Raw genomic sequence first — 72,089 nt, 5'->3', positions numbered from 1 at the left:
TATCACTATTCAGTTTTTCAATTCGTGCCAAGTCCATTATTGATTTACTTGGTGCAGCCATGTCCTTTTAGATAAGAATAAAGCAATACACAAAAAAAAATGTTATTCAAGCATGTTATGATCTAATCATTAGCACATCTATATGCAGTCATAATCACACGATTAGATAACATATAATTTTCACAGGGCGAGGAATCGAAAGCTCACTACGTTTACAATCATCTCCCACTTTCCCTAAGATAATTATATTTACCTAAACTGTATTATGACTGTTTTAAAAAATAACACATAGAGTAAGTACTTCCAAAGTACTTAAAAAAAAATTTCATATAATCAATATGATTATATCATATTCATTCACATACATGAATAAAATATATAATAAAATGGATTCATGAATCCCAGGCTTATCCGTGGCATAAACAAAATATGGCTCCAACTACTAGTCAATATGCCTCAACCCACATGGACCCTGGTCCTGCCGGGGTTCAGCCAAAAAATTTTTTTTTTCAGCCCGCATTGTAGTTCCAAGAACTCGGCCTACGGCCTGTGCTGCAAGGCCGGTCAGGACGGGCTAGGCCGGCGGCCTATGCCGCAGGGCCAGGAGCAAACAAGCCTGCGGCTCGAGTCGCAAAACCGGGTCAGGCCGGATGAGAAAGCCTGTGGCCTGTGCCACAGGGCCGGGTAAGGCCGGACTGAGCCTGTGGCATATGCCGCAGGCTGGGAGCAAAAAATTGCGGCCATTGCCGCCACAGGTCCAGGGCAAGCCTGCGGCCTGTGCTTCAACATTTGGTCCAAAATCGGGCCTGAGTTTTAGCAGCCCTTATGGCTGCAGGTCAGACCCATCATGTCGGGCTGGCTCATGCCCAGCCCACGCCCTGGCCTAAAAACGTTAGCCCTAACCTGTCCCATGGCAAGCCGAGTAGGCTTGGTCCATCGGGTTGCCCTCGGCACTAGGGATGTAGACAATCCCCCATAGCATGCGTCCACCATGAACCTCTTTTGTTCCGGCTATGAATCAACAAAAAAAATATATATTCGCAAGCAAAAACGAGCATCTAAAACCTGGCTCTGATACCAATGAAGAGATACGAATACATACCTTTCAGGTTGTTGCGGAAGCGGAAAAACAGCGAATCGATGATGTTTGCTTTTGCTCAACGGATGTGTGCTCTCACTTGGAGAGAACAATGATTCCACGAGTCCAAATGCTAATCACGTTGATTCACTACAAAACGCACTTCCTTCTTCTTCTTATTGTTTCATTTCTTGTGCACAAATCTCTCTGTTGAGATTTCTCTCTCTCAAAAACACAATGCACTGTAACTCACTGTGTATATCAGCGTTTTTAGTGCTTCCTGGCCTTTCTTCTCTATATTCGCCCAAATGAGAGAGCCACCGTAAATGGGGAGTGGGTGGTTTCCAAAACCGTCCCCTCCTCAAATGGTGGGCCGGGTCCGGATCTCGCCCATCATGGGCGGACCCAGTACCCAACCCAACATGCCAAATGAAACATGCTAAATTGTTTTTTCTGTTATTTAAGTAATTTTTTTTCAGTTTTGACCCCATAAATGTGTTGGGCATGGCTAGGAATCCACACATGGATCATGTGTTTTTGATCAAAAAATTATACAAATATTTTGGACCATTGATTTTTCAAACGTTATAAAAAACCTTCCATGTATATCAAGTACATATATCACATCTGTATGGTCAGAATTTAAAACAAATATGAAAAAAACTCTAAAAAACTAATTTAGCATGTACTTATTACTCATATATATATATATATATATATATATATATATATATAGAGAGAGAGAGAGAGAGAGAGAGTAATGGGTAGGTGCTAAATAATATGTGCTAAATAATTTTTCATGGTTTTAACATTTTATTTTTAAATTTTGACTGCACATATGTGATCTAAATTCTGATAGTACAAATGTGATTTATTTACAACTCTTGAAGTGTTTGATTCCGATGCATGGGTAGTTTTTATAAGGTTCAAAAAATCAACGGTCCAAAATCTTTATAAAATCGTGAGGCTCCAAATATCATTTTTTTCATCAAAAACACATGATCTAGGTTTGGATTCCTCATAAATCGACCATGACCAATATATATATACACGCCAACACAACAAAGGCCAGATCAGGTGCAATGCACGGTTGCACCTTATCACCCTCTGTTTGCTGTTGGGCCCCACTCTGTCGGACAGGTTGTACAACAGCAAATGGAGGGTGATCGGGTGCAGCGGCACAGTGTGTTTGTGCAACGTGATTGCACCTGATCCCGATTCCTACACAACTAGGTCCGCACGTCATTTTCCTTAAAAAAGATTTTATGTGATTGCTCTGAACTTTTTAATTGAATAAAAAACATTCCAATTATTGGTGTTCACAAAAGCATGACGACGAGCGTTAGATTCTTGTGATGATCCCATTAGTTTATGAAAAATATCTCTTCATTGACTTGTCTTTTTCGATCCTCTTATTTTTTTTTTAAGCAAGTTGTGGGATAAGCTTTTGGGATTTGAACCCGTGACCTCTTCCTTATTGACCGAACATTTTTTTTTTAACCCAAAAAAAATCTCACATGATCACACTGGCTCAACCTGTAATACTTATGGTCGTCATACCAGCAGCATAAAACTCATACGCTACTATGGAAGCAGATCAGAGGTCATGCTGAATATGAGTGTTTTTGCTCATGCTAACATCGTGGTCGTCTGTTTGCATTTTGGGTCCGTGTAGGGAATCAACTGGTTGTTTTGGGATGAAGGCGTAGTTGTTGTTGTTGTAGTAGGGGAATCAACTGGTCAGATCTGGTACGGATTCAAGTGATTTTTAACTTGGATCTGACTTTGAGGTGTGGGTATTGGGTCAGGACCTCGGTCTGATTGGGTTTGCGAGAAGACAAACCATACTTGGGTTCTATAAGGATTATATGAACCAGACCTGGTTCATACTTGATAAAATAATTTTTTTTTCTATATTGAAAATTCATGGGTCTCACACTATTAAAAATAGAGTTAACCTGTGGAGTTTGAACCTAAGACCCCTTAGTTATGTTAATGTGACCTACCCATCCAACTATATCTTCCCACCACAATGCAACACATTTTTTATTATGTGCCTATCCTTTAGAGGGTGTTTGATTCACTGGACAAATGCCACCTCGAGACACCATGTGGGGTTTGTCCAGGATCAGTGACTCCCACCCATGTTAAATACAAGGGCGAATAACAACTGGTCCCTGCTTTTTCCATTCATATTGCTAAAAAATCCACAACTCGTTTTCTCATAAGATTGAAAAAATGATTTTATTATTATTTTGAAAAGGAACTGTTACTGATGTTGAGACTTCCTGAATATAAGCTGAGAGGTGTCATTGTTTGGCTGGCTGCGGTATAAAACTTTTAAAGGTAATCCTCTGTTTATCATTAGCAATTGCCCGAAGCAGGTTATATTTATATGATTGCCTTTAAAGATGCACTGTAGCAAACATTTTGAAAAAGCTTGCAGACCCTAACCTGATTCTAAGGTTCAGATAGCAAACTCCTCATCTTCAGAAGAGGATACACAACACTCTCGCGTAATTGCCCCAAGAAGAAGTTGGCATAGTGGGGTTGGAGCCTTCGCTGCTAAACGAGCCATCAAAGTTCAATTTGTTGAGTAATGAGGGTAACAAAAATTCGCGCAAAAGCAATATAAGATCTAACAAAAGTACAATCAAATCACAACACAAGGGTTTACGTGGTTCAGTTAACACGACCTATATTCATGGGGTACGAAGAGAATAATCTATTATAATAAGAATAGAGAGTACAATGTAGAGAGTACAACGTCCAATAACTTGCTCAAAGCTAAAGAGAATAACAACAAAAGAATCACAGGAAGAGAGATATACAAGATTACCTCTCGGGTGCACAACCCAAGTCAAAACCCACACCACAACCAACACCTCTCTCTGTGAATCAATGTGTGATAATGAACCTTCTTCCTTACTCTTCTTCTCTCCACTCTTTCTCTCTCTCTTACTTCATGAGTGTCGTTCTTCTGCACAAGTCAGTGTGTAGCATAGTTTTGGGGGCAAGGGTCCTAACTTTAAAGTTTTTTTATGTCGGCACGACGACAAGAGGTATGGCAGACTGAGCCAGTGCGATCATGTCTTTATATCGGGTACAATCTTTTAGAGTTATAAATCTAAAAAAAAGTCACTTCATCAATTTGGCTTTATAACTATGTCACAAAAACATGTAAAGGTTTCATTCTCATGGGCATCTGTCCTTTGCACAAACAGTCTTCCAGCATAGGCACCGATGGTGGAGGAAGCTTTGAAGTTTTACATTGTGGCACAATAATTGTAGGTATGGCAAAGCTAAGCCAGCATCACCAGATCTTAGAGTTGTTGGGACCGGCTGGGGGTTTTCCGGCGAGGCCTCAATCGGCGTTCCGCAGCGTGGCGATGGCCCTGCATAAAAAGAAAACAGCAGAGCGTACCTGATGCCGCCATTGATGTAGCTACTGTGGTCGCCGGAATTGGTCGTCGGAGTTTTCTGCTCAGCCGGATTGCAGCCCTTCACGAGCCCAGGCTACCAGATGCAATCGGTGAGTAGACCCTAATTTCCCTTCTATATTCACTTCACTTGGGTCGCTCATGATACCCAGTCTTTATAAAGCATACGGTGGGAACGGTTTGCATAACCGTTCCCCCTTATCGTATGCATATTTATCGGATGGATCATCCCTGATGTGGGGATGTATCCACATCGTGGATAACCACCACGTCCATCGTGGTGGTTAATCCAACATTCTCCCACTTGATCCGACGATAAATCTTTTAACCAGAAAACCTTATGGGAATAACTTGATGAATAGAATGGCCTTTATAATCTATTCTAAAGGTCCTTAGTTGAATCTCTAATCCTTAGGAGATTGACAACAACCATAATGAGAATCAAAACTGAAAGTGATCACTTTATTTATATGCATATGTCAAAAAGAGTTTAACAATCTCATCCTCATTATATGTTCGGAATATAATCCCGGTGCTAGCCCTTTAGTAAGAGGATCAGCGATCATCTCTTTGGTACCAATATTAACAATATGCACTAAATGATTCTCCGTCCTTTCTTTAACAACAAAATACTTCAATTCCATATGCTTGCATGACGTAGTACTTTTGTTATTGTTCGAAAAGGACACCGCAACTTCATTATCACAGTAGACCTTTAGTGGCTTTCCAATGGAATCGACCACCTTTAACTGTGATATAAAGTTCTTTAACCATATAGCCTGCGATGTAATCTCGTACAATGCTATGAATTCTGCCTCCATGGTGTGGGCAGCAGTGGTCGTCTGCTTTCCACTCCTCCAAGAGATCGCTCCCCCAGCAAGTAAGAAGACATACCCAGTAGTAGACTTTCTACTATCAAGGCATCCTCCTAAATCCGCATCTGAGTAGCCAATGACCTCGATGTGATCAACTTTATGATACGTTAGCATATAGTCTTTTGTCCCTTGCAAGTGCAAGACTTTCTTGGTAGCCTTCCAATGGGGTAAACCTGGGTTAGACTGAAATCTTTCAAGTACCCCTACTGCAAAAGAAATATATGGTAGAGAACATGTTTGTGCGTACTGCAAGCTGCCAACAACTGATGCATATGGACAAGCACTCATCTGTGCTTTGTCAATATCGTTCTGTGGACAATCCTTTAGGCTCAGCTTGTCACCTTTTGATATGGGTGTAGAACTAGGAGAACAATTCTCCATCCCATATCGCTTTAACACCTTTTCTATATAGGATCTTTGGGAGAGGCCTAGAAACCCTTTTGCTAGGTCTCGACGAATCTCAATGCCAAGAACGTAAGCAGCCTCACCCATATCTTTCATATCAAAATGTGATGCAAGAAACTGTTTTGTCTCTGAAAGCAACTTTATATCGTTGGTTGCAAGTAAGATGTCATCCACATACAACATCAATACAATGAACTTACTCACACTTTCCTTAAGGTATATACATTATGGATAACCACCAAGTTAAAACTCTTATACGAGACTAAAACTTTAGTGGAAAAAGCAAAATAATAAAAGCCCTTGATATGCTTCTTTCCAGGCGAGTGAAGGGGGTCATCAGAGTCCTACTTTGGTAAGAGCTCCAACACGCGAAACCACTTCGCCTACCGACCATATTCGGTAAAACTAAGGTTCTTGTGAAGTTAGACCATCAACACAAGGTACCTTTGGATACTCATGTGTGATGTATCTCGACACATTTACCTTATTCTACCCTACTTAAATTTCAAACACGATAAAACTACTTTTGGGTCGTTTATTGTTTCATGAATATAAGTACAACATTAATATTGACTAAAACCATATGATAGTACAACATTTTGACAACATACGTGTATTCAGTCACTTTGGTGACATGAATACACTAAGTTATCTGACTATCCTTAATGTCAATATTATATATAAAATAATATCTTAAAATAGTCCGTAAACCGAATGTACTAGACATATGACTCTCGAAATGGTTTTAAAACTAAATGAACCTGTCATATGTTTCACGAACCGGTCTTAAAGCACTCTGAACCGGTCTGAAACAGCCCCGAACCGGTCATCCAAGGGTCCGAACCGGTTCTGAACCTTATGAACCGGGTCAAATATGAACAAAAGTTCATTAAAACCCTATAACCGTATGCCAAAACCCATGTATTTTCTTATATTTAAGAAAACAAAGTCTTAGCATCTCGGAACCGGTGAGAAACTGGAAGGAACCGGCCAAAAACGGCTCTGAACCGGTCCCAGAAAGGGGCTGAGTCATTCCCTGATCCGGTTCAGGCCAAATAGTGCATGGACCCTCCTGGATCCGGGTCAGACCCGACTGCAAACTGGATCCGGGTCAGACCCGAGATTATCTGGATCCGGGTCAGACCCAGTAAAATCTGGATCCGGGTCAGACCCGGTTAATACCTGGATCCGGGTCAGACCTGGTTAATACCTGGATCCAGGTCAGATCCGGTAAAATCTGGATCCGGGTCAGACCCGGTAAGATCTCGATCCGGGTCAGACCCGGTACTGTCAGGATCTGGGTCGGACCCGGTAATGACTGGATCCGGGCCGGACCCGATACTGTCCGGATTCGGGCCGGACCCGGTAATGGCCAGATCCGGGTCGGACCCAGTATTACTGGATCCGGGTCGGACCCGGGGTTTACTTTATCCGGGTCGGACCCGAGCGGGTCCCCACCCGAATCTCAGATCCGATCCAAAACAACTTTATGGATCGGATTCGGGTGGGCGGGTCCGGTTCAGAAAATGAACCCGACCCGAAACAAAAAAAAAATTGAAAAAGGGCAGAAAACCTGATCTTTTAGAAAAGAGGGGTTTTCCCCATTTTCATTGCCGGTGACCTATGTCGCCGGTCGGCGACCAACGTCGCCTGCCGGCGATGCCCCCTGCCGACGACCAACACCGCCGCTCCAGATGGTGTTTCTCCTCTGACGAAAACAGCCATCCATCCGTCGGCCAAAACAGATGCCGCAGAAGCCTTTTCAGAAATCCGGCGACTCAATAGTCGCCGGCGACAGACCCAACAGCGCTTTAATGGCGAATGAAGGAGTGAAACGTCAGCGGTGTCCTCGCTGACAGAAAACCCCCAAAACAGAGGTAACAGATTTTTTTTTTTAATCAGTCTGTCGCCCAACGACGACAGTCGCCGGTGCCGGCGACAGGCGCTGGTGACCAGCAGCAGCGTCACCCCACGGTGACCTGATTTGTTGGTCGACCCAGAGCACACCCCGCAGCGGAAGCGGGGTGTGGGCCCATAACCCATTGTTGGGACCGGCTGGGGGTTTTCCGGCGAGGCCTCAATCGGCGTTCCGCAGCGTGGCGATGGCCCTGCATAAAAAGAAAACAACAGAACGTACCTGATGCCGCCATTGATGTAGCTACTGTGGTCGCTAGAGTTTTCTGCTCAGCCGGACTGCAGCCCTTCACGAGCCCAGGCTACCAGATGCAATATGTGAGTAGACCCTAATTTCCCTTCTGTATTCACTTCACTTGGGTCGCTCATGATACCCAGTCTTTATAAAGCATACGGTGGGAACGGTTTGTGTAACCGTTCCCCCTTATCGTATGCATATTTATCGGATGGATCATCCCTGATGTGGGGATGTATCCACATCGTGGATAACCACCACGTCCATCGTGGTGGTTAATCCAACATGAGTTTGATGGTTTCTTCGGGTTATATAAATAGAAACAAAAAGACTGTTACAAAAACCCATGCTGACAAGGATGTGTGACGTGGGTTCGACTCATAAGTTCGTCATTTTCTTGGGAAACAAGACAAGAGGATGCATTTTTTAAAATTTTAATCAATAAAACTATTTTTTAATTATTTTCATGTTGACAAACATACTTTTATCACAATAATACTTGAAAACATTAAAAATATTATGTGTACGTGTCGTGTCAGTGTCTACCAAAATTGCGTGTCCTTATGAGGTGAAATTATAACAAGGGCCGAAAACCGCGATACCTCGTTCACTGCAATACTGCAAGGGTAGATCAGGTGCAATCACATTGCAGACAAAATGTGTGCCGATTCACCTGATCGCTCTTCATCTTTGGGGATAAGACTGTCAGCTGTGAGCAACAACAGCAGATGGAGGGTGATCAGGTACAGCGCACACATTTTGTGTGAAATGGAATTGCACCTTATACTCGTTCACGGCAACCGGTCGACTGTGAATTGGACAGTTGGCATTGTCGACATTCAAAACTTATCCACAATTGGGTGGGCCCCACCTCCACCCCCTCCAATTACAAATCTCTTTTGTAAATCGGTTACCCCATCTTCCTGTTTTCCGCCACTTTTATCCACTTTTTCTGTGGGCTCCTCTCTCTCTCTCTCTCTGCCTCTCTTCCTCTCACTGCATATATCTCTTGGGAAAACCTAACCCTCGTCTTCTTCTTCTCTCTCTCTCTCTCTCTCTCTCTCTCTCTCTCTTCGAGAAGATCTTTAGGTTTCTTTCTCTCCAGAGTTCCTCTGAGCGATTGATGGACTGTTGCCTTCCCTATGTCTGCTTAGCGAGGACCCCGAACTTCGCTCGCGAGCGATCGGGCGTCGCCTTCATCGATCTCGAGCCCTGCAATCGATCGTTCGCCGGAGTCAGACCGTCGAAGCTCGGTTCGGTCGCTTTCGCCGGGTTTTCGTCGTGTTTTATGGTTCGCTTTTTCCTTTCGATTGTGTTTCTCGTTGGTTCGGATGAGTTGTTTGGGTTATATGAATTGATGGCGTCTGGATGGGTGTTTTTGAGAGAGATTGGAATTGTTGAGCTTCATGTGATCTGATCCGTTTTAGTTGAGCTTGCTTTTTCCGAAATTCGGTTCGGAAACATAATCAGTGTATGCTTTTATGATTTTGTTCTGTTTTTGAGCCGTAAAAATCTTGATTTTGGTTGTTTGTTTCGGTTTTAGGGTTTAGTTCTTAGGGACGGAATTGGGGGTTATGGTGGTAGAGCGCTGTACGGTGATTCAGCGAGTGTGATGGTTCCGTTTGCGAGCGCTGGAGTCAATGAGCGCGAATCTGACGCCGTAGCTACGCCGCTGGAGCTGCAGTCTCCTGCGGGGAAGTTCTTGAACGGTGTACTGCAGAACCAGCGCCACCTTTTTGCTGCTGCTGCTGCCGAGCAACTGGAACAGTTGGCGGAAGATAGAGACGGAGCTCTTGCTCGCAAAAGGAATAGTGAGGGCATGGACGAGTGGGGCCTTCACAGGTTAGTGTGCTATGTTTTGCTCTCATGATTGCGTTTGTGTTCTTTTGGCATCTGAAGACAGTTGAGCATGATTTGTGGTGAATTTGATGAACTTGGCTTGGTTTAGTTTCTGCATAGAGCTAGTGATTTTGATTTTTTTTTGGGTGCGTGGTTTAAATGTCCTGCCACAATCTGAAGATTCAGATTGAGTTAGATGCAATAATGGAAGTCTTAGTTTGTATTGTGAATTTTTTGTATCCCAATAATGGAAGAATTATGCTAGTAATCTTATTAATATCTCAGTGTGCAGTTTCTGTGGCATGGATATTTGCTAGTTTGGCTTGTTGACTGTGTTCTTTTGAATATTTATGATTCGGAATTTGTTACTTTTTGTTGAGCTTTACCTTCTGAAGGATCGACATGTTACCAAGGTGAAGTTTGGAGGACCAACTGGCAGTAAACAGGAACTAAGATAAAACCAGAGAGAAAGTATGACGAGAGGAGAAGGATGATTCGGTGCTTGTCTCCCTTCCTCATGAACTAATGTTTATGCAGGCTACGGGCATGGTCCTAGGGTTAGTACATTAAGTATGTGATCATGTAATCACACAACAAATTGATATGATTTATCCCTTTGATCGATGGTTTGCTTAGATTTCGAAAGTCTATATGGACTTTAAAAGCATGTGTAAATCTCCTAGTTATTTGCTGCATACTGTTAGGATGGATGAGGGCCAAGCATTAGTAGCCTTTACCCGTGATTGATTGAGTCTATTCATCAAAGTAAAAGTAAACCACTGGTTTATAGGGTGCTAGGAAGCTCGATGGTTCTGTATCTCTGGCACCGAAGATACTGCTCATTGGGCATCTGACCAATACTCTGCCTCTCTACCTTCTAATATCACTTATGGAGGAACTGTGGCTTGGGAAATGATTTTCTTCAATTTTCTAGTGAGGAGCAACAGAAAAAATAGGGTCTGTTCCAATAATAACATTTCCAAGTGACTCAGTGGGTTGGCATTGATAGTTAGCTCATTTTGCCAAGCACTACTGGCAGTGTCAGTGTAGGCTAGAGATGGTGATTTTTGGTGGTCAGAGTTCAACATAGTTTGGAGAACAGGAGCTTCAACAAATCCAGTTAAACCTTTGCCTGATTGGGTAGTCCCGAGTATGGCTGTAAAATGTCTAATCAAATTAAAATATGGGTTAGATTTGAATCTATCTGAATTTCCTCAAGATTGGATTTTGACCACACATATGATTGGGTACCTGAAAAATTGTCTGATCAGACCTGGTCTACATTGAAATGGCAGGGAGGTGATTCGAGCTGGAGTTTCTGGCCTAAAAGACTATATTCCATCAGAGTGCCACATCTGATGTGGAAAATAAATTCATATTTTCATTAATTGTTGAACCAAGTACTTGTTAAGATTTACATCATAATTGATCTGATATGTTCCAAATTTTTTTTTTTGAAAGAGGATATGTTCCAAATATGACTTTTGGCCAGTAATTCATCAGACTGGATTCATCTTGAAGTGTTGCAAATCTCTTCCAACTTATTCAAGCTCCAGAGCATGGATTTTCATCGAAAATTTTCAGGAATTGATGATGCATTTTGACAGTTGGATTATTGCTAGTCTTCTTTGGTTCATTACATTAGGTTGGGCGTGTAATAGTCAAGGTGTATGCCCGCATGGTATGTGACTCTACTCTTTTGAATCCCGGGATAGACAAAGGATCTGTGGTAAAGCATTTCACTCTCATAATCAAATTGGTCAGTAAATCTTGTATAATCGCTGTGTTCTTGTAATCTTAAGTTTTATTGAGCTAAGATTCTTCTGGAATCCTGCTGATAACGAATGTCTGGACTCTGGAGGTTACAAGATTTATGAATGTCTATGCGATTACCTACTCAGTCCTATCGTAAGGTCTTTCTTGTTATTTGAAGCAGTAAGGGGAGAGGATTTTTGTCTTTGGCTGGAGATCTATGTTTTCAAGTTTTCAATGTGCATAATTTAGGATTCCATTTCAAATATCTGCCACAAGAGATGGTAGTCCTAAATCCTAAATCAGTGGCTGGGTAATAGGTAACTGCTTGGTGGCAATTTCATTGTGGGTCATAGAAAACCGATGCTGTCTGGCATGATAGTGGTGCTACTTTCATGAAGGTGGTGAATTTGGTTATGAGCATAAATGTGGATCATTGAGCTGGTAAACTGGCTATTTAACAGCGTTACTCCTTAAAATCATGTATTTTGTGGTCTTCAGCCTTGGTCAAGTAGCATGTACTTAGTTTTTCATTTGTAGGTCTAAGCTGTGTAGGTTTAGGGCATACAAAAGTTGGTGAAAATAAGATCTGTAAACTTGTCGCATTCAGAAATTGTGTTTTCTTTTTCACTTCTTGTGAGAACGAAAAAACATTTTCATGGAATGCAGCACCTGTTTGGAGATGGTAAAGTTCTCTCATGCTAAGGTATGTATTTTCCACACCTCTTTTAGTACTTCTCTTCCAGGCTTACTATTATACTCATTTGTCAGCATCACATGGATGGGTCCATGCTTATAGAACTTTCTGTCTGCTCTAGTTAGCATATTATGAAGATTTTGAATTCCTGAAATTATCATCTACTGTTTGAATCTTGTGGTTTGGACCTAGTTTGTCTGATTATATTGAAGCTTGTGAATTTGATTTCTAAATAATCAGCCAATGCTCGTTGCTTTTTGTGCACTCAGTTTTCTCGTCAGAAATTAGAGTTGAAATGCTATATGAACTTTTAAATTGTCTTGATGTTTCATTGCTTAATTACATAATTATTATGCAGTCGGATAGCCCAACTCAAAGAAGAAGAATGCAAGATGGCTGTTGAGGAGGTCATGTACATGCTAATTGTTCAAAAATTTTCAGAAATCAATGTCCCCATGGTTCCAAGGATCACCAGATGCACCTGCAACGGAAGACTTCGCACATGGCCTTCGAAAGACAGAGAGCTAGAATCTGTTCATGGATGTGAGATTCTGGAGATGGTAGAAGAACACCTCTGTAGGGTCCTTGGTCAGCGAGCAAAAGCTGCTGTCACTGATAGCTGGAGTGTAACCAGGATCCACAGGCTTCAACTTGGACGAGTTTATGCGGCTTCAATTTTGTATGGTTATTTTCTTAAGTCTGCCTGGCAGAGACACTGCCTTGAGAGTGATCTGATGCGTATGAGCCGCGATTTTCCAGTCACCTGTACCATCCGGTTGCCACCGCCTGGTTTCTGGCCTGGAGCATCGGATGACGAGATTATCGCCACTGCTGCAACAGCAAGGCTTGAACCTCGTTCTACCTGTGCATCTCCTTCGGCGTATCAGCATCCAGGAAGCGTGCATAAGGACACCTTAAAAAAATACGTTCTTTCGTTCGATATGGAATCGTTGCAGAGATGTGCAAGTTTGAGATCAAAGGAAGCAGTGAACCTGGTGGAGAAACACAGCTGGGCACTGTTTGGGGGGTCTGAGAAAGGTGGTGGTGTATGTGGAATTCAAGCTGATGAGGTACTCGCTGTGACATTTTCCAGCTTGAATAGGTTGCTATTGGAGGCTGTTGCTTTCGGTTCTTTTCTGTGGGACGTGGAAAGCTACGTCGATTCTGTGTACAGATTAAAAGAGAACTGATAGGTGGCTTGTGCCTCTCTCTTTCTCTCAAAAACTTTAGGTCGTCTGTGAGATGAGAACTTGGAAGTTTCAGGTAAGTTCTTAGCTTATTTCTTGAAGCTGGGTTTTTTCTACCAATGTACAGTGTAAGTAAATCTATGTGAATAGCAATTTTCTCACAGCGACTGCTGTTTCTGTGTGTGATTCCATTTTCTTGCTTGTCAGGGAAAAGTTTTAGAACCAACTAATCGGATTCAATACAGTTATTTTGTGATTGTTAGTTGGAAATGCTTCACCCTTCTATTTCAGTCGGATTGAGAAACGGACTCAATCCTAACTGAACCTTGGTCAGTTGTATATTTTGAACTCTGGGTTTTGTGCGAGGGTGTCAACGGGTTGGATCTCCCCTGGACTCAGATCGAACTCAGACGTGCTGCTACCGGGTCCTATTCTGGGTAGGACCGGGCCTACCAATGGAAAACCATACCTGGTTCGTATAACAATTACTTGTTAGAATAACCTTTTTGTTATGCCTTTTATACTGAAAAATTGCAGATCTTAATTGATACTCTGTTCATATTTGGATCGGTCTGTTGGAAAATTCGTAAACCATACCCGGCTTCATACATTAATCGATGAATTCTTAATCGAACGACCTTTATTATGGAAGTCGGATCCTATGGGATCTGGTATGTTTTCACGCTGCAATCGATGCATGTCGGTAATGGTGCCCAAGCCCTTAAATGTCTCTTCATGTAGACCTCATAATCCTATGGGATTTATGTTTGCATTGTGTTAATAACACAATGAGATAGATCGTGAAAAGGTCTCGATATTTTCAAGATAAGCTAGATTTTGAAAAAAAATCGTGATTTTCTCACACTATTATATTAGGTTTTGAATATATCATGATACTTTTTGTAAATATCGCCGATATTGGTCACTATGCTTTGTCCACTAAACTAGCAAGCTATATCCAGTGCTTTTAAGCGCGTTCAAAGAAATAAAGAAACCCAAAGTAAAGGTGGGCAACGGGCCAGCCTGACCCACTAATGGACTGGCCCAGCCCGTCAATTGATGGGCCGTGCCAAAGGCTCGGTTCGATCCAAGCCAGGCCCAAATTTATATGCCCAGGTCAGGACTGGCACAGTGGCCCCCTCTAGCCTCAAGGCATGGGCCTCTTTGTTGGAAATGAGGCCCGGGCCTCTTTATCAAATAGGCTTAGGCCTCATGTGAGAGGCGTGGGCCGTGTTATTTATTTATTTATTTTTTACCATGGGTTGGTTGCCTTGCCTTCACTTTTTTTTTTTTCAGTTAGACGTTAAACATAAGAATGGGAAAGTTTCTATTTAGTGCAGTGTTAAAAAGTGAAGGATAGACACCAATGGGGGCTTCACTTGTCTGGTAGGAGCAGCTACTGCACATCACTTTGTGTTTCGGACGTTGCAAGCTCAAAACCCAATGGTATGGTTGTATAACTGGTAGTGGTCTGCCTAACCCCAGCTTGCCTTTCAAAAAGTGAAGAGAGATAAAAGTAGAAAACCAAAGGCAAGTTTTCTATTTGTTAGGGAAGAACACATAAACAAAAAAGGAAAAATTCAATGATTTTTCATCTTTAATCTATTCCATTTTAATATTATATGTAGTTTTTCATTTTCAATATAATACTTTTCTTGATGATCATTGTCTTTTTTATGATGTTTTCTTGATCACAAAGTCATAAACTAGAAGCTTATTAGTGATGTACCCTTTTAGCGTGTGCCTACACACACACACTATATATATATATATATATATATATATATATATATATATATATATATGTATGAGAACTATAAATATGGGCATTTCCAATACTTTTTCTGCAAATCCAATTATGTGAATGTGCTTGGCATGGTGAATTTGCTAAGAATCAACCATTGCGTCATGTATTTTCTATGAAAAAATGTGATTTTTGAGTGCTTGAATATTTATTAAGATTATGAACCATTGATTCTAAAGCCTTAAAAAAACTCGTTTATGCATCAAAATCGGATTATTCAAGAACAAGTTCTTATAAAACCAAGCATATAGATCACATTGCGGTTAGATTCAAGAGAAATGAACAAAAATCTATGAAAATCACTGTTTACACATTAATGCTCATATTTTCAGTTCTTATATTCTAGTGACTATATATATATATATATTCAAGCATTCAAAAGTTATATTTTTCATTAAAAGTACAAGATCCAATGGTTGATTCTTAGCAAATTCACCATACCAAGTACATTAACATGGTTAGATTTGCAAAAACAAAAAATGTTGAAAATGCCCATATTCTAGTTCTTATATTTTAGTTCTCATATTCTAGTGACTAGAATATGAGAATTATTGTATGAACCACGTTGGATATTTTTTAGTCTTTTCTCTTGAATCAAACCTGACAAATGTGATCTACATGCTTAGTTTTATAAGAACCCGCTCTTGAATCATCCGATTTCGATAAGGCTTTAAAATCAGTGGCTCATAATTTTCATAAATATTCAAGCATTCAAAAATCACATTTTTTATCGAAAATAAGCTATCCAATGGTTGATTCCTAGAAATATGGGCATGGGCATTTTCAACACTTTTTTTGCAAATCCAACCATATAGATATGCTTGGCATAATGAATTTGCTAGAAATCAACTACTGAATAGTTTAATTTTGATAAAAAATGTGATTTTTGAATGCTTGAATATTTATGAAAATTTTAAGCCATTGATTTTAAAGCTCTAAAAAAAGTAGTTTATGCATCAAAATCAGATTATTCATGACCAGGTTCTTATAAAACCAAGCATGTAGATCACATCCACAATGTTAGATTCGAGAGAAAAGAACAAAAAATCCATCAAAATAGTGGCTCACATATTACTTCTCATATTCTAGTGACTCTCTATATACATAAGGAAACTGAAATATGTTGGCTAGCAAAAATGACTCCTTTCTTTTCCCTTCAGGCCCAACACCAACCCCTCTCCCATTCATCTTTCTCTATGGAGCACAATCACTGTCAGCAGTCGACCACCACCGCTGCCTTAATCCAGTCTCCCTCCTCTGCTCACCTTTCTTGCTCCCTCTGCTGGTGGTGCTTCTCTGTGGTGGTCCTCTGAAGCACAATGCAGAAAAAGGGAGGAAGATTGAGAATGCATGTTCGACCTATATGAGGTCAACTCATGATACCTCCAAAGGCTCATAAAACCAATCATTTTTTCTCTTCTTCCCTAAGAGAAAAATGGTTTTCTTGCTAGTTTCTTGGCGAGCAGCTTCTACACCTTGGTCGACCTGCTGTCCATAAGTCAATGGCCATTGCAGCGGTCATCATCGCAATCAAAGCTCTAAGAGTTCTTGACACCTTGATCAGCTTCCTCCTCGAACATGTCGAACAAGCTTTCGAGGACACGATCTGATTCATCGTCGAATCGCTCTCGGATCTCGTAAAATCAGCCATTTCAAGCTTTGTGGAGATCTTGGTGGGCTTGATCACGGGTTCGGTCGGCATGGTCAACTCGGGTGTGGATGGGTTCATGGAATTGACCAAGAGTGCTTACAAGAACATACCGGCACAGGCAAGCAAGCTCATTCAGGGCTTATCCGAGTTGGCTGAATCCATTTCAAGTGTGTTTAACAATTTTTGGGAAGCAGTTTCCTATGTACATGAAAGGGCTCGACTTCTATGGGGAGTTTTTGTTTTCCTTATTCTTATTCTTTGCGCTCTTTTATGTTAAAATCTTGTTCATACTCCTATCAACCTGAATGATAGATGTAGCAGTCAAGAACTTCATCATTGTTAGCCACTGCCCAATGTACTACAGCTCTGAGGAATCTACTGAACACATTTTCTAGGATGTAGGGATCGAGTTTCTTTCAAAATTTAATAAACGTGAGAAAACATTTCCTTGATTTATGGTGTATTATACGTATTCATCATCAAGGCAATCCGGATGTAATTGTCTCTTAACTGATCCCTTATGTGTACATGACAGCAATTTTACTGTGACCCTCGCTCTGTTGTCAAATCGCTTCCGCTCATCTCCAAAGTCATCCCTATCTTCATACCTCTTCTTGGGGTTTCATTGATGCAAGCTGCTTTGATCAAATATGACTATATAGCATAGTGACAAATACCATGAGATTTATGAAAAACTATCGCGATAATATCTCGAGAAATTGTCTCAAAGTTTAAAATGGCAATTTCTTGCAAGATTTATGAAAAAACATAAATACCGCAATTTAAATGCGGTAATTACGTTTTAAACGGTTATTTATTGTGAAAAAACATGTTTTTAATTTTTAAATAATTTTCATTAATATTTTCTTATAAAAACCGTTTTTAACATTTGTCACTATGCTGTATAGATGTGATCTACATCACCAATGGGGGCTTAGCTTGCCTTGTAGGAGCAGCTAGTGCATGCAGTGGTGGATCCGGAATTTTGCTTAAAGGGGGGCAAAAAATTTGTATAACAAAACAAAATACAAAACTAAAATATAAAGGGGCAATATAAATTTCCAGGATTTTGCTTAAACGGGGGCAAAAAGGTTTATAATAAAATAAAATATAAAGAGGGCAATATTAATTCTTATATTTTGCTTAAAGGGAGGCAAAAATTTTTTATAATAAAACAAAATATAAAACTAAAATATAAAGGGGGCAAAACTGTTTATAATAAAATAAATATTAAACAAAGATATAAAGGGGCAAAACTGTTTATAATAAAATAAAATATAAAACAAAGATATAAAGGGGGCAATATAAATTTTTATATTTTTCTTAAAGGTTGGCAAAAAAATCTATAATAAACTAAAATATAAAGGGGGCAATATAAATTTTTATAATAAAATAAAAAAAAAACTTTAGGAGGGGCTCGAGCCCCTCCTTGCGCCCCCTACCCCCGAGTGCACGTCACCTTGTGTTAAGACGTTGCAGGTTCAAAATATATTATGTTATATACAACAACAACAACAACTACGCCTTCATCCCAAAACAATTGGGGTCGGTGATATGAACCAACAAAGCAAATCATTCTGGGTCTTCCACATGAATCCTTCTCCTCCATTCATTTCTATCCAATGCTATGTCCTCGGTGAGGTTCAAAGCATTCATATCCTTTCCTATCACCTCCATCCATGTCTTCCTAGGCCTACCCCGACCTCTTTTAACTAATATATTTTCCCATTTCTCCATCCTTCTAACTGGAGCATCATTAGGCCTTCGTCGAATATGTCCAAACCACCGTAAACGATTCTCTCTCATCTTATTTTTAATGGGTGCAACGCCTACCTTCTTACGTATCTCCTCGTTCTGAATCTTATCTTTTATTGTATTTCCACACATCCATCTCAGCATACGCATCTCAGCTACACTCATTTTTTGAATATGATGTCTCTTGGCAGCCCAACATTCCGTACCATATAGTAAAGCGGACCTAATAGTCGTACTATAAAACTTTTCCTTCAACCGCAATGGCATTCTACGATCGCACAACACTCCAGTTGCACTCTTCCATTTCATCCACCCAACCTTTATCCTATGATTTACATCTCCATCAATTTCTCCATACTTTTGAATGATAGATCCCAAATATTTGAAAGAATCATCCACCGGTATTTATTGCTTACCAAGCTTCACTACACTCCCATCTCTATTTCGTTGCTTACTAAATCGACATTCCATGTATTATGTCTTACTCTTACTCAACTTAAAACCTCTTGCTTCCAATGTCTGTCTCCATAATTCTAACTTAGCATTAACCCCAGCTCTAGACTCGTCAATCAAAACAATATCATCAGCAAACAACATACACCACGACACATTTATATATATATATATATATATATATATATATATATATATATATATATATATATATATATATATATATATATATATATATATATATTATGTAATGGATCAAGTCGGGCCACAATCCAGTCCGTTTCAAATAGGTTTGGGTTGAACCTAATTTATAGGCCTAAGTCTAACCCCATGACGGGCAGTACCGGGTTGCTCGTCTCATTGGCCACCTCACCACAACAAAGCAGCGGATTAGCGATGACCTCCTTCCATCGCTAATCCGTCGTTAACCAGCTTAGCGACGGATTAGCGACGAAGAGGCGACAGACAGCTGACATCGCGAATTTTTCGATGCTAACTGGCGGTGGAAACATTCTGTCGCCAGTTCCGTCGCTAATTGCAACGGAATAACGAGCGACGAATTCCGTCGCAAATCTGTCGGTACTAAACGACGACCTCGGCTTGGCAATGGATTTACTCCGTCGCTAAATTATATGTATAGCGACGGATATATCCGTCGCTAATCCATCACAAACTTGAAAAAAAATATAAAAAAATTATTTGAAAATTAAATATCGAGAACGCTACAATTTATATTTCCTGTACAATTTATATTTCCTGTAAATAAAAAACAAAGTACACATAAAATTTCATATAAAAGGAATCTACAACAATTAATCGTTCCACTTAAAAATTAACAAGTTTAATTGTTTACAATTCAACAATTACAAATTCGAAACAAAAAAAAAATAGAACTTCAACACATTAATCTAATCATCGCCAATATTTTGTGTGTCTTCTTGTTCATTGCCTTGATCTGTCTCTTCAGCTCTGCTACGCTGATTATCGCTAGCAACCTACATATGAAAATAACAGTCAGTATTGATAAACAAAATATATTGAAATAAATTATACACTATATGTGATTCTATCATATGCTCATATGTGTTCTAAGGCAATTAAAAAACTTTATATGTGATTCTATCATGCTCATATGTGTTCTAAGGGAGGCAAAAAAATGTATATGTGATTCTATCATGCTCATATGTGCTCTAAGGCAGGAAAAAAACTTTATATGTGATTATATCATGCTCATATGTGTTCTAAGGCAGCTAGAAAAACTCTATATGTGATTCTACCATGCTCATATGTGCTCTAAGGCAGGCAAAAAGCTGTATATGTGATTCTATTATGCTCATATGTGTTCTAAGGCAGTCAAAAAACTGAATATGTGATTATATCATGCTCATATGTGTTCTAAGGCAGCCAAAAAACCTTTATATGTGATTCTATCATGCTCATATGTGCTCTAAGGCAGGCAAAAAACTTTATATGTGATTCTATCATGAATGATATGTGTTCTAAGGCAGTAAAAAAACTATATATGTGATTCTAGCATGCTCATATGTGTTTTAAGACAGTCAAAAAACTGAATGTGTGATTCTATCATGTGCTCATATGTGTTCTAAGGCAGTTAAAAAACTTTATATGTAATTTTATCATGCTCATATGTGCTCTAAGGCAGGCAAAAAAATGTATATGTGATTCTATCATGCTCATATGTGCTTTAAGGCAGGCAAAAAACTTTATATGTGATTATATCATGCTCATATGTGTTCTAAGGCAGCTAGAAAAACTCTATATATGATTGTACAATGCTCATATGTGCTCTAAGGCAGACAAAAAGTTATATATGTGATTCTATTATGCTCATATGTGTTCTAAGGCAGTCAAAAAACTGAATATGTGATTATATCATACTCATATGTGTTCTAAGGGAGTAAAAAAACCTTTATATGTGATTCTATCATGCTCATATGTGCTCGTAGTTCCCTATATAAATACAGTATGCATTAATAATTGCATGAAACTTTCATACCTGAGAGGGACCTGCAATCGAAGTTTCTCTGTTTAGCAAAAAATTGTTGAACTCAGCTCGGAGAACGTCGGCGACGGTTTCATGGAAGCAGTTACGCATTGTGTCTTTAACGATCCGGCGTATATCGTCACCGAAAAGAATAGGTTGCTGCTTGGAGCTTATGGTAGCGGAAGAAGTCTGTGAGCCGTAACTGGAAGAAGCAATAACAAGTGAAGTGTTCATATTACTCTCAAACTCGAACACACGATCCTAACCAGTAACAGTCAAACCGACGATTCCTTTATAAACCTGGAGTTCCTCACTCAAACATGTAACCAGCTATATAGCAAATTATGGTTGATGAGGCAGACAAAAATAGCTACACGACCAACAATGGCGAATCATGCGTATATTGTCTACACATCGTCTACATTTTCATCAAAATCTGTCTCTTTCATGCCGTTTTTGAGATTTGTGTTGTGTACTGTATAATGTAATTTCAATATCGTTAATTGCAAATTCCTTATTCATTTCAGTAGAACATCCACCGACGAAGTTGGGCAAAAACTTAGTCAATCACTCCTGGAGGACATCAAACGAATGCACGATGAATTCGCACAATGCAACATGATCAGTAATTTTGTTCATATGAAACTAGTAGGAGTTGTCTATATACGTAAGTCATGTGTATGTACGTTAACAACATCATATTTGTTGTAAATAAACTATATCTGATTTCGTCAGTTATATTAAAAGCAACTCAACAAGCAAAACTATAAGCATCATCAGCCCGTATTTCATGGTATATCGGTTGTATTTTATGTTGTTTTTGGTTATTCATTTAGTCCAGTTGAGTCGTATTTTAACATTGTTGTTAATAATGTTTTGGTTTGCAGACTATCTTACGTTGTTTGCCATACTACAGTGGATTTAAAGACAACCTACCTTACTGGGTTAACGGTAATCATTGCAGAGACTTTTTGTCAAGTGAAAAAGTAAGTAAATATTCCTAGAGTGCAAGGTTACAACATAACAGTGCTAACAGTATTTTTACGATCTATTTGCAGATATTGATTCCTACACTCTGGCAATCTAAAAAGCATTGAGTCTTATACGTGATGGATTTACCTAAAAAACAACTATGGTGTTACAATTCGTTGGAAGTTGATAGTGGTTTACATCTTGACATTTCTCATCTCGTAAGATTCTATCTATATGAGTATCGTGTCGTGTATTGGGGTCATGAATTTACTTTCGGCCGCATTATTCACAAATCGGTTTTGTCAAAGGCATTTTGGGAGTCGACGTTACCTAGTGGATCTATCGCACGGCATACCATGCTTCTTTAAAAATAATGACATTGATTATGGCGTATTTGTAATGAAATACATTGAAGCGATATACGATGGTGCAAAACTCTGTTTCGACGTTGTATATCATTTCTTGGCCTCTGTTATTGGGGATTAAATGCATGTCTATTGGTTCCACATTACAAATTTTTTTTGCAGGTTGATATACCTGGAATCCGCGAAGAACTCTGCAAAAAATTAATGGCCTTTCTAATTGCGAAGGAAAAACTAACGAAGCCACCACAAGGATTTAAAAGGCAACGAACAACGGTGCCCACCGCGCCAGAGTAATTTCATGTTCGTCTATTTCAAGTAGATTTTAGAGACGGTACAATCAACTTATGTGTAATCTATCCTAATTCGACCGAATATTACAAGCCGTTGTTGATTGCATGAATCACAATCCTATTTCGCGGTTTGCATTTAAAGTGTCTCAGCAAAACAGTGATTCCTGATCAGCAAACTAATCTTACCGCAAACAAATCTTACGAGAATGAAAATCGCAAAAGAGAATCGCGATGAATGCGATTAACAAGAGTCATTAATGTCACTTTCGTAATTAGAAATAGTACACAGCGATAAAACAGGTTTGATGTTCAGAATTGGTGGTCTAACGTCATCTTCACTGCTACTACCATAAAATCTTGTGTAATAATTTGAAAATTTTTGGACTGTGACACGACGTTTCCTTTAATTATGATTTTGCAGACATATGAAATACGTCTAGACGGATACCTCAATTGCGTCAAAGCCGCCTATACACTCGATTCAAGAACAAGTCGTTTATGCAGAAATTATCGGTTTGTCGGTTCCTTATTCATGAAGCAAAGTGGAACACATCCTTAACCTGTGTGATGTGTCATTCATATATAAATGAAACGTCCTATCACCCTCCGTCAGTTTTCAAATAAATATAACAGTTTTAATAAACATAGAGCAAATCTCAAATAAAATACACTCTGCATTAATGACATTAAACAATGTCAATTCATATAGCTGTATACAAAAATAATCAATGCGATTGGACATAGTAGTTCAAATCACGGTAGCACGTATCGTGTGGGTTTGATTTTAGAAATATTTTTGGGTCTTATATAAATCCACAACTTCGTCCACCGTCGTCCCAACAAATCGCCATAGGTGTATATTATGGACTTACACCTCGACAATGGGTCGGCCCGAGTCACTCTCACAATAAATCCCGTTCACAAAAAACGAGACATTGTTCAGACTGGTTAACCATTTGCGATTTTAATTCAATGACATTTTGCAATAAAACGATTTCTAAGCATCAAGCATCTCTTCTAGCTATGCACTATTTTCGTTCACGATGGGGCATATATATTACGATTTTCATTCTTGTAAGTTCAGTAATACAGCGATTTCTGAGGAACAAACCTTTCTTATCGATAATTATTTCGTCATTTGTTCAGGGCGAACATTACGTGCCTTTGTGGACCACAAATCACAGAAATCTATTTCCGCGATTTTCGTTCACGGAGTGTGAGTTATACAAAGATTTTAGAACAACAACAAAATATCTTTCGTTGTGCAGTATTTTTAATTACTGAAGAGCAACATTACTAGCATTGGTTCACCGCATGCAACACAAAACTATTTCTCGTTACGATTTAATTTTCGTAAATGAAGCAGTACAACATTTTACAAGCGTGTTTTGTAAAGTTTAAATTATATTTCAACGGAGACAGATTTACAAAATTTGTAGTCTTACAAAATTTGCCTACGGAAATTGGTTTAGATAGTCTCCAAAATCTGTTACAAATTTATTTACATCCTTGTCAACTTTCCTGGATCGTGTCGTCTGTTTCCTTTGTAAGTAGTCTTGTTGGTTAATTATTTATGTCTGCCGACTTTTTAAACTCAATCAAGTTTCGGCATATTTCATCGCGCACTTTCGGTATATCTTCCTCCAACAAAATATGTAATGTGAAACCAATATATAACAGGAATCCCCAATAACAGCGGATACAAAGCTCATACAACGTCGAAACAAGGTTCTTCTCCATTGTATATTGCTTCAATATGCTTCATTACGAATATGCCACAATCGACCCTATTACTTTGTAAAGGAACATCGTCAGCACAGAGCAACATCCACTCGACAATGTCGACACCCACAAGGTCGTTTAGGAATCCCGCCTATAATAAATGGAGAATATAGTAAAATTTGATCCACCTCAAATAGCTACGATTCACCTATGGACAGAAGCTTACCAAATGCATAGCGTCACGTTCTACACCACTATGGGAGTTCAATGAGTTGTAGCACCATAGTTGTTTTTCCCGTAAATTCATCTCGTATAAGACCCAATGTTCGAGATTTTGCCAGAGTGTAGGAAGTAAAATCTGTGAATCGATACAATAATTTATAAATTCATAGACATATCATGATGGTGATGTTAGGACTAAACCTTGGAGAAGAGGTTTGTTCACTTACCTTTTCAAAATGTGAAAAGTCTACGCAGTGATCATCGTTATTCCAACAAGGTAGTGCATCTACGAATCCACTGGTGTATGGCTTTCGCCAGACGTACATCTGTTGCACAAAATAGTAAGGTTTAACCACCAAGAAACATGCATAAGTCATAAAAGCAAATAAAACAATAGCAGACCAGACATACCATGAAATAAGGGGTGATAATGTGTACTATATTGCTCGTTGCGTTGCTTTGAATATAATTGACAAAATCACATATTGTCTGGTTGCAAAAATTTACGCACTTCAAAATATACAAACCGATGACCTAGAAAATGCTAGTGGTTACATACGTACAAAATTACTGATAGTGTTCCTGTGTGCAAATTCATCTTGTATATGCTTGATGTCATCTACAAACTCTTTAGGGCGTTGTCGCTCACCCTTGTCTGTGGATGTTGCACTGAGTGCACTATGAGCGTAGTATTCAGAATTCGACATTGAAATTATTTTATACAGTAAATAACACAAATCTAATACATACGACATAAAAAAGCAAATGTTGCCTAAACCGGTCAGGAGGTTCAAAAAATATACGCCTTAAGCGCTAGTGCTGGTCCTGTGGATGTGGTTGTCTTCTTCTTCGGCGCCATGCATGGTTGTATTGCCCCCATCGTCCTCTCCTTTGACGCCATGCCTGGTCGTATTGCTCTCATCGTCCTCTTCTTCAGCGCCATGCCTGGACGAAGATATTGATGACACCTTTACAATGCAGCTACGGAATCGACGTTGTCAGTCAAATATAAAGGAAACATCCTTTAACATGCTGCTCTTTTTCGAAAACCGCCCACAAATTAAATGATTGCATTTTAAATAAATAAAAAAACATCGTTTCACATGCCGCCCTTTTTCGAAAACCGCCTGCAAATTAAATGATTGCATTTTAAATAAATAAATTAAACGTCGTTTCACATGGAGGCTGCATTGTTGACCTTATGAATTGCAATCCTATTTTGCGGTTTGGATTAAAGGTGTCCCTGCAAATGAGCGATTTCTGAGCGGGAACCATATCGTACCGATTATGGCTGGCCAACATCTTGTTGCACGATTTGAATTTACTGTTGATCACCAATAGCGAATTCTGAGCATCAAACTTTTCTTATCACTATTGACTGTTATCATTTACGACGTCAAAACTCGTTCAGTTATTATTCACGGCATACATCGTAAATCCTTTTTGTGATTTTCTATCAAGGCAGAGACAAATACAACGATTGCTGAACAGAAATGATCTATCATATCGATGGTGACCTTAATCATTTCCTAACGTCGATTACGAGACCATGTTGACCGCATAAATCGCATGTGTTATGCGATTTTCAATAAAAAATGATGAGTTATATTGCGATTTGTGAACAATATTACTCGTGCCAATCAGACATCTATTGCGAATTTCATTAAAAAATGATGAGTTATATTGTGAGTTATATTGTGATTTTCATTCAATCAAGGAGGTTAGGCAATGCCACGATTTCTGAACAACAAACATCTATTTTCGATTAAAGTTTATTTATTTACGAGATCCACAGACGAAACATGTCTGTTAGATGTAATAAAAAAGAATTAAACAATAAAAGAATGTCACGTTACGACAATTACTTATACAATTACAACAAATACCTATCGTGACAAAAAAGAATACATAAGGTTTATTCTGTGGCACTTGACGAATCAGATGAAATATGATAGACTCGTCTCTTTCTTTTTCTTGGTGGACTGTCTGTCATGGGTGGCCTTTTGGTTGCGTCCATCTTATTAAAAAAATCGGTCATCATCTCTACCACTAAGTTCAATTGTATCCCCATATTGCTTATATTTGTCCTTAATTTCTTATTCTTCCTCTTCATCAGTTCAAACCTTGCGGCGGAGACAATGTTCTCTTTTGTAGCAAGTGTTCGCTCTTCATCGCGATTTGTTACTGAGGTAATCGTTGTTGTAACCAGAGACAATGTTCTCTTTTATAGACGACGGACGGGTTGTAGAGGCTGGGCTGCAACATGAAAGGGGGCAATTGGGAGGCATGGGTTCCCAATTTTCTCAATCTCCAGATTTTGCCGCATAGGTTCTCAATACCTTTTGAAATAGAAGGGATCAAATTGTCGTCCTTTATAATCATACGATACGGCACAGACACCACCTGCGTTCCAAATTAATAATTCATTCTTGTAGAGTTCGCGTCAATTCACGTTCTTGCCCCCACCACTATTCATCTTTCTTCTCACGTCCAAAGGCTTATTTGGGATAGACTGCCCCAAGCCAGATTATAGGAGAACTCGACTACCATGCTGCAACTCAGCTTCATAAGTGCAAAACAACCACAAATCGCGGTCAGACAATCTAGCAGCCTCTCCAACAACGTCTTGATCATCGTCCTCCCCATCTCCATACGGTCTCCACAAAACCTATACATTGGTAATTCTTTTTAATAAAGAGTGACAAATATATTACAATTTACTTAAGAATGATATGGCGACAACGATATGTACTACGGAAGACAAAATCCTGCAGCGATGATTACTTAAGAATGCTAAACATTACAATGATTTATAATACTGAATGATAAATGCTGACCTGATTGTAAACAATTTTAAAATGTTTACCTCATTTAGTTGCAGCCCATCTAAAATGGACTTCGCATTATGAACTGTGACGTTTATTCTAGCCCAGCGACCGATCTTTGGAAAACCATAAATCACAGGGCCACAATGTGGACGCAATGGGATAATATGTTCACACGCCCAAGCCTAACAAAAACAATATATTAGTAACACTACAACCTTCAATGAGCTTAGTCTATAATAACTATGTAATAAACAAATACCTGAACAAATGGCCAAAATCCCCCAACTATTTTCATACCATTACTCGCACGGTAGAGTTGACTGTACAAGTGTGCGAGCATAGCGGCACCCCAGGCATAGTTGTCGACTTCATCTAAGTCTGCCAGGTACTGCAGCCTCATGTAACTTATTCTCGAACGAGAACAATCGAAAAATAAAGTAAGTCCAAAAAAATAAAGAAGGAAGCCGAGCAACTCTTGGTCAGCTATTTCAGATGCACAAGTAGCGGAGCGGCCTTCCCATTTATTACGAAAAGATGAGACTTTCATTGATGTGGAATTGATTCCACCAGAAATACATTGACTTCATTCGTCCATCGACATTCCTAGAAGGGTCGTGTATTTTTCCCTTGCGTTATAGTTTGAATGCCGTAATAAGACAGCACTGTCATCGCACTTAAGGACAGTGATCCTCGCCACATCTTCTAGACTCATGGTGATCTCAAAAGAATCAAACTGGAATGTGTTCGTCTTATCATTCCACTTATTTACCAGGTGGGTCATCGTGTTCCAGCAAGTTTCAAAATATTGCTGGTCCAAAAGTCCACCGAAGTGCATATTTCATAATCGGTCCTTCTGATATGCACTCAGCTGACCATACCACGACAGAACTACATGCCATTGACACCGACCTCCGAGCTTTTCACCTGGTGCTCTACTTCTCCAGTGACCTCCCTATAACACACAATAACATATTATTCTTACAAATTGTAAATTAGTATCATTTGTACTTATAAATATTATTCTACTAATCGCTATAAATAATATTTGTTACACACACACTATCACAGTAATCGCTATACATATTAATACCTAACACAGTAATCGCTATACCAAAATCGCTAAACATATTATTAAATCTTCACAGACAGGACAAATTTATTTACCTTGGTCACTCTTTTCTCATGTTCTCCCTCCAACCTAGGCCTTTCTGGTTGGTCCACTGCCTCCACCTTCTCCTTCCTTTCTCTCTCCTTCTTTTTCTCGTCCTCCTTCTCTTTCGCTGCCTTTCTTTCTCTTCCTCATCTTGTTTCCTTCTTTCCTCCACTTCCTCCTCCTGCTTCTTCCTTTCTCTTTCCTTTTGTTCCTCCTCCTCCTTCTTCTTTTGTTGCCTTTCCTTCTTTTCCTCATCCTCCTCCTTCATTTGCATTTCCTTCCCTTCCTCATACTCCTTCTCCCTCTTTCGCCTTTCATTTTCTTCCTTATCCTGAAGCTTATTCTGTTCATTCTCTTCCTCCTCCTTATTCAATTGCCTTCGTCTCTCCTCTGCCTCCTTCAGTAGCTTTACCCTATTTCATATTGCTATAAGCTCCAACAACAGCTTGTCCGTTTCTGTCTTAGCATACTCCTTTAGATTGTTCAATTTTCTTTCCCTCTCCTCCTCATTCTTTTTTTGTCTTTCCCTCTGCTTTACCTTCTTCCTTTGCCTTTTCTTTACATTCTCCTCCTTATTTCTTTGCTTTGCCTTCTCTTGGTCCTCCTTCTTCTGCATCTTTAGTTCTTCAACATTCTTCATTTGGTCCGCAGCCTCAATATCTGATGGATAATCCTCCGCATAATACAATTCCAATGTTTTTTCTCTGTCTTTATCATTCTCAATCTTAAATATATTTTGGTACCTTTCAAAAACCTTATATAGATAAGACTGGCAGATCACTTCTCTAATACACAACCCATAGAATGACGGGGTATCTCTACTCTGATGAGCCGCAGACATTGCTAACCTGCACAACACATTAAACGATCATCATGATTACAAATCATCGCATTTTTTGGGTTCATAAGTATACATTGTTGTAAGATTTATCAAACTTACAAATCGTTGTATAAGAAGCAACCTTTAGATTGAATAACGAAACCTTACACGAAACTCACCGAAATGATAGGATTTTGGATATTTCAACTGTAGAGTAAGAAACAGTAAAAACGTATACACAACAGATGGTGGCAACGATGTTGCGACTGCGCGTAAGACAAAAATGGATGCTCTGGCGATAGCAGAACAAAGGAAAGGATGCTTCGGCGGCAACAGAAGAAGGCAACGGATGATCCGGTGACAACAGACGAAGGCAAAGTATGCTTCGATAGAGTTTTCTGCTTAGGGCGAGAATGAATTGTTTTGAACTATTTAAATCCTACAACATACAACTTGCTACATACGTAAACTTTGCTGAAAATTTTGGCGTGATAACGATAAAGGACAATTTTGTTCTTTACACGAACCGCCGACTCAGTTTTCTAGATAGAGGGTATTTATGTTCGTTCCAGAAAGAAGAAGAGAATAGCGATAAAGGGTACTTAAGTCTTTGCGATGGTACCAAATTATGATGCAATGTATTGCGGACACACATGGGAATACATGCCGGTCTGCATCTTATACTTAGCGCTATTTGAGAACCCCCAAACATGAGATGGAGCTACCCAGTTCCGGGGTAACATATAACCTGCTGGACCTTATATATGTCTATGATACCCGTGGAATGCACAAAGAAACAAAATGTTTTCGTGGCTTTTGTACTCGTGACGTCCCGTGGCTTTTGTACTCGTAACGTCCCATCAAGTTGATGGCTTTCACAAATGGTCTGTACCTGGATGAACGTACTGTGTATAACAATCAAAATATTTTAAAAAGAAGTTGCACAAGTTTAGTGTGCTGCTGCACTTGATCGCCCTTTATCAAACCAAACCGTGTGTTGATGCACCTAATCCACTAAAAGGCGTTTCTCTGACAATCAAACAAAAAGTGTAGTATTTTTTTGTTTTACCACCCAAAAAAAAATTAAGATCGTAAAAAGGCTGCAACAATAACTATGATAACTAACGTGACTCCATAATATGTGTGTTCCTACCTCCCCTGCTGTCTCTTGAAAGAAGAACCATAACCGTTATCCCGAGCACCACTCTCGTAGCCAGAATCATCGTCCTCCCATTCGTTTAGGGGTCCTATATAAGGTTGTCCTCCCTTACGTCCCCTAGGGTTTAGGGGAGGTTTAACGTCTCCTTCGGAAATATCCATGAGACCTCCCGCGATCTCCCGACATGAACGGCGACACAGAGGCGGAGCGAAGCCGCTCCCCGTCCCCGCCGCCGTCGTCTTCCTCCTCCTTCGCGGCCGCCGTCGCCCGTGTGGCGGTGGCGCAGATCTGCCGAAGCGCGGGCTTCCCATCGGCGGAGCTCTCCGCCCTCGACTCCCTCTCCTGCGTCGCCACCGCCTACATCCGGCACCTCGCTAGGTCCGCCTGCCACCACTCGGAATCCGCCGGCCGGACCGAGTGCAGCCTTTTCGACGTCGTCCGCGCCGTCGAGGACCTCGCCTCTTCGCAGGGGTTCTCCGGCGCGTCCGATCTCAATCGCCCGCTCGCGAGATCGGGCGCCCTTGCGGAGATCGTCGAGTTCATCGCCGTGGCGGATGAAATCCCCTTCGCGAAGGAGGTTCCTTGGCTGATTCTTCCGAAGGAAGTAGGGATTTCGCCGAGTTTTTGGCAGTTGGGGGAGGAGCCGCCGTTTCAGCACGTTCCGTCGTGGCTGCCTGCGTTTCCCGAGGGTTTTCGTAGCAGGAAAGAGAGGAAAGCAGAAGTCTGGGCCGAGGATCGAGCCGGGCCTGTGGTTGGGATGAGCAAGAGTGGGATTGGTTCTGGACTCTGCCAAAGTTTCCTGCTGCCGGAGAGGTCTATTGTGAGGTTCAAGTTTGGAAATTGTGAGAAGTCTTTTGATAGGGACGATTTTGATAGTGGGAAAAGGAGGTCTTGGCTTGGTAAGATCTGGGAGAGGAGTGTGAAGGGAAGGGCGGATTGAAGACGGGGAGAGGAAAGTGAAGATTTGGTGCAGGGTTGTGCTTTTTTCCTAGCAACCCTCTCAAAGACTTCAAATAGTCTATTGATTTCTTGTTCACTCGCAATCTGAGATCATGGTATGTTAACTGTTGTTCCTATTTGGGATTATTTTTGGGATCTCTGTTCTCTAATAATCGTCCTTATTGGTTGCATCTCTTCTCTTTGGTTAATTTGAAGTTGGTCTTTCTACTGGATTTTGCGTGTTAAGCATTTCGTGATAGAAAGAGAACTACTTAAGAATTTCCAAACACATGAACTTCGTCTCTTGCTTCATTCTTTTGTCACTTACTTGCAATTCATGTTCTTAGGCGTATGAATATGAATATAGAGAATTATGAACAGACGAAGCGATGATGGGTGTAAGGTAATCTTGTATTGTGCCAGGTCACCATGTCAAAACTGGCAAACAAGCTGGCGATGAGGATCTCGGTGCATGTGATAAGGTAATAATCAGGACCATGAGGTTCAAAGACCCCAATGAAAATGGATATGAAGTTGTTAGCGAGGATAGAATGCAGAATGCCTCTTTACTTGTTAATCCTGAAGGATGATGCTGTAATACTCTAATAGTCAAAGAAAATAGCACCCGTGTGGTTTCCGTTCTTTTTTTTATGGACTATGAATACTGAAAATGTGAGTTTCCAGTTAGATAAAGAGATGCTTCAAAAAAGTGCCACACAGGAAAACAACTGTTAAAATTGTAGAAATATACATGGAATACAATTAGTAAAGATGTGCAACTATACATCCCATGGTTCTTTTGTCAAATCCCCTGTGATGTATAATAGTGATGAAGCTTTATGAGCTTGTGATTTTCGCATATGCCAAATATCTATTATCTATCACTTTACGTTGATTGGTTTAACTTATTGGCTAAATGGTTTTGTGGATTTTCAGTCCATGCTTGTTCGCATGTAAGAATAAATGGCTAAATATGAAATAAATTTTATCCATTTTATAAAGTCATAGACTTAAATTTTGTGCATCAGAGTTGAAGTTAATCAAGCGGAGGTATTTCTGAGGCCCTTGACTATGTGTTTTTAATCCACCAGTCTTTCTTCCTCATAATCACCACCTTTCAGGTTTCCCCCTTTCCTGACTGGTGGCAATTGATTCTTTCTACTGTTCCCAATACTTCTAATGAGTATCTATGGTCGTTTCACTCATTTTCTATGTATCAATTACCTAAAGTATACTTCACTAAATGGCACAACTTCTTCATCTTTACTTCTTCATTGTTATGATGATTTAGTTTGTTCATGCACCACTGTGCATCAATATGTGCTCCCTTATTCCCTTATAGGAACATCTAGGATGGGGTTTAAGTTGAGTGCCTCATCCATGCATTGCCTTTTTACCACAGTTACAATATTGGTCTTGGAATTATCTCGTCAAAGCATTTCTCAAGATACTATAGTATTTTCTATAAATCTTGGAAAAATTTGAAAATTATAATACAAAAATATGAATAGTTTTTTTTTCAATACTGTCAAGGAAAGTTGAAAAAGATTTTAATTTTTAAAGTATAAAATATGAGGAATAACAAAAATATATTTAAATACCAAAAAAATGAAATTATAGTGACTATATAGTGATAGTTTTAAAATAATGGAACCATCAAGATATTTTCCATTTCTAAATTTTTTCCAATTATATCAAGATATCACTATATTTCACAACATCAGCAATATCTGTGATGGTGGTTTTTATTAGTCCATTCATAGTTTATACTTTATTTTAGTTTCATTGACAGACCTATGGATTTATGTATTTATGGTTTTAAATTCTGCGGTTCTGAAATTATTTTATGTTTTTTGTTTTTGGCACGTGCAAATGATGGCTTACACTTGATCTCTGAACTTGAGGTAAGTTCACATGTTGACATGTTTATGAATTTCTGATGCACATCTATTTTTTTTTTATTTTTGAGTTGTACTAGATAGCTAATCATGGTACTTGTTAGTCATGATCATGCTTCTTATGTTGAATTCTTTCATTACCTAGTGCTATAAATTTTGCCATTCAAGCCAACCTGTAAGCCCTTACTTGCAGTGTTGGGTATTTGTGAGAGGCTACATTTGTAGTTATAGCTTTTTTGGTCAACCCATCCTTCTCTTTGTTCCTGTTTGATGGCTATAGTTTTCACATTGATTTTTCACCAATTACTGGAGTTACCATTTAGAAGTTTGTCTATGAGAACTGCCAAATGTTATAGGAGTGTGATGGGTGCTGTCTCATTCAATATGGTTCAATCTAGATCCAGTTAATGCTATCGGTGGTTAGGCCTAGACGAACTACTTGTTTCCAACTTATAGTTCTAATTACATGCCCAATATTAAGGCAGACTTGGTTTGAGCCTGCTGGAAGCGTATGGAAAGTACTGCTGGAGGCTAGTTGACATCTAGACAGTGGCACATATGTGGGTGCCAAGACGTACCTGCTGGCTGTCTTGGTTCTGTTGTTTGGGCAAGATGGGAAGGAAATTTTCATATTTAAAGCTCCAGCAGTGGCTACTGGGATACACTATATGTATTTGGTAAATCAAATTGTAATAAATAGATTAGTACCTAACCTGATCGTCAATATTAAAGGCATTACATACCTTGCTTCACAGAACACCAAAGAAAAGCTCTAGTTTTTCCTCCTTGTCCTGCTGATTAGTGAGTGTTATAAAAGTGTAATATCTCTCTCTCTCTGTCTGTGTGTGTGTGTGTGTGTGTGAGAGAGAGAGAGAGAGAGAGTTGAATGCTCGAATGCTTCCTGAAATCAGCAAAACCAATTCGATCATCTGATGAAGTGTTTTTTCTGTCCCATGAATCTCACTCCTGTAAAAGTTGAAACATCTCTCTCTCTCTCTGAGCTGGTAAAGTGCTGTCAATGTAGTTGAATGGTCAAACACTTCCTAAAAATGAGCTAAACCAATTTGATCATCTAAAAGTGTTTCTTCTGTCCCATGCATCTCACTCTTTTCGTAAGTTGAAATGTCTGTGTATGTGTGTGTTCTCTGTACTTATCTTTATATTTTTAGGATTTTATTGGCTTCCCCTCATTTTGTTGGTTGTGAAGCTGGTGATGTAGTGTTGAGGTTGAGGATGCCTCTATGGTTTCCTCAACACCCACAAACCAGTGAAATTGATTCAATGAAACACTACCGGTTGATATTTTTGTTCGCAAATATCATCCCTGTCAATATTGAAACATCTTTTGTACTCTCCCATCTTTTGGAAGAGGGGAGGAGTTTGGTGTTAGAAAATGACTTTGAATATTTTAGGTTCGATAATGAACCCATACACATGCACATTAAGTGCGAATATACCCACTTAAGGGAACAACACAAGCACATCAAGTGCTAATACATAAACCCATAAAAGGGATAAATATGACTTAAAGTCATAAGTTGAATATTATTGAAGAAATAGAAAGAAGAGGGTAAAAATCCTATACAATGGAGCATAAGCTCCTCCAAGGAGTGAAGGAATTACAAGGGGAAAACCCCTATTTATAATACAAGAGAGGTGACTCTTTGGGGAGCCTCCCTAGGTGGCGCAAATCACTAAAAAAAGAGAAAAAGAAAAATAAAAGTAAAAATTACAAACATATTCCAAATGAAATATGCGTAAGACTGTGAAATGACTAACTACCCCTATGCCTATAAATAGAAAAATATATATTTTATATATATAATTAGGATAATACATATGCATATATGAATATGTATTATCCTTTATATATATAAAATATATATAAGCTTACATAGGTTGAATGATACATTTTAACAACCCCCCTCAAACTTTGCTTGGGGGAACGAAAAGATTGAAGAAAGCAGGAGGAAGACTCTCAAGTCTTCAAGAGCCTTCCGTACGAATGTCATTGCAAATGTCTTCCTCCAACGTCTTTAACGATGAATACCTTCCATGATCTATCCAAGGTACTTCTTTTCCTCTTATCTTCAAGATCCTGTGGAACAACAACAAAGAAACAAGTAAAACATGTCTTTGCACTTTACTCAATTGGAACATTTCTATCAAGCTCAATTGAAATCATATCGGATGACACATCCGCAAAACAATGGTGCAAAAATATAACTTATGCATAGAAATTTGAAGCACATGATAGGATAATTATTTTAGCATGAAAAGTAAATTTAGAAAACCAAAGTTTCAAAATCATACATCATGTTAAAGAGTGAGCGGAAGCAAATTATGCGGAAATGAATTGCAAGAATGCATAATGCATTCATAAGGTCCAACATTGGACAAACATAACCCCATAATAGGGAATAACAAAATGGTCCACTAAGGGACACCACAATAAGCCTACGAAGAGGCATAAGCTATATATGCTTTATTGAATGAGGGCCTTAAAAAGGCCATAATGAGCATATGCATATACTATCATGAAATGAATTAACACTTAAAGAAAATTATTAATGAACATGCTCCAAACATACTTTAGTCAAAATGAACCCGGATGCAAATGTTTCAAAAGCATGATGAATATGAACTTCAAGAGGCTTTATAATTTTAACACGCATAGATTAACAATAGAGTTTTTCACATCTTTAGGGCGAAGATCTATGTCAAACAAATGTCATATATAAGAAGCATGATTTGACTAAATATATTAAAGCATCCACCCAAGATTCAAGAATGAATATCATTTGAGACAAAAGACTCATTTTGCATATCAAATACAAAAGATGCCGAAAAACTGTAGGCACTTCATATATAGATTACATGCTAAAAAATCAACTTGATTTTAAAATATGCATATCAAAAATATGATTCATTTGAATATCTTAAAACACAAGTCATGAATGAAATTTTGCAAATTTCAACAATAGTTCATCCATTACAAACAACTACCTCATTAGTCCTCCAAAACCCATAAATCAAGTGTATAAGCTACTAGATCAATAATATAAATATAATGTCATTAAAGGCCAAAGACACACACAAAGGTGTGCAAAAGAACCTCTTGTCTACATATAATAATACTTGAAATGAGTGCACCTACGACAAAAACAAGAGAATACACGCCAACATGGACCAAAAGCATCTCTTGTCTACGTAAAAATACACTCAAAACCAAGTATGTTCAGCTACTAGAACAAGAGTAGCAAGCCAACCATGGGCTAAAACACAATACATCTCTTGTCTACATAAGATGACACTTGAAATGAGTGAAATAAGCCAACCATGGGCATACATCTCAGCAACTAGAACAAGGACACAAACGCCAACATGGACTAAAATCACACACCATGGTGTGAATCAACGTGCCTTGTCTATATAAAATAACACTCAAGACAAGTGTGTTCAGCTACTAGACCAAGAGAGCAAAAGCCAACAAAGGGCTACCAACACACGAAGGTGTAATAAAATTCTTGTCTGCATATGATGACACTTAGATAAGGGTTATAAAAGGAGAAGACTTTTGAGGTAATAAAACTTGTAATGACAAACATATATATAAATCAAACCTTGAATCAATAAAACAATATTCTTAAAAAAGAATACCCATAAAAATAACATTTTGGAATAAACTATGTAAAAGTATCTTCAACAAGATACAACAACCGATAGAACAATATTCTTGAAAATAAATGTGTGAACATACGCACACCAAGAACATATAGAACACTTGTGCACAAAAGCACGAAATCACAAATGTGCAAATGCACTCATAATTTTCATAAACAATAAAAGGTTGGGCAATAATCCCTAAAACCTTGATTTTAATATACCTTAAAACATTTTAAGGTTTCAAACATCATATATCCATCACATTTATATATAAATAAGAGCATCCATAAGATCAATGGCCAACATCAAACTAGTGACACACTCATATACCAAATCATTCTAGAGTCCCAAGGTGCCCATAACTCACCTCAACCACCATCTATAATATGGCAATTTGGACAATCTAAAATGACATAACACAAGGTGCCCTTAACTCACCTCAACAAACATCTCTAATATAAAAATAAGGCCAAAACAATGATGCATTAAAAAAAAAACATGTGATGGACAAATATAAATACCACAGAAAGGCAATAAACACTTTAGGAATTATTTTTCAAAGAAAAGAGGACCGATTAAAAATTGAATCAAAGGTCCAATATAATCAATCACAATAATATGTTTTATAATAACAATTTTGCATAAACACGAATTATGCTTAATCTTCAAACGAAGTCATTTATACAAAAAAAAACTTATTATGCAACTAACACAATTATGAAATATTAAGCAACATCATGCGTAAGATTCCATTTGGAATAATCAAAAAGTCAAAAACAAGCCTCAACTATGATAGATATAAAGTGCAATTAAATGCATACCAAATGATAATAGATGCACTTTTATGCAATGCAAGATTTTTAAATGGCAATAATCTTGAATGAGCAAATAACAAACTTAGGCCAACATATGCAATCATAAAGATGGTGAAGTTTGAAAATCTTATGAAATCCACTATTGTAACTTAAAAAATGATGCTCACAACCAATCTCAAAAGACCCACAAAGGGTTACAAGTATTAATGAATCTTTGAAGGATATTATGCAAGGGAAAAGATACTCACAAACAATCTTCTCACAACAACCATGAAATCTTCATAAAAGAGCATATACTCACAAGAATATTATAAGGACCAAAAGGCTCCTTAAAGAGAGCTCAAAACACACAAAATTTCCAAAGAAGGGGGAAACTCCACTAAAGTGAGAGAAATCCCAACAAAGAAGAATAATCGATTTGTTAAAAAACCTTATGATAAAGAAGATTGTACTATGGCATAAATCTATAAAATTAAACATTTATTGAGGAAAAATTCAAAAAGCTCTTAAGTTTTATAAAAAAAAACATGACTTAATTCAACCGGAATTATATATAAATGTTGCTCATATAAAAAGGACACATTAGGTAAGTGAATCAAAACTTATTAAGGAATTTTTCATATATGCCAAGCATTTTTCGAAAAACTACATCTCACAAACATTTTAATCTTAACATACCTTTCTTTAAAGACTTACCATATATAAAAGGTATTCTTATAAACAAAGATAGGTTTAAAATATAAATTCAAGGCTCCAATGGTCATAAATCTTTACCGACCCATTAAGTTTTGAGCAATCATATATCTAATTTTTCGCCAAACAAGTTATCATTTTAAAAATTTTCAAAGAAAAACATACGAAAAAGTATGTATATGAAAAAGATTCAATCGAGTATCAAGTAACTCAAATTTTTTATAAAAAGACATAATGACAAAGAGTACACATAAAAAGAACATATTAAATTCTTCATACAATACTTAAAGAAATAGAATGCATACCGAATAACTTTTAGAAAAGAGAGAGAAATGAATACTTCACCATTTTTCTTTAAAATTTTCTTGAATACCACGCTTCCCGATGCACCAAAGAGCAACTCGATCTTAACCTTGCTCTGATACCATGTTAGAAAATGACTTTGAATATTTTAGGTTCGATAATGAACCCATACACATGCACATTAAGTGCGAATATACCCACTTAAGGGAACAACACAAGCACATCAAGTGCTAATACATAAACCCATAAAAGGGATAAATATGACTTAAAGTCATAAGTTGAATATTATTGAAGAAATAGAAAGAAGAGGGTAAAAACCCTATACAATGGAGCATAAGCTCCTCCAAGGAGTGAAGGAATTACAAGGGGAAAACCCCTATTTATAATACAAGAGAGGAGCACTTAGGGGGCTCCCAAAGGAGTCGTTGGGAGCCCCCAACGGTCACATTTGTGACTGTTGGGGGCTCCCCAACGACTCTTTGGGGAGCCTCCCTAGGTGGCGCAAACCACTAAAAAAAAAGAGAAAAATTAAAAAGAAAAATAAAAGTAAAAATTACAAACATATTCCAAATGGAATATGCGTAAGACTGTGAAATGACTAAACTACCCCTATGCCTATAAATAGAAAAATATATATTTTATATATATAATTAGGATAATGCATATGCATATATACCATATATGAATATGTATTATCCTTTATATATATAAAATATATATAAGTTTACATAGGTTGAATGATACATTTTAACATTTGGGTCATCCATTTTCTCTGTTTTCTTTATTTTTGCTTAATTTTATCATAGATTAACATCCGAGTAGTGAGTAATCTTATGCTGTACCCAGAATAAAGTGCACAATTTGATGACACACCAGCTCTTAGAATCTCTTGAAATTTCTGTGGCTTTTAGCTTTTACTGATAGTTGGAGAAGTTATTGATTCTCATAAGACTCCAAATGTGCCCTTGCGAGGAGGGATAGAAGGAAATTGAGCGATATAGTCAGGTACCTACCCCAGATCTCTTTGGTAGTTACAGTTACGAGTCCTGTAAATTAAATGGGTCTATCGTTACATGTGTGGTTAGGCGCCTACTTTCAGTTCAGGCCATCAACCATACTTGTTACATCTAGACTCTACATTTCTATAAATCTTCTCTTAGCTATTCTGTCCTTCTTCTTTCCATTTTGATGACACACCAAAAGTTAGAATCTCTAGAAATTTCTGTGACTTTTAGCTTTTACTGGAAGTTGGAACTCATAGGGTCCAAGAAGTTATTGATTCTCATAAGACTCCAAATGTGCCCTTGCAAGGAGGGGTAGAAGGAAATTGAGCCATTGTCAGGTACCTACCCCAGATCTTTTTGGTAGTTACAGTTATGAGTCTGGTAAATCAAATGGGTCTATCGTTACATGTGTGGATAGGCTCCTTCTTTCAGTTCAGGCCATTGTCTGCCCTTGTTACATCTAGAATCTACACTTCTGTAAACCTCCACTTAGCTATTCTGTCCTGCTTCTTTCCAGTTTTGGTTGCTTTGACTAGAGTTTGTTTTGATCTTTGTTGTTGGCTACTGGCTTCTCTGTTGCTACAATGTTAAGTAGACAAGTCTAATTTCATTCATTTTTTATTTTCAAAATAAAACTTGGAGTTCTATTGACTCTGCTTGCTTCTTAATTAAATAAAATCACTTGTTGCTGTTGGTTTTTGCCTGTGGATATGGAATGAAACTGGTAGACGAAGGATAGAGGGTGGAATATGTTTTATTAAAAAATTTAAATGTTATTAAATTTTTTATTTTTTTAAATCTTACAGTTTTTTGGAGTATTGCCTTGATTCGAGTGCATTGCACTTCCAAAAGTGCACTTGTATTAAATGATATAATGAAGCTGTGTTTAATGTGTCAGGCTACCTTAACAATATCATAGAATTCCTTCTATTACTATTTTCGTTGTTTATATCATCAAGTGAAAATGACAAAATTCAGTTTCAGTCTAGTTGGTCAGGATGGATCAGGTCTGGGCAGTATAATAGGTTTTCTAAATTTTAAATCCTGTGGCTATTCAAAATATGGGTTTGACTATATTTTGTTAATCAAAATAGCCATGTTCTAATGCTAAAGGAGATGGAAGACAGTATGGAAGTTAAAGCTGGTTTTAGTCTAAAAACTTAGTGAAAAGAATTGATTAATGAGTAATAGTTCTATTTTCTGCAGTCGATAAGCTGATAAGAATAACCTTGTAGAGATGGACCTTCCCTTTTAATTTCTATGCTGTTCTTAAGTGGTAGCACACATGTTAGCAACACCATGAATGTCTTCTATAAATCTGGTTTGTCATCTTCTATAAATCTGGTTTGTCATCATGAAATTTCTTGTATATTTTGATCATGACATGGTTCACTTCTGAGCTTCCCCTTTTAGTAAAGGTTGAACATGTAGATTGCAGTTGAGCAATTGGTTGCCTGGTGATAAACCTTTTTAAATGAAACCTACCTGGAGGCAGCAACTGTCAAATATCAGCATTTTACCTCCATGCTGCTGGTGAAAGAGAAACTGAATTAAGACAAAGTTCAAACACTTGGTTGGAAGAAACCTGACTAGGAGAGTCTATGATTTTTTTTGTCATATCTGAACTACAGTGATGAATATCCCTTTGTTCTCTGTACTCAAGGAAGAAACATGACGTCTTTGAAGCTATGTCACATAGGTGAGGGTGCGGATGCGGCGATTCATCACTTTAAAAAAACTTGGGTGCGGGAGTGCGGGGATGGTATATATATAATTTTTAACAGTTTTAAGTTAACACTACATGTATGTGTGTGCATATATATATATATATATATATATATATATATATATATATATATATATATATATATATATATATATATATATATATATATATATATATATATATATAAAACTGGACTTGGTTAAGGTTAACTGAATCTACTTTTTGCCAGAAATGGACTTCAGTGTGGTCGACTTCAACTGACACAAAGCAAGCCGTGTCCACGTGTTGCACCCGTATGGGTGTGGGTGCGGTGCCGTGTTAGAAGTCTGTGTAAAATACTTTTGAAGAGAACCTGCCAAATCAGCTGATGGTAACTTGAAGCTGAGTTGGGTGAGGAGTGATCGAGGACAGGGCCTTCTTTATGAGGTAATTTGTATTATGTATTTTGACCAGGAGTATTGATTGCTGAATCGCCCCTATTGGAGATGAGTGGACAGACATGCCTCACAAAAGGTTGACAAAATATGAAATGTAGATTTAAGTTGCAAGCGAAACAAAATTTTCCCTTAAAGTTGATGGTTCATTTTCATAATGAAGGCACTCAGCAGGTTAGTCTCCATTTATGCTGTAGTCATTTATGTTTTTCTGCAATATTTCCCTTGAATGGAAGTTTAGATGATTCTTTTCTCTTGAGTTTTGGATTATTGCTGTCTCTCGGGATTTCTCCTAGTATTTTGAACATTGGAAAGGGTAACTTTTTTTTCTAATATATCTGAATGCCGATGAATTTTCATGCACCAAAGATTTCCCATGATGCATAAACATACTCCAAAGGGTAAGTAGTAAGCAACATAGGATTTTAGATATTAACTGAAATGGCTCCTTTTTGTGGTTGCCTGTGCATTTTAGAAAACATCAATGATCACTGCCAATTAAATACAGAAAACTGCCTTTCTGAAGATATCACAAAGGCTGAAGTGGCTCTTTTTTGTGGTTGCCTCATTCATTTTAGAGAACATCAGTGATCACTGCCACAAAATGTAGAAAACTGTCTTTGAAGGCGTTTGTAGTTTCAATCTCATCAATGGCTTAAAAGAAAGCACAAGAGAACACACCAGTGTCAATTGTAGATATACGATTTATGTACATTAGGCTCAATAAGGAGTTCTGGAGCCAAACTTTGGCCTAGCATCCTCTTAGCCTGAATTTTGCCTATGCTCTGGCATTGGTGTGATGCATTTACTTAGCAAGTCAAATGTATGATATTTAATTTCCTTTAATTTTAGGATGTGAACAGTTTGGGTTTGGGTTGGATTATCTGACATAACTTGTGTCTGTTTTGTTGGATTTGATAATCAAAATTATGTTCCAATGATAATTTGACTTGGATTAGGTTTTAGCATTTTTAGAGTCAAGTCTGAATCAGAGAATGACAAGGCCTGACCTGATTACATGTGAATCTACATCAAATGTTGCATATGATTGTATCCTACCTGCGTTTGCCCTGTTTACATCGTGAATTGAGCTTCCATGCCCGTCAGTTCTAATGATGATCAGTTACTTTCCTTTCAATAATGTAAATTGATTTGCTGTTTAAGTGGATAAATAAATGTATACATAATAAGTGTGTGTGTGTGTGTGTGTGTGTGTGTGTGCATGCTGTGTTCTGTGTATGAAGTTAGATAATTTAGTTAATATTGTATTAAGCTTTAGTCACTCCAAAAATTATTTCTTCTAGAGAAAGCTTAACTTTAGCTTTGTTCGGTAATCTTCCTGTTTGTTTGCATACTGCACTAAATCAAGGCTTTTTTCTTGACCCAAACATATTTATATTGGAACCTATTTTAGCCAAGCCATTATCGACCCAACTCAATTCACCCCTAATCTGTACCCGACTTGACTCAATTCACATCCAAACCAAACTCAACCTGGCCGATCATATTTGCCAGGCGTCTACCTAACCCTTTTACTCAACTGAATCTCAACCCTTCTCAGATCAAGTCTGGGTTGGATCTAATTTTTGGAGCGTTTCAAAATCAAGTCTGATGAAAAGATGAAAACCTAACAAACCCACAAGAGCTACGTGCACCTGGCTAGGTGGGAGGACGTTGTGAGCTTAATACCTAAGGTGCTTGCCTTTTTGCTGCAAGGTTGCAGCCAATGCAAAGCTATCCCTGGTGGGCAAGGGGGAATACTCGTGGAGTTTTACACCGTAGATGACACCTCTTGGCGGGTTAAGGGATGCCCAATTCATACTAGTGGTTCTCTCATTTATTGGTAAAAAGAATTTTAAGATATAAAATAGGTGCCCCGAGGCCCGTAGTGGGAATGGGCCTTGGCTGTCATATGGGGGCTTAAAAGTTCAATCTCTGTGGGTGTCACCTCCTTGCACAAGCTGACACCCATCATAAGCCCTGGGGTGAAGGTCTTAGCCACGGAGTTTTTCCCTCTTGATCTGTTGATCTATGATTCCAGGCCTTGGGTTTCTTCTGTAAATAAATAAATAAAATCTTCTATTCATGTAACAGCATTCTATCGGTCATACAAATTACTGTAAATAGCAATTTCAAGTGATCATAATAAGACTATGGCGTTGGTCATACAAATTACTGTAAATATCAATTTCAAGTGATCATAATAAGACGATGGCGTCTGCCTTGTATCATCTCCAATGTGTCATTTTCTTTGCAACAGCTTTTTCCAACTTTCATAATTTTGGGCCTCTTTTTGCATAATATATGTTTTAACAATTAGCTCCTAAACAGTTTTATTAAAAAAAAGTATAATTGCTGGTATTTTTTGCTTGATCTAACCGTGTGAATGATGTGCTCATCATTTTTAATTTATTAAAGATCATGCTTTGTACCAATCAATTTATCCAAAAAATTGGACATTTTTGCCATCAAGTTTTAGTATGATATAAGCCATTGATTTTTAATCATCCCACCAAGAAAAGTGTCTCATCTAGATCTGTGCGTGTATGAGAGAGAGAGAGAGAGAGAGAGAGAGATTATAGTTAACCTGTGCATGTGGTCGGGAGATGTTCCATGGTTTCTCCTTTCATGAAACATTGGCCGTCGGGTCAAATAGATTCCACTCATCCCCAAAGTCATCACTATCTGCATACCCCTTTAGGGATTTCATTCATGCAAGTTGTTTTGATCAGATCGGACTCCATGTATGTGATCTACATCATTCATTTAGTGAAGATCAATATTTAAATCGCTGAAATTTGATGTGTAGGATTTTTTGGCGATTCAAAGATACAGTTTTGACAATACACAAAACTATATTTTTTTGTTAAAAAAGTACAGTCCAAGAGTCGATTCTTATGATTCTTATTATATCTACCATGTCGAATCTATCTATACGGTTAGATTGGGATCAAAACAACTCTCATCATGAGATTTAAGAATATGCTGTGGTGGCATGTGAGACTTGTGCAATGAGGTAAATGTTGAAAAACCTGAACTATTGTCATTTACAATTTCTGTGACAACTGTAGAAACTTTGTAACATTTCAACAAAAGGCTTAAAATTATAAGCTTGATATCCCTCTGTGCGTGTGTGCTTGGGCGCATGCGCTCCCGCACTGTGTGCATATCGTGTGTGAGTTGAGCATGTCACAGGGACACTTTATTTTGGTTGTGTCCTTGTTGATAAGACCTAGAGCTGCTATGACATGTCGAAACGTTTAGCTATGTAAAGCTACTATTTTAGTATTTTAGCTGTTTTTAGTTATTTTTATAATGTTTAATACAAGTGTGTTTTATATATTAAAATATTTAAGAAATATTTTTATTGATTAAAAGAAATCGTGTCCCCATGCCTTATTTTTTCAAAGCATTTTTTTAACTTGCATGTGGTGTTGTACCGGTGTCTATGTGACAAAGGAATTTTATTTTGGCTGCACGTCGCTTGACATGACACTATGACACAATGAAATAGACCCTGACAGTTAAGTATATTCTTTTAATATTACTTAATATCATTTAATATATTTACTAATGTTTAAGTAAAATATATTATTAAATATCACAATATCAAACGTTAAATATTATTAATTAAAAACTAAAAAGTCTGTGTCCTCGTGTCTTATTTTGCAAGAAAATTTGTAACTTTAATGTCAAACTCATTGGCCATACCTGTATCTTTATTGGTCATTCATTTGGAAGGAATAATCAAATCAATCCATCGTCCTATCCTCTTTTTCGTTTTTTTTTTGGTGCCTAGAGAGAGAGACTCCGAGCTTCCCTAGAGATGAAGCAAAGCTCATTCTCAAAAGTGATCCCCAGAATGTGGGCCCGTTACCTATTTTAAATATCCTACATTCTTATGTTTTCACACCTGCCCCATCTTGCAAGTGCAGGCACCTCATCTACCGAGTGTTCCCTTATCCAGCTATACCACCTTCATGCTCAAACCAAGGCCATTGATGGCCTGACCATCAATGAGAGGGGTGGACCTGCAACTTCCATTTCGTTAACTACATTAGACCTTGAATGGGTTCACATCTGCCCCTATTAACTTCCTATAATCTGCCCCAAAGGGGTTTGGCGTAGTGGGATGAGGCCTAGGCTGCTAGGCTCAAACCCCATGGGCATCACCCTTTATACAAGCCGAACCACGGTGACTCCCTGGGAGCAAGGTGTAAGCCCACGTAGTTTTATGCTGCCAGGACAGCGACCGTGATTGCGTCTGTCAGATCCAGCATGACTAGGTCTCTGATCTTGTGGGTGGTTTCTCCTTTTAAATATAAAAGAAAGATCCTGCTAACTCAAGCACTGAGCCATTCTCATGTCTTGTAAGGGCCAGACTCCCTAAAGGTAATATGAATTGAGCAGGGATTGGTAATAAAAAGAACCCAAAAAACCAAGAAGCATAAGCCTTGAAAAGCAGATTAAAGGGCCCATGACACTGACAAGAGGAATACACTTCTTTAGAAATTGATACGGTCATCACTATGCCGGTGACCTAGCTGCTGCAATTGACTATATGGTATGCCACCGATCAAAAAGTATCCCATCCTTTGACATAGGATGGGTTTCACCCTATGTCGATCCCTGTCCAACTGAAGTATCTGGACCACTAGGGTCAGTGAAAATGTGGACCAATCTTAGCCGTTGATTAGAGGATTGAATGTATGATGAAACCCATTCTATGTCACATGATGGTATTAGTACTTGAGACGGACATGGTACAGTGAAGATGGACGTCTCTGTTTCATTCGTACGTGCAGCCATATTTGGATTGCTGGGATCTATTATTCAGTGTAAGCTTTTATTTGGTAATGAGTAATGAAAACTTATTAACTCATTTTGATCTACTAGAATTTCATCTGTTAAAGTAATCACAGGGCAGGAATCATCATTTGAAAGTACATATACTCAACTACCAAAGTACCAAACAACTACGTCAATTCCTTCAGCTGCTTCCCTATGCAAAATTTATGTGCATGATGCATTGAATTGCTTCTTTTTTATTCCAAAGGTTAAGTAATTCCTACTTAAATACTTAAAAAAATTATCATCTCAAATTTGAAAAGCAATATCATATAAAAATTAAGGGGAAGGACTAATAATTAAGAAGATCTCTACTAAGATAAGACCACATGTACGGTGCCATAATTAGGGGTGTCAATGGGGTCGGTATGACCTGATCCCGACCCATATCGGATTTGGCAGGGTCAGGGTGCAGTAACAAAGGAAGGGGTATAATTAACTATTCGGGTTGAACCCACGAGTACGATTTATAAAATTTTATACCAAACCTGGATTCGACCTGAGTTCTGATTAATATCCACAAATTTTTAATGACAAAAGCTTTAAAAAATATTATTTTATTGGGTATGGATCGGGTCTGGTTTATGTAATCTTTATCGGACCCAAGTCTGATTTTCTTATGAAAGATCTGTCAGATCCAAATCCGATACCGACACCTCCCAGTCCAATCCAGGTCTGAACCCACCTATTTTGAGAGGTCAGACCCATTGACACCCCTAACCATAAGGCTAGGGTTACGTGCCTTAATCTAAACCATGGTAATAGCATAGGAGGAATGTCCCTCATATCTCCAAAGTTAAAGAGGAAAACTGTAAAAGTGGCCAACAAAGTGTTGCAGGCATCTGCCGATATATTCTTTTTTTTTTTGTGGGGGGGGGTGGGGGGTGGAGGAAGTTTCTGCCTATATCAAATGTCCAATGAGCATTTTTCTTTAAAAAAAGAGTTCCATGTACTTTTTTTGTTATTATTTTAGGCTTTCTTTCAACTGACATTTGCTTTAGCCTCCATCATAAAGATGTCATTGCACTAGTCTCTCTCTCTCTCTCTCTCTCTCTCTCTCTCTCTCTCTCTCTCTCTCTATATATATATATATATATATATATATATATATATATATATATATATATATATATATATATATATATATATATATGGTGCTCCTAGGTTCTTTAAGGCCATATTTATTAATGATATTTCCTTTCTTTTTGTGCTTTTCTGCGTATACTGCATCATTGGTGACCATTGGATTTTGCAATATGAGCCTACATGGGAGATGCACTTGTTTCATGCACTCCATGGTCCTCACATGCATTCAAAGCACATGTGTGAGTGTGGCGATCAGAACAACTCATTGCCAGAGTTCCTTGCAAATGACTCGATTCATGGCATGATTGGACTGAGTTACTTGGTTGGATCTGTGATGCACCCACTGAACTGTATCCGGGACGGTCCACCAAAAAGAAGGGCAAGAAGGTGAAAAGTTGTTGAGGCTCCGTGATCCATTTGGATCTAAGTTATTAGATGCTAATTTCATTATTTATTGTGTTTGGGATTATCATCGGAACTTTGGATCTATCCAAGATCCTTTTTAGGTTAGGGTTTCTTGGTTTTCTCTTATAATTAAACTTTGTAGGGATCCCCTAGGGGATGGTTGATGAAGAATTGATATTTTCTTTGATTAATGCTGTATATTTTTCCTAGATTTTTATGGTAAGCCTAGAATAGAATAGGGAGTAGGAGATAACGATAGCTTCATCTTTGTACCACTTACATGGTATAATAATTTGATCTGAACCAATTCATTTTGGCCAAAACTATATCCATCCATTGTAAAAAAAAAGGGATGATGTAGCTTATTTATTACTCCGTAAGTCTCAACCAAATATTTGGACAGAGCTATATGCTTTTTGCACGTTTATATCACTACAATTTGGTCCACCTACTTTACATCCTCTTGAAAAATTGGTCCATGTAATGCTACTATTTATGAGTGGTTAGACTATCACAATCCGTATCACACAGGGCCTACCAACTCAAAACTTTCAGCCTTATATTATATCTAGCTGGACCAAAGCATGCTTACAATTATACAAGATCTAGCAACAAAATTCTAGATCTAATCACCCAGATGTGTTTAACATGATTTATTTACTAAGTTAGGAGGTTTATCATGTCTACTAAACCACCAGATTCAAGAAAAGTTCTCAACTCACAATTCACAAAGATAAAGATGTAGGTTTCAGAGGTGGGCTACGTAAGGCAGGGTGGTCTTGGGGCCCCACCCGGGGTTTTTCCTAGCTTCGGTGAGGATTCCTCGTCATAAAAATAAATAAATCACAAAGATAATGATAGCTTCCAGATAGTATAAAAATCATGTTAGAAATGCATGCCAAACATGATTAAGGGTTAGATTTTGCTTTTGGAGATCAAACCTATGTAAATCAAGTATATTCAATATATAAACTATGATGGTTGATAACCATAATTATATATACATGTGTGTGTGTGTGTGTGTGGAGGGGGGAGGGAGAAAGTACGATCTAAACCGAAAGCGATCTCCCAATTGGAAGTTTATATGAATGAATGAGGTGTGGGGTTGGTCGATTATTGTGCTACACCGTTTTATCTCTAATATGATACCGACAACGATACAACCAAACCTAATAAATACGAAGGCTCCCACAAAACGATAAGCTGCCGACACTCTTAAGAAACTGACTTGTAGCTATGTGGGCCAAAAAAAATTTAACTTAAAAGTTGGCCAATAAAATAAACTTATCACAGTCAACCTATGATTGCCAAACACAATAACAAATTTCATAAAAAAAATGATAATAATAACAATATTATTATTATTATTATTATTATTATTATTAATTTTAGTACTAACAAAAACAAAGAGAAATTAAAAAAGATTGCCACCCTCATCCCATGTGATGTGGTGCAGCAGACAAACATTTCCATGGTAGAGAGGGAACAATATAATAATAAAGCAAAAGAGCCAAGCAGTGCTACCATGTATGTGTATATATCCCCCCTAACAGGTGGAAGCGACGGTGGTGAGGCCCACACTTTGCACCATACCTTGTTAATTATTATTATTATTTTACTATGAGGAACCACCCAAGGCGCAGAGACCTAGCAGCGCTGGCTCAGCCTACCGTACTTACTGTCATTGTCCTGTCAGCGTTAAACTTCGAAAGCTTATCCCTCAACCCTAAGGAGTCGCCAAGTTTTGGCTTCCTCAGAGGGTGACGCTAGTGAGATTTGAACCTAGACTGTCCTTCAAACGGCTTATGTCCATCCCACTATGCCAAACCCCGTAGGTCTAATTATTTCTTTTTTATCACATATGCATATGGTAAATTGAATGAGTATGTTATTTCCTTTCTTTCAATGAGCCGGTAGCTTGCCTATAAAAAAATTGAATGATATACACCAAAAGGAAATTATCCTTTGGTTAAGGGAGAAATCCATACATATAATAAATCGAATGAGACTCTCTCTCTCTCTCTCTCTCTCTCTCTCTCTCTCTCTCTCTCTCTCTCAAAGTGGCCATTGATATGGTTCATGTGAGAGGGATTTGTGGGTGCAATTAGGGGTCAGAATTCGTTGGTATTCTTTCAGTTATCATGTGGCAAGATCAGCACCCCAAAAGTAGAATCTAATAATTTAATCCCAGTGAGACTTTAACTCCTTGATAAAAAAAAGGCTAGAAATTTGGCATAGGACCTTTTTTTTTTAATATATCGAGGATGTTGCATATTGTCAGTGACTGAGGGGTCTGTGGTTCAAATCCCACAAGGGATATCACTAGCTTCCCTATTACAAAAGTACGTAGCATAAAGAAGGAAAAAAAAAGTTACAATCAGAAGCATGATTATGAGTCCAATAAATGCAAAAGCAAAAATTTCCATATCCCCAAGGACAAGCATTTCTTCATCTTTTAGAGAGCATGGAACCCTCTGAATTTTGACGTATTCACTTCTCAGGAATTTTTTATCAGCCCACTTCTTTTAATTAAATCACTCATTCTGATACAGATCAAAAATGCCATGGTGACTGGCTTTTCCATGAACTACAAACAGATGGATCCAAATCGTGGTCTCCGCCGTTGATCCAAACAGATGGATCCAAATCAACCGTATGTATGATGGTCTACTGAATAAACACCGACAACATGGAAAGGAAGAAACTGGAAATGTGGTTATTAACAAGGGCCTACGAGAGAGAAGAGGACTATACTGTACCCTTAGATTTTATGTACAAGTTTTCCTGCACAAACACTCTGAATCACATCAATTCCCTCTTTTAACTCACATCACACTGTCGTAAAACGCTAAAAACAGTTGTGATTCCACGAAAGAGAAAGTTAAAGAAAGGTGAAAGGCAAGCAGATAAACTTGCCTTCTAGATCGGCTTTGATTTTTTGAATGTGGCGTCCATCCAACCGATTGGTCCACACGGGCCCCACCCTCTCTCCCTTCCCCTCCTATAAATTATGCTCCCGACTAGTAAACTCTTTAGAAATCCCCAAAACCCAATTTGAGGATTTCAAAGGGGTTGCTGAATCCAAGACTCTGATTCAGCAAAACTCCCTCCCCCAAGTGCGGAAACTCGATAATATTACCCACATTCGCCATTTTTTATTCATCTAGATCAGGAAGGAGATCAGTTCCCCACTTCTCTCTCTTCCTCCCCAGGTGGGAATTGTTGGTAATCAGAATTGCTAGTTTTGGTTCAGCTCCATCTCAGTAGTACTGGCAGAATCCAGTGGTGTATCCGCATCCGAGACAGCTTGAAGACTTTCTCTCTCTTCAATTTCTCATTGGTTTCTAGAGAGAGAAACAAGCCAAGGCTCTCCTCTCTCACTCTCCTCCCGCCGGTTTCTAGGGAGAGAACCAAGGTACTAAGCTTTTTTTTCTCTCCTCCCCATTGGTTCTTAGAGAGAACAAGTAGATGTTTTCTTTCTCTCTCCTCCCCGCTGATTTTTAGAGAGAGAAACAAGGAAAAAACGCTTTGTTTCCCCCCCCCCCCCCACTACTTTCTAGAGAGAGAAACAAGGTCAGAAAGGCTAGTCTCTCTATCTCTCTTCATCACCCGCTTCAAGAGAGAAACAAGGTCATAAGGGCAGTTTCACTCTCCTCTTCCCTTTCTTTTCTAGAGACAGCAGAGGCAGGCCGGCACAAAAAATGGGGTCGTCATCCGCCGCGATCGACGCCGCGAGCAAGGGCGCGAAGCTGGAGCGCTACAACAGCTACCTCCGCCGGATCAGCACCACCAAGATGATCGCCACCTCCTCCAAGCTCCTCTTCCGCGCCAGCCTCCTCATCGCCCTCCTCCTCGTCCTCTTCATTACCCTCTCTCCCACCACCACCACCACCACCGCCTCCACCGACCCCCTCCACCGCCGCTCCCTCTTCTCCTCCCCCTGGGGCGGCTCCCAATGGGAGAAACAGGTCCGGACCTCCTGCACAGTCCGCCGCCCGGGCGGCCACTCCGTCCTCGTCACAGGCGCCGCTGGCTTCGTCGGCTCCCACCTCTCCCTCGCCCTCAAGAAGCGCGGCGACGGCGTCCTCGGCCTCGATAACTTCAACGACTACTACGACCCCTCCCTCAAGCGATCCCGCCAGGCCCTCCTCGCCAAGCACGGCGTCTTCGTGGTCGAGGCGGATATCAACGAAGGCTACGTCCTCGAGAAGCTCTTCGACGTCGTCCCCTTCACCCACGTCGTCCACCTCGCCGCTCAGGCCGGCGTCCGCTACGCCATGCAGAACCCCTCCTCCTACGTACACAGCAACATCGCCGGCCTCGTCACCCTATTTGAAACGGTAAAATCTGCCAACCCCCAGCCTTCCGTGATCTGGGCATCCTCCAGTTCGGTCTACGGCCTCAACACGGAGAACCCCTTCTCCGAGGAGCACCGCACAGACCGTCCTGCTAGTCTATATGCGGCCACCAAAAAAGCTGGTGAAGAAATTGCACACACGTATAACCATATCTACGGCCTTTCCATCACAGGCCTCCGTTTCTTCACTGTCTACGGGCCCTGGGGACGCCCCGACATGGCCTACTTCTTCTTCACAAAGGACATTCTTAGGCGCAAACCCATCGACATATTCACCGGCCCGGACGGTAAAGATGTAGCCAGAGACTTCACTTATATCGACGATGTGGTGAAGGGCTGCATTGGTGCGATCGATACGGCGCAGAAGAGCACGGGGAGCGGAGGGAAGAAGAGCGGGCCGGCGCAGCTGAGGATCTACAATCTGGGGAATACTTCTCCTGTATCGGTGCACAAGTTGGTGGCCATACTGGAGGGGCTGTTGAATGTTAAGGCTAAGAAGAATGTGATCAAGATGCCTAGCAATGGGGACGTGCCCTTCACTCATGCTAATGTTAGCTTGGCTGAGAGAGACTTTGGGTACAAGCCCACTACCGATTTGGCCACGGGGTTGAGGAAGTTTGTCAAGTGGTATCTGAGCTACTATGGGATTGAGAGCAAGGGGAAGAGTGAAGGGTCTTCTGCATTGCTGTCACAAAGTTGAGTATCTCTTCTGTGGGGTTAAATTTGTATCGTGGGTACGTTAAAATTGTTGTAATGGTGCATGGTCTATAGTTCTTGTTTCAGTGTTTTTTTTGGTTGGTATAAATTATGGAGAAAATGGTTGGTGGAGAGATAAGGATGTCAGATGAGAGAGGAGGAAGGTGGTCACAGCTTATTTTACAATTTGTGGGCAGATTGTGAGGGTGAAAAGAAAATGTTTCGATGAAAATATAGGGTATGTTGGATGGTTTGTATGAACAAAAAAGGCGGAAACTGATTCTATTTGTTCAGTAACAACTACTGTACCAAGTTTAACGTTTGTTTAGATCGTAATCGATATTGTGTTCTAACTGTCGGTTGTTTGATGATAATGTGGAGACAACTTGAAAAGTATGGATAATGTTCAAATCCCTCGCACAGAGGCGTAGCTAGGGGGGGCAGGACTGGGCTCTGCCTCCTGAAACAGTTAGTTTTTTTTTTTTAAAAGCCCAGCCCTAGCCCAGCCCTGATTCCATATGAAATAGATTTTTATCCATTTTTTAGCCCAGCCCTGACTGCAGTAAATAATTTGATTTGTCCATATGAAATAGATTTTTATCCATTCTTTAGCCCAGCCCTGACTGCAGCAAATAGTTTGATTTGTCCATATGAAATATATTTTTATTAATAATTGTAGCTATTTTTTATTTTATCTCAAAAAAAAAAATTTCGGGGGCGCTGCCCCCAAACCCACGACTATCACACAATTTTTTTTTTCTACACCCCTGTTTCCCCCCCCCCCCCTCGCATGAATCCTAGCTACGCCCCTGCCTTCACAAACATTTTATCAAACACCTGTTCATTTTTCAGATACATATCCATGGCAGTCAACTCATCCATTTTTTCCCCAAACCCCAATTTGCTCCTCAACATCCAACCAAAAGCCATCTTCACCATAAAGGCTTCAAAACCCAAAAACCAAAAAAAAGAAGAAGAAAGAGCACACATCATTAAACCAAATTCAAAAGTAAACCATAACAAAAACTAACAATTTCTTCCTTTCCAATTTCAAAACATTCACGACAAAAAAGAAGAGAAAAACTCAACCCTCATCCATTTTCCCCATCACCCACAACGCAAAAACCCTCCTATAAACCATAATTTTCTCCCCCGACCATCCGACCAAAAATCACAGATCTTCATCATACAGGTTCCAAAAGCAAAAAGCAAAGGAAATGACCTACTTCTTGACCAGCTCATCGAGTATCACCTTGAGCAGCTTCTCCTTCGATTTGGAGAGGGTCTTGGGGTTGGTGATCTTGTGGAGCTTGGTGCCCATCCTCAGGACGTTCTCCTTCTTCCTCTTCTCGCTCTCCTCCCTCCACTTTCTCTTCTCCACCTAGTTCACTCGTATCTCCTCCAACTCGCTCATCCATTTTTTCCCAAACCCCACAAAGCAAAAACTCATGGTGGTGATGGTGGACGTTGTGATGGAAAAAATGGAAGGGACGGTGAAGTTGTCTATCCGGTGAATCTCCATTGAGCAAGGATGAGAGTTTCAGAGTTCTATCGGTAGTTGGTGGAGAAGTAGCTGATGGTGATGGTGGACGTTGGTGTCGATTATGAAAACGATATTTTTAAACCAAGAACTATGCACTAAATAATAATTTAAAACTAACTCTTGCACTCATTGCAAAGTATCAAGCGGATCGTCTCTTCAAAGAACGGACCTTAGGCAACACAATTCACAAAAGAACTTTATTTATTAATAACTGGAAAAGAAAAAAATAATTATGTTATTCTTAATTACAATGCTAATTAAAATAAAAAGAGACAAAAATAATAAAAACAACTATTCTATATTAAGCTGAGGGACCTCTAGCAAAAATCCAAGGAGCTTTAGAAAAATAGTATGACCACCTCAGCCCACCATCTCCTTGTTCTAACGCAGATATAAAGGACCTGTAAGATAAAAATAAAGAAAAACTATATTATCTTATTCTAGACAGTTAATGAAATAAATATCAAATAAAGGAACAAATTAAATTTGACTACACAATATAAATAACTAAATTAAAAAGAACATGCAAGAACTAATGCAATTAACTAATCAAGAACTCACTAACTAACTTAACATGAAATTATCAAGAAACTAATTGACTAACTAAAATATCAAGAAAGCAATAACTACCCGAAATTCAAGAATTGAAACTGACATAAATTTAATCAAAGAAAATGAGTAACTAACTAACAAACTAATAATCTAACAACTATGTTGTACGAAATCTAAATCTAAAACTAATAACAAACTGGAACAATAATAAAAACTAAGCTAACTAATTAACAATGAATAAAAATAAAGAATTGGTAACTAATATTTAACTAACTATGCAAGATAAAAATTAAAATCTGAACTAAAACTAAATAACATGAATAAAGTAAAACTAATTTCACTAAAGACTTAAAATTAACATTACCTACAGAAAACTACAATTAATCTAAGAATGAAAATAAAGTTTACTATGCTATTTAAAGGAAAAATGATAATCAAGTAAAAGAAGAAAAATTGGCTAAACTAATTTAACTAATCTATTTTAACCATTCTACTAATCTAATTTTTAATTAGTCTAATCTAATCTAATGATGTTAAACAAAATATAATGCTAATCTAATTAGTCTAAAAAAATACAATTTGACGTGAAAGTAAAATACGAATTAAACAGAAATTGTGATTTGCTAAATTCGACTAAAACTTAAATTTCCAAAATACACAACAATAACTAACAATAAATTAATGTACTATTTAACTAAATACTAGAATTGAATTTTGGAATTAAAAGAACAAATAACTAATGAATGAACGAAATAAAATTAATTATCCTATTCGTCTGAAATAAAACAAAACAAATTAACATAATCTATCGATTATTTAATCTAGGCTATTTAATAAAATAGCTAATTAACGACAATGAGAATAATAAAACTAATATAAAACATGATTTAACAAAATGGAAATTAACCTACTAAACAAGAATAAATAAATAAAAATTAGATCTAACAATACGATATTAAGAAAAAGAATAAAAAATTAAAAGAACCCTAATCGGCTAATATAAAATATTCTAATGAATTAAATCTAACCTAAATACCAAATATAAAAACCTAATCTAAATTAAATAAATCTAAACCTAAACCTAAACTGAACTAAAAATAACATGAATAATAAAAAAAAATATACATATACATAAATAATATGATAGCCTTTCATAACTTTGCATGCATAGCATCAAATACAATTAAGCATTCACACATGTCATATTGTGCAAACTTAGATATCTGTTAACCCAATTTTGGAAACCCATCAAAAATTACATAAACCAAATTACACCCTTCTAATTTTACTGTGAATGTTCATATGTCTCAAAAAAACAGTCCAAGAAACAAAACTAAAAATTTTGTTATAATAAAATCAGGAAACTTTTGAGACTAAACCCTATTAAAGAAAAATATAAGACAAATTTTGTTATTTGCAGAAATTTTTTCCCAGTTTAGGAAAGTTCTCTAAACCTACAGAGAAATCTTTTCACAAAACTGTTTTTATAGAATCACCTTATATATGTGAGCTTTCACCCAAATTTTTCTTGATTTATTTTGATCAATATTAGTTAGGTCTTTACAACCATCAAATCGTGGGTCGAAACAGTCCTGCAGACAGAGCAGAAAACATGTTCTCTATTGCAATAGATGTTTTGGCATAATACTGATTCAAACAAAGCAAAATAAGACTCTAAATTCAAGTCCTAGATGTGCAGAACACTCAAATATTTTTATTTTAATTTATTAGCTTTGTTTTCATTAAGATATCATTTTTTTCTAAAATAGGTAAGGATAAAAAATGAGGACAAAAAAGCCAAGATTCAAACTTATGCAAGATCCATAAAGAAAGAACAAGATTCAAGGTAAAATTTTATACAATCACGTTTTTTTATGCTCTAAATATATTTACATCATTATACAATATATATTTACTCAGATTCATGCTAATCTTGCTAAAACAATAACATGCATCATTCAAGAATCACAAATCCATCAAAAAATATCTCAAACAAGCTTATATCTATGCAAGAAACATACAAAATCCTAAACAATCATGAAATATTAAATCTTTATGCAATAACATATTGTTTAATCATGCTAAACATGTAATAACCTACCCTATATGCTCAGATCATCTTTATTTAACAAAAATATCTAAAACCCTACATTCGGGGATCGGTTCTTAAACCAGTTTCAAATTTATGAAAAGTTTAACTTTGCCCGACTGTTACAAAGGTTATAGAAATTTTTCTGTTTGGTTGTCAGAACTAAAAAAAAAATAGTTTGTATAAAATTTTGTGAGCTTTTCAATGCTGCCAACTATTCATAAAAACTCATTCGTATGATGAAATTGTGAATATTTTGGTGCAGACCTACACTTTTATGTTCTTACTATCACAGATCTGTGCTTAGTCTATGAACAGAGCCTAAATTTTCATAGTAGATGAAAAATTTTGTTAGATTTTACCTCTCATTAAAACAGCAATATGTAACCATTTTTTTTGAGAAATGCAAAAACATAAAACAAGTGTTTTCTCGTGAAAACAGCCATATAAATCATTCAAATTTTTACATAACATCAATATGAACATGATCTACTAATCCAAATCAAAATATACAGAAAAATAACCATGTAACATGTGTATTTTATAATTTTTATGATTTTATTTTTTTAAGAAAATTGAATTTACGAGAAAATAATTTTTATAGAAGTTTTCTTTTCAAAACTCCTTTGTATCACATGCATAGACAACCCTAAGCCAAACCTATGTGTCGGAGGCATGGTTTAAGGTCAATACTTATGAAAAATTGAAAGAATTCATACCCACAAATTCTACATTATGTGTAGAGTATAAAACTCTCTACTTTAATCGGGTTCTCAAACGTAGATCGGCCTTGAACTCCCATCTTCAAACCTTAGAGGAGCTTCAATGGTTGCTGGTAAAGCTCCAAGAAAGAAGAAAGATAGAAGAGAAAGAAGAGGAAGATAGAAAATTCTAATGAGAATATGAGAGGGGGAGAGAACTAATACTGTTAATTCTCCTTATGATGGACTCTATTTATAGATGGTCTTAAACAAGAGTCTCATCTCCAATATAAAAGGTTAATATCTATTAATATATTTTAATAATAAAATAATTAAATAAATTATAAGTCCTAACTTATTAAAATTTAAAATTAATTAAGCTAGAGAAGAAAAGTATAGATTTTTTACCCTGGTAGGGCTCTAGTGACATGGTAACCTTATAGGAGGCCTACAGACCCAAAGACTTATCAGAATTCGACGTTTAAATAGTTGATTTGATAGACCTCAAAACATAGATCATTGTGGTGGTCTTGGATTTAATCATACGCATATAGATTGGTTAAAAAAATTTAGTCAACATTGAAGAATATTAATTTTTGAACTACAATTAGGCATGAACTTCAGTCGATAATAAAATAATCAAATCAATACCAATTTAAGCGTGTAAATAATCGATTTTGATGCCCTTGAAATGAGAAATGTTAAGGTCAACTCTGATTTAATAGATAAGCCACTTATCAGCCAAAATTTTTGTCAAAACAATAATGATAATTTTTGGAGCGTCCAACCCTATGGGTCCAATTCAATGATAGATGATTCAAAATATCCTAAATTATATTCAATCTAATCTATCCCTAAATTGATCTAAATATTATAGATTATATCCAACTTAATTGGGTTTGATCCAAATATTATTAGTCAAATTTACTACCTAATTTAAGGTTCAAATCTATATAAATTTTTTATTTATGATTAAATTTTAATTTTATGCCTAATTAAATTAAAATTCAATTCTTTACAAATTCAAATATGAAATTAAATAAACATTAACTGACTCGAAATTAAGCTTAAATGTAAATAGATTTCATCTATAAAATTTTTAATTTCTATGTATTTAAATTATTTATTTTAAATATTCCTTAAGAGGTTAATTCAAAATTTTCAGAAATAATTTTTGAAAAATTGAAACTCAATAGGATCGATTAGACCTTTGGGCATGTAGGGGTGTTTCTTACACTTAAAAATTTTTGTCTAAGCCCTACATATTGTATATTGAGTGCAAATTATCATTATCTAGACTATTTAATTCTAAAAATGATGTTTTCTTAAAAATGAACTTCGAAAGTGATATCTACTAGGGTCGGCAGGACCCAGTGTCATTTTGAGTGTTTTATTTTTTTTTTTGTAGGTTAGATTTCAAACTCATAAAACTAAATTCGAATTTATTAGATTTACATTACATATATATCTAGTTATCCTAAATTTGTCTGAAATCATATTCAACTTTATTTCGTTGAAATTTACCAGTTATTTTATTAAATTCTGATCTTTTTTATAAATTCAATTCTGAATGCGAATTTCATAAAAATCAACTCGAATCAACTTTAAATTTTTATACAATATTTCTTATAATTTCTCTTTGGCTAATTTATATTTTTATACTTTTTTCTTGTAAAAATTATTATTTATTTATTAAAAATACCCTAACGAATCACATGTATTACTTCTGAACTAAATTTAAAATTATAGATTTAATTTCAACAAAAATATAATTTATTATATATTTTAAACTTGAATTAACATTCAATTAAGTTTTAATTTAGATTTGAATCAAACTCAAACCTAATTATAATTTTTGAAACATATTTATTAAATCTAAATTCAAATCCAAATCCGATTAAAAATTGAAACCCTGATTCAGATTAAATTTTCTACTAAAAATTTATTCTGAATCCTAATAAATGTTCGAATTATAAATTAATTTTCATCTTAATCTCAAATAATATTTTTAGTCTTAATTCAATGTTATTTCTCATAAAATATTAAAAATTTATGGGTTTTATTGAAAGGAAGATGAGAGAGGAGGAAATCCTAGAACAAAAAATGGAGAGAGAAAGGGGAGTTGGCGCTGATATTAATCAAAGCCTTTACTGGCGCAAGTGCGATCTACACCAGAAAAAAATTATTTTCTTTGATGTAAGTGTGACCTACGCCAAAAAAAGATAACTTTTACTGGAGTACATATAAGCTGCACTAGAAAAAGTTTCCTAAACTTGTGTAATTTCCAGTTGTGCCAGTGAAACATCAGTAAAATGTTGTGCACCAGTAAAAAGTACTATATATATATAATGATTCCTTACCATGATACCATACGGTGGTCCACACTCTTGTTTGCATTGATCTAGTCACCAAATGGCAAATCTAACCATAAAGGTGTATTTAGTATATTAGAAGGTGTTATCGTGTTTAATATACGATAAGATTCTATTTTTGAGACTGTGAAAATCAACGGCTTACAAAATAAGGGTAATTTAAAATGGTATAAAACATTATATTTGAGTCAACTTTAACACACATGAATACAATAAATAGAATATGTTGAACATGATCCAATGATATGATTTTGCTTTTGGAGATTAGATCTATGTAAATCAAGTGTATACCATCATAAGTTATGGTGGTACAACACTATCATATATGCACCCATATATATATATATATATATATATATATATAAATTTTTACACATTTGAGGATCTTTACATTTGAATCATATAAAGTTGTTTTAATTCATTTTGTTTATTTTTCTCCTTTATTTCTGGCAAGAACAATAACCCTTTTTCTCTATAAAACCCTCAAGATTTTTTTCTCTCCTTCAACGATTCTTGTGAATTTTTTTGTTGTATTTCGATGAGGTTGTAGTATCCTTCGCATGGACTCACAAGTTAAGTTGAAAGGTGAGTTTCATACAAACTATATATATATATATATATATATATATATATATATATATATATATATATATATATATATATATATATATATATATATATATATATATAAACACCTAAAATTGTACCTTTGAGTCCAATGGCATAGCAAAGTCTTTGCATATCATTAGTACCGACATGCCTAACTTGGTGCCGAGCACATTCAAATGCTAGGTCAAAAGTTCTCACTACATTATTTATTTTGACTAAGATCACGGTTGCTAGAGACATCTAGAACAGAGAGAATTGTTGAGCTGCACATTCTTGTTTTCATATATTCTTCAAGGAAAAGGAGCACCAAGCCAAGTCGTGCCACCAAGGCCGTGGATGCTTTCACTCGGAAAAGTGTAGGTGTCCAACTTCGTAGGCGGCTTGACTTTGAGGGAGTACATTTGTCCTCTCCCTTTTTTTCTTGTTTAGTTTATGAGGACAGGTTAGGACGCTTGCCATGATAGAAAGTCCTGCCAAGCTAAGGCTGCCGTGCTGCTTCGGCTCTGTGACAAGGGAAGTATACGCCTGTATTTAATTCATGAAGTCATTCATGTCTTAATGTGACTCACCGAGTCAGGTGTGTGGAACCCTTGTAGGCTTGTGCCCCTTTTTTTATGTGGCCATTTTAACCAAGCATGAGGCCTAGAAGATTTTTATGATGAATGGAAGGGTCCCCCTAGCTTAAATAATTGAATGGTGTCCATCTTTTGGTTTGGGGGGCATAGAGGGATGCAGATTTTTAGATTATTTTTATTTGTTAATTGGGTGGCTTGACTAAGAACTGACCCTCGGATCATCATCACCATCCACATGGTCGAATTGGTAAGAGGGTGTGCCCAAATGTACAAGCAATGGAACGTTGTGATGCTCCCACCGGCTAGGGATGGCAGTGGACCGGGGGACAATGGGGCTCTGCCCCGGGGATGAAAGGCATGAAACGGGGATGGAGGCAGGGATGAAGGTTAAAATCTATCTCCGTGCGGGGATGGAGGCGGGGATGAACTTACGCTTTTCACCGCCCCACCCCGCCCCGTCCCCGTCCCAATCCCCACCTATCCCTGTCCCACCCTGTCCCCAATCCTTTAAGGGATGACTATAAACTAAGGGGAAATGGGGCCCCGCCCCGCCTCACCCCCGTTTGAACCAGGGATGGAGGACATGAAACGGGGATGGAGGTGGGGGTGGAGGTTAAAATCCATCCCCATGCGGGGATGGAGGTTCGGATTTTGAAATGGGGTGGAGGTGGAGACCTTGTCCCCCGCCCCGGTCCACTGCCATCCCTACCACCGGCTGCCCACTGCCTCACATGTATCAAGATAAAAATAAAATGTTTGGACAAACCATTAAGATGTGAAAAGAACAGGTGCAATATGATTGCATAAATATTTGTGCATTAAGCACCTGATCACCTAGGCCTATCAGTTGTAGGACCCAAAGCCTGATGAAGGGCAATCAGGTGCTTAATGCACAAATTTAGTGTCCTGTGATAGCACCTGATCCGGACTCAATTAAGATTATTAAAAAAAAAACTGCCATATTGACGGGTCTGGATCTGGTGCAATCACATGGCATAAATTTTGTGCATTAAGCACCTGATCGCCCTTCATCGAGGGTGTTCAGGTGCTTAATGCATAAATAAGGGCCATCAGGTGCTTAATACACAAATATTTGTGCAATCATATTGCACCTGATCTTTTCAGCATATTGACCGGCGGCCTACAGCAAAACCAACACATCACTTTTCAATATTCTGGTCAGGCAATAAGCACCACAAATAAATAAACTTTCTCTCTCTCTCTCTCTGCTTAAGCAATCAAGCACCACAAATGCTGGAGTACCAATCTCATCATTTGACATAAGGGTTTCATCCTACATTGAATCATAACCATCCAATCAACGGCTAAATTTGGTCCACATTTTTACCTGGATATGGACTGATCCTACCCGTCCAAATGCTTCAGCTGGACGGCTAAGATATGCTGAAGGATGGGATCCTTTTTTCAAATACTTTCACGAATATGGGAAACTTGGATCAAAATGCTACACGCAGTCTCTTACAACAGTACATCTGATAATCCCTTGACTTTCTTCTACCACAATAATAATATGGTACCATATCATTTCCAAATTAAACAATAATTTTGAGCCGTGCATATCGTGGGATGGATCCCGATATAGCTAGTGATGTCAATTGATCGGAATTTATCCTATATTTGACTGAATTTCATTCAGTTTGACAAAACTATATCTGATTATAATCATGCCGAAATGGATTTGATTTTTTACTACCAAATCCGATGAACAGTCGAGTTTGATGGATATTTGAATCTATTTACATCTAAAAAGGCAGATTTAATGTGAGCTTTTCATTATCCAAATCTTAATTCAAATTAGAATACATTTAGCCAATATCCGATTAGTTGGATATGGTATTGGCCACATCAAACTGTTTACATCCCTAATTATAGCAGATGCAATTATTTGGTTACTTTGTAATAATAAAATATTCTTGAACTTTATGATCTTTTATTTAGCTTAGTGGACATATTGTTGAACTTTATGGTATTAGCTTAGTTTTCTTCTTTTTGGTTTATCCTGAAAGTGTGTAGGCAATTAGGCCATCATCATGCGCGCATCCCACAACGGATTGGTTAAACTTGTGGAAAAGAGAGTTTGAAGTTCAGTGGAGGAGAAAAAATAGGAGTAATAAATTTTCAAAGGTCATAAATTTTTTTTATGATAAGGAATACTCACCGTGCCATATGTGGCACACTTATAAAAGCTATGGATACACTCGTGCACCAGTGGGGTTTGATCCAACGCCTTCATCTCAACACCCTCGTAACCATCCTGTTGGCAGGTGACCCCTGCAGTGGTCAAAGGTCATGTTTTCACTGGAACGTACTTACCAACAAGGCTGAAAATTTCAATGATACAAACGGGATTTAGAATCAATTATTGATGCAGAGATCTTTTTTCTGCAAGGGGATAGCAGTGCGAAAGATTAGATGAGATGTATGGTCTAATTTTAACAAGAGATTGGGCCCTCGATGACAACCCAAGTGGTAGCCCGTTTTCACTTTTCATGCCTGAACTATTGAAAGGTGCAGGAAAGGAATCAAACAAGAACCATGAGGTTGGCTGGTGAAGTAATAATGTTGCCTCCAACCACAGAAAACGTAATCACATGAGGCTCAAAGAAACTCTCTCTCTCTCTCTCTCTCTCTACATATATATATATATATATATATATATATATATATATATATATATATATATATATATATATATATATATATATATATATATATATATATATATATAAGATGGGCACAATGCTAAATGAAACATGCTGGATTTTAGGTGCTTTTTAGAAATTCTGACCGTACAAATGATCTATATGCTTGTTTTTATAAGAATCACTTCTTGGAGCATTTGATTCTTATGCATGGATAGGTTTTCATAAGGTTTCAAAAATCAATAGTCTACAACTTCTATAAATTTTTTAGATTCCAAATACCATTTTCATCCAAAAATGCATGATCTAAGTGTCAATTTCTAGTACCAACAAGGCTCTGCTAGTTTGGTAGGAACTGTCAGTGCCGATGCCCTTGTGTTGGGACGTTGCAAGTTCAAAACCCAATGGTACATTGTATAATTGGTGGGGGTCTGCCTAACCCCAACTTGCCTTATTTCTAGTAAATCAATCAAACACATTTATGAGGTCAGAATTTCAAAAAAAACTCCAAAAATCCAATAGCATATTTTAATTAGCACAGTGCCTATTCTTGTAGGTTTTCATGCTTCATCGCAAGTTCATTGTGTACAAGAAATCTCAAAATTAAGCCATGAAAATGACTAAGAATAAAATCAGAAGCATTTGATTGTGTAAAACTCAGATCGCATATCTGTCAATAGGCCATATGGCCCAGCGAAACAGATAATAAACTGATTTTAAAGGGTACAGTTTACCAAAATTCAAGTTAAAAGTCTTTTTTCTGAAGAACAAGTTTAACATAGCTTATAACTTTAAAGAAGGAATCATACCACCAAAACTGCAATATAGTTCTGTCCTATAATTACGCCCTTGGTGTTTTTTATTTTCGAGATAAACTGCAACATTAATTGAACCCTACCATGATCAGACTTCCACATCGAAACCCCACAGAATTTAGTAATTATGACCCTAGAAGAACTTACAGTTGCACACCGCTAAGGACCAAATCCCATCAATAATTTCAACACTTCTGACAAAGATCAAGTGCATATGAACATTCTTTTCCTTTAAGATGACTGAAATAAAATGAGGATCATCCAAACATCAAGTTACGAAACCCTGGATCATGACCATCACAATCATGAATGGATATGAGTATACTAATTATAAACCTGAAAACACGAGATATGGAAGATGGGCCTCCATTTAGGCTATGTTTAGGAGCCTTGAATATGCCATTGTGTTGCGGTTTCCGCCATGCTCCCATACTCTTGCTGTTTGGGAGAAATGGGGTTGCTGAAACAATGCATTGAGACTGGTGTTGGCAGGCCCAACACCACATTTCATCACCTTTCAAGAGGATTTTTTTTTGGCAACTCCATCTCTAAACATCACATTGGCAAAACGATATTTTGGCAACACACCGTGTTTCAATCCCATTGCAAGGCTCCAAACATAGCCTTAAAGTTTAACATGAATTGATTGATCTTGTAAGGACATTAATGTCACTTTGACAAGGAGTTAGCCTACTCCAGAGGAAGAACATCCACTTCTTTTTTTGTTCCCACCTCCTGAAGTCAACAAATGATGAACTTTGGAGTCATGGGTCAAGGATTTCCCCCAATATGGATAATCCCATCCCAATACAGCACATAAATGACTGGGTTAATACACAGAGAGGCCTGAAACATATGGAAATGTCACCATCCCATATTTTTCAAGGTGTAGTAGAGCTATGGGAAGGTCAGACAGTATAGATTATAGAACCTGAAAAAGATCAATGCTCCCATTTAAAGCTGCCGAATCCATCGAATGGAGGTCTCAATCATTTTTCTTTAACTTGTAGCATTACACGCTTATTAATCGTGAGTGCACTCATAGTACCCTTTCAGAAGCTGAAACTACCAAAAAGCACTTCTTAAGCTGAAACTACCAAAAAAAAGCATTTCTTTGGAAATGTAACATTACAACCGACACTGATTAAGCAACCCCTAAACAGCGAGAGTAACAATCACAAGGATTTCACTAGTGAGAACACCATGACTTCTAAACCAAATAAACACATCTAAACGCAAGGTCATCAGAAAAGTATAAACATCAGAAACCCTTGCCTGAATCTCCACCAAAATCACCATCACCCCGATAGCCACCCCCAAAACCGCCGGAACGGAAACCACCACTGGGTCTCTCATTGGCATAACTGACACGAATGTTCCGACCATGTAATTCCTGTGAAAAAAAACAAAGGATTTAACAAAACAATCTGCATAAAACCAAACACTCATATGCCTAAGTGATTCGTGAAAGGCTTACTTGACCATCCATGCTGGATAAAGCACTGCTTGCAGATTCATCACTATCAAAATTCACAAATCCAAAACCCCTTGACCTCCCGGTGTCTCTATCAGTGATTACCCTAGCTGAGACAAAATTTTAATGAATAGGTGAGTACCAAGTCAATAAAATTCTGTGTAAAATGATGGCCCCCATCAGAATTATTATAAAGTTCATTTACCTTAAGCGTCTGATACAAACCATTGCGATATAATGAAGACAAAAGAAGAAAGAAAGATTACATTTTGGACCCTCACATCTCATTCGGACGCACAGCAGCAACATTAAATTTTTAGCATAATAAAAAAACGAACCTTTGAAACCCCCTGATAATGATACTTTTACAGTAAATACATCCTCTTTAGCTGAGATAAAATGTCAATAGTAACATTGAACACATAACAAGCAACCAAAACTCACCCTCAGTGATATTTCCAAAACTTGTGAAGGCATCCTTCAGAGATTGGTCATCGGTTCCAAATGAAAGACCTAAATTACAAACAGAAACGTTAATTAATGGTAATCACACATAATTTGGATAACTAAAAGCACAACTAAATAGAAACTGAACAACATGTGAGTCTCAAAGCACCAAATATTCATATAGTATACCTCCAATAAAGAGTTTTGAAGACGCACAGCGTATGGCATTAAGCATAGACATCATCTGAATGGGTTCACAAGAAATTCCATTTCTGGATGCACCCTGCTTCATAAGGCCTCCAAATCTCCTCAAATATGCCATTTTGAGACTTGAAATGAACTAGAGAACAGAAGGCGATGCAAAGCATAAAACAAGAAAGTTAAACCAGAGAAGTACTTGAGGCATAATAAACAACCTACAAACTTTTTTCTATACTGGTTAATGCAAACTAGTAATATGTTTCCCACTCAGAGCTCGGAATGTACTTGGAAACTAGGATGTATACTGGGATTCTGGTAGCAGATACCTCTTTGGTGTTTCAAGTACCGAACATCAACACAGACTACTTTGATCCAATTCATTAGTGTTGATAGTCAATAGCATTGACAGACATGACGTTAATGGTACCACATTATGTCACGAAACTAGGACAAAGTTAGGCCTCATATAGTACAAAAATATGCAGTTCAGATAAAACAGATGCATACATGAAGCAACTTTGAAGACTCAAGGGAAGAAACATATGCAATCACAACAATGCTGCTAACAGGTCAGAACACTCAAAATCAAATTTTAGGTTTTCTCGCAACAGCAAAACACTGTCAAGCTTCCCTTCTAAATACTAAGCTATATACTGGTGACAAAGCACCACAATGATAGATGCCAAGTATATTTCCAAAGTTTGGCCAGAAGGCAATGGTTAGGAGCTTCAAAAGTGTTTGTAAGGACATGTTTTTTATAACTAACCCTTGACTGAGCGATGATCTATTCAGATGGATCTCATGCATTCTTGTAAGAGGAAAAAAGAAGGCTTATCACTACAATATAATGGGACGTTTTCACCCAGTGACTACTCATGGTGCTACTTTCAAAGCAGTTCCTTTTCTCATTCATAAATTTTGCATTATCGTATTCAACAAAAACCTTACCCAGAATAGAAAGAGAGATAGTGATAGAATCAAAACAAGATATTAGAAAAGTGGAAAAAAGGTAGAACTCTCAAATGTTTCCTTCTATATTTTCTGAAAATACGGATGGAGATGGTAGATGATGTGACACATTATCTAGTAAGTATATATATAGGGAGAAAGGGGATTGTGAAGCCCACTTTTTTTCGTTAGGACCCTCCAAAAATATAGTTGTAGGTGTTTTATGCTAAATCTGATATGCTACATGTGTTTACCAGTGTTCATTCAATAAAAAAACATGTTTTTTATTAAGAATCTTTAGACTCAGATGTGTATTTTAAAGACGTAAAAAAATCAATTGTTGATATTGTGCTAAAATTTGCTGATAAAATATTCACATTTTTACATCAAATTAATTTTATACAAAAACTTGCTTCTTAATAAATAAGCAATTATAAACACATGTAACAGTTCACATCTAGTACAAAACACCTAAAATCGTGATTTTTGGATGGTCCTGACAGTAAACCAAATGAAAAGGGGGTATATATGGGTTTTACGATCTATTTTTTTATTTTAAATTTTGAACTTACAGATGTGATCTAGGCACTCGATTTTATAGGGATCAGCTCTTGGAGCGTACTATTGTAACACATGGGTCCAAAATCTCTATAAATTTTCAAGGCTTCAAATATCATTTTTTTATCGAAAAAGCACAATCCGGGTGACAGTTCCTAATAAATCAACCATGATGAACACATATATGGTGTCCGAATTGTAAAAAGAGCACGGTAGCATGTTTTCATCACTATATATATAATAGTTGATATCAAAATGACTCAGAACAAGCCCTTCTCAATTTTCCCGAGGATGTTTTTGGATGCAAATACTTGTCCGTACATAATGCTGACATTTTAATACATAATTGAAACATTGATACTGAATGCTTCTGATCAAAATATTCTCTCATTTCTGACACATCAAAAGCACAAGAAAACTAAAAGAGCAAGCCAAAACAAACGTGGAACGAAAAAACTTCGGTAACAAATAACAAATCAAGCTAAGGACTCATTCCTTACAAAACTACTGATTCCAGATATACACAAGGTACTCTGGTTATAAAAACCATAGGCTTCCCATTCTCGTAGTCAAGAAAAAAACAAAAAAGAAAAAGATGAAGATCAGGACACCTACTTCAAAAAAATACAGAAATCTATTCATATAGAGCTCATTTTCAACACAAAAGGAGATTTAAAAACTAAAATAAAAAATGAAAAAAAATAAAGAAAGAGAAAGACGATCGTCACGAAGTAACTGTTACTATTACTACGATAGATCACAGAAACTAAACTTAAGAAGATGAAGTAAAGAAAAAAAAACAAAAGGAAAACCCGTTCTTTCGCTAATCATTTCGTCATTCTGTTCCTTCTCTAATACCAAACCAAGGCACGCAAATTTTCATCACTAAAACACGAATCACAGAAGATAAAAAATGAAGGGGGGCCGAAGAAGAAACGTACCTCAAAAACCTTAGTTTTTAGGGCGGAGCAGCAGAAGCGAGAAGGTTTAGGGTTTTGGAGAGGGAGAAATTAGGTTTAAGTTCTTCTGCGACTATTTATAGGTCCGGGAAAGTATCTCGAGATGGCTGATGAGGCGGAGGATGCTGGGTCCACCAACTCGAAAAAATTGGGCCTAGCAAGCGGGTCGAATTCCGACCTAATGATTCGAATTTGGATTTGGAGTAGGGGTGCAAACGGATTAGATTTGGGCTGGACCTTACCGAATCCGAATCCAAAACTGAATCGAATTTGATGATGTAAGGTTGAATCCAAATCTGAAATACACATGGTAATACTGGATCCGGGAAAAATAAAGCAAAAAACAAGCTATTTACATGTAAAAAAAAAATGCAATCAAGTAAGATTTTGATCCCGATAAATTCTAGATCCGACTTAAAATGCTGATCTGAATCCTACCATATTCGATCGAACAGATCCGAATGCACAATCGGATTTTACTTAAAAGATCCAAACCTGTAAATAACATGTCGGATTAGGATCGGGATATCCTATCATATCCAATCCGTTTGAAGCCCTAATTTGGAGTCAAATTGAAAACAAAGGTAATACAAAATATTAGCTAATCAGATATATTTTATATGTGTTTGGATTGGATTATCTGTCAGATTTTGATTCAGATGCGAAGCTGTATATGAAATCTGAATCTGATTGTTAATTGGATTTCACCTGCTTCATTGAATCTGAATAAACGGGTTCGGTTCAATCAGACATCCAGCAACCCAAACCCGATCAATTGGCAACCCTTTAGCTTAGCCTCCTAGGGTTTAAAGTGGGTCATACCTTTGAGAGACATTGTTGATCTTACTACGGGAAGGGCTCTTGGAGATAAGACTAAGAGCATAAACGGGTCGGATTCGGTCTGATATAACCGGTTTAAGTTCATCGGGTTTAGAGTCTGGCTTGGACTCGGAGAACTAGGGCCAGTAGAGAATATGTATCCGGTTAGAGTAGTATACACCTGATCAGATGTACTTATGCACCGGGTAGGCCTCTTGGAGGTAAGAACTTAAACAGGTCTGAATCGGATCCTGGCAGGGAAGTGCCAAAACCATTTAATATTGAATATGCCATCAGCAAGGTGGGCAAATTTTTTTCATGGATAAACCAGAACATGATAGGAGTTGATCCGAAAACATACTGACCCGAACTCATGACTCACATCTGAGTCTGAACCCAAGTACGCAAATAGGGTCCCTGTTTTGGTCCATATCTTCTGAAAGTATGTACCGAGATCCAAGTAAGAGTACATTAGATACAGATATGAGTGGAACTGGGTTGAATCCAATCCACTTTTGATTGTTCCTAAAATGCTTCATGAATATGACCTCTTTTAGTGGTTTCAGTGCAAAAGACCCAAATATATCTGTTGAATACTGAACAACTTCACCTAAATGGATGGATCCATACCCAGATCCAGAGTTACTTTGGTCAAGCCTGTTGCATTCCTTGAGTTTTTACTCTCCTAATTAGCTGATAACGTGTGCTAAGCTCTTGGGTCACGTGAAGCAAATGGTTTTGTTTTTTAAGGACAAGCTGCGAAGCAAGAAAATAATAAGAAAAACAAAAAATAATCTTATTGTCCTTAAAAAATGACACATTTTTTTAAATGCCTACTAATTTGTCGAAATCATCCTTATACCCAAATTTGTCGATTCTTGAGTTTTTAAAGATATTTTTACCCTTTGCACAAGCTAACATGTTGATGTTTGCATGATAGATATGTGTGTCGTTCAAAAGTCGCAACATCTCAATAACAAGGAGATTCACATGAAAATTCCGCAGACCTAATAAAATTTGCAAACATGGCTAACCTTAAATTCAACACAAGATATTTGCATTTGAAATAGGAGAATCTTTTGAGATTTGTAAGTATGGGGTGAACCTTCTTGAATTTAAATGTTTGAACTCGGCAGGTTCGTGCCATATATTTGAAGATGTCTTGACTTTTGCATAGACGACATACAAATATCCTTTAACTAAAAAATTTAATAAAGTCAGAATATCTGCAAATGTATGTTGACCTTCTTAAAAGTATGTTGTGAATGTCCTT

General features: G+C 37.6%; 3 protein-coding genes, 1 non-coding gene and 1 pseudogene across 7 annotated transcripts; 4 read left to right on the top strand and 1 right to left on the bottom strand.

Moving 5' to 3' along the window:
• The first annotated feature begins 8,885 nt into the window (after positions 1-8,885).
• LOC149811555 (UV-B-induced protein At3g17800, chloroplastic-like) lies at positions 8,886-13,613 on the top strand. Its single transcript, XM_089993528.1, has 3 exons — positions 8,886-9,238; positions 9,491-9,789; positions 12,594-13,613. The coding sequence occupies exons 1-3, from the start codon at positions 9,071-9,073 to the stop codon at positions 13,423-13,425; spliced, it is 1,299 nt and encodes a 432-aa protein (XP_089849654.1). The 5' UTR covers positions 8,886-9,070; the 3' UTR covers positions 13,426-13,613.
• A 17,099-nt stretch (positions 13,614-30,712) lies between these two features.
• On the top strand, positions 30,713-43,124 carry LOC149811553 (transcription initiation factor TFIID subunit 8-like). Of its 2 annotated transcripts, XM_089993431.1 has the most exons (3): positions 30,713-31,676; positions 41,895-42,273; positions 43,066-43,124. In XM_089993431.1, the coding sequence occupies exon 1, from the start codon at positions 30,806-30,808 to the stop codon at positions 31,559-31,561; it is 756 nt and encodes a 251-aa protein (XP_089849557.1). In that variant the 5' UTR covers positions 30,713-30,805; the 3' UTR covers positions 31,562-31,676; positions 41,895-42,273; positions 43,066-43,124. The 2 variants fall into 2 exon arrangements, with proteins under 2 accessions (XP_089849557.1, XP_089849556.1); XM_089993430.1 differs by lacking the exon at positions 43,066-43,124 and having other exon boundaries at positions 41,895-42,588.
• On the top strand, positions 33,438-33,504 carry LOC149811554 (small nucleolar RNA snoR101). Its single transcript, XR_016428647.1, has one exon. It is a non-coding gene; the product is annotated as a small nucleolar RNA snoR101 (small nucleolar RNA).
• Positions 43,125-51,492: 8,368 nt separating the features above from the next.
• LOC149811552 (UDP-glucuronate 4-epimerase 6 pseudogene) lies at positions 51,493-53,784 on the top strand (annotated as a pseudogene). 2 transcript variants are annotated; one of them, XR_016428482.1, is made up of 2 exons: positions 51,493-51,853; positions 52,118-53,784. The product of XR_016428482.1 is annotated as a UDP-glucuronate 4-epimerase 6 pseudogene, transcript variant X2 (transcript). The 2 variants fall into 2 exon arrangements; XR_016428481.1 differs by having other exon boundaries at positions 52,114-53,784.
• Positions 53,785-66,498: 12,714 nt separating this feature from the next.
• LOC149811551 (glycine-rich RNA-binding protein 2, mitochondrial-like) lies at positions 66,499-70,045 on the bottom strand. The gene is made up of 5 exons (XM_089993308.1): positions 69,980-70,045; positions 67,521-67,671; positions 67,329-67,397; positions 66,888-66,994; positions 66,499-66,803 (listed from the first exon to the last, which is right to left on the bottom strand). The coding sequence occupies exons 2-5, from the start codon at positions 67,651-67,653 to the stop codon at positions 66,672-66,674; spliced, it is 441 nt and encodes a 146-aa protein (XP_089849434.1). The 5' UTR covers positions 67,654-67,671; positions 69,980-70,045; the 3' UTR covers positions 66,499-66,671.
• Between the last annotated feature and the right edge of the window lie 2,044 nt (positions 70,046-72,089).

The sequence above is a fragment of the Nuphar pumila genome, chromosome 17 (assembly GCF_984573655.1).
Source record: "Nuphar pumila chromosome 17, dmNupPumi1.hap1.1, whole genome shotgun sequence".
Lineage (NCBI taxonomy): Eukaryota > Viridiplantae > Streptophyta > Magnoliopsida > Nymphaeales > Nymphaeaceae > Nuphar > Nuphar pumila.
The sequence above is the reverse complement of the archived record's forward strand: the minus strand, read 5'-3'. Positions and strand labels throughout refer to the sequence as shown.

What these genes read in the sequence shown, in the direction of transcription:
- LOC149811555 (XM_089993528.1), top strand. Translation starts at nt 9,071, where the DNA reads ATGGACTGTTGCCTTCCCTATGTCTGCTTAGCGAGGACCCCGAACTTC. An exon ending in GGTTTTCGTCGTGTTTTATG is followed by an intron (nt 9,239 to 9,490) that starts GTTCGCTTTTTC and finishes TTTCGGTTTTAG; the next exon opens with GGTTTAGTTCTTAGGGACGG. An exon ending in GACGAGTGGGGCCTTCACAG is followed by an intron (nt 9,790 to 12,593) that starts GTTAGTGTGCTA and finishes ATTATTATGCAG; the next exon opens with TCGGATAGCCCAACTCAAAG.
- LOC149811553 (XM_089993431.1), top strand. Translation starts at nt 30,806, where the DNA reads ATGAACGGCGACACAGAGGCGGAGCGAAGCCGCTCCCCGTCCCCGCCG.
- LOC149811551 (XM_089993308.1), bottom strand. Translation starts at nt 67,653, where the DNA reads ATGGCATATTTGAGGAGATTTGGAGGCCTTATGAAGCAGGGTGCATCC. An exon ending in TTCAAAACTCTTTATTGGAG is followed by an intron (nt 67,398 to 67,520) that starts GTATACTATATG and finishes TTTGTAATTTAG; the next exon opens with GTCTTTCATTTGGAACCGAT. An exon ending in TATCCAGCATGGATGGTCAA is followed by an intron (nt 66,804 to 66,887) that starts GTAAGCCTTTCA and finishes TTTTTTTCACAG; the next exon opens with GAATTACATGGTCGGAACAT.